This window comes from Argopecten irradians, unplaced genomic scaffold, assembly GCF_041381155.1.
Source record: "Argopecten irradians isolate NY unplaced genomic scaffold, Ai_NY scaffold_0082, whole genome shotgun sequence".
Taxonomy (NCBI): Eukaryota; Metazoa; Mollusca; class Bivalvia; order Pectinida; family Pectinidae; genus Argopecten; species Argopecten irradians.
The window spans coordinates 1,280-73,368 of record NW_027187549.1 but is presented as its reverse complement, the minus strand read 5'-3'; the positions used below and the strand labels follow the sequence as shown (position 1 = coordinate 73,368).

Here is a 72,089-nt window from a genome sequence, read left to right as displayed (position 1 = left end):
ACACGCAGAAGGTCGCGAGTTCGAACCTCGCCGAAACCTCTTTTATTTTTACATAAGAACAAGACATTTTATTTTATTTTCATATTAAGGCCTTAATACCAAGTTGATAGGATATCCGCGTTTATTAGCTTCAAATTACAAAATCAACGTTGTTTCTCTCTCTCTCTCTCTCTCTTAATTGATAACCGTATAAGGTGTTAATGTCGATAAGGAAACTCGTCCACATCAGCAGGAATTCGTATTTATACTATCCTTGTATTGCCAGGAATTAAGAAAACAACAACAATATTTTAAAGCAAGGCTATATGATATCACAATTTTATAAGAGTGTGCAAAATAGGCAAAACTACATTAGTAACATCAAATTGAAGATTTTCAAAATGAGTAGCACAATGTATATGTTTGTAATACATAAATGATCCTTGGTTCTATTCTATTCGAGGATAAGAACAGAGCGGATAGGACCAGACGGAACGATATCGACACGGTACATGCTGCATTCATTCCCAACACGCCATGAATAAAAGTCAAAGTATGACACTGCCAAATCAAGAATGATATTCTTCAACAAACCGTCTTCTAGACAGCAGCTTGCTTGAAATAGATTTTTATAAAGAATTTGTTGTGTAAATTAAATGTTGATTTGACATTACGGGGTCCATCAGGGAGCTGTTTTGACTCTACTTATTATCTAATATTAAAATTGACAATAAATTTAATCATTGATTAAGGTTTTTCCTACCATGGCAATAACATGTCAATGAATGTTATTGCATTATCTTCTTGGTTTCATCTGTTATTTTTATTACTTTTATATTGCGCCAATAGCCAGCGTTATAATGTATTTTAATGAGTTTTGGGGCAGAGTGCAACTGCGTAAGCAGAAATCAACTACATCGATGTCCGAGATAATGCAGGTTGGTAAAGAAGACTGCAGCAAAGCTTATTGGTCGATATAATTATCTCACCGGTACATCCTATGTTGTCATTTGGCAGAATAGGTCAGACTTGCTTACTATTTCCCTTGCTGTGCATTTTGCTGCTGTTTTATCAACAATTGTTGACGATAGGGCTTGAGTGAATTAAAAACCAAACCGCTGTTCATTTGGTTATACAACAATGTATTGCTGAATCTGGACTTGATTGAGAAGACAACTTTTTTCTCCATCAGAGAATCTGCTTTTTTTCTTCATTCCCCTCTCGAGAAATGTCCCTATCCAAATCAATTTTTAGCTCATATCTGCTATTAAATTAAAATGATTAGTTTGTATATGTGTCGTTTAACGTTTTCGTGTTTTCCCGTTTTGTTTCTTAATAAATCATTCATATCTATACTTGATTCATATATAATACAAAAATGTTCTATGTCGATATGAAAATATTGATGCAGAAAAGGGATAGCATAAAATGGAGTAACTTACAAGGCGTCTATTTACTCTACTGATGGTAACGAGGTTCCGTGGTGTAGTGGTTATCACGTCTGCTTAACACGCAGAAGGTCACGAGTTCGAAACTCGTCGGAACCTGCAATTATTTTTATTGCATTTAACTAAATTATTTTCTCTATATTCTTTGTCAAAAGAACCAATGCAAATTCAAACTTTCTTTCAAAACAGAATTAAATTCAAATATTTTTCTTTTCCAGTTAAAAAACTCCTAGGGAAAAAGAATGTGAAACAAATAAAAGTTTGTGAACAAACAGATTTTTGTAAAGATTGCATAATTTTATTGAATTGTTAATTTTATGTGTGTTTTATTATGTTGTTTGTCTTGTTATGAAACATGATAGTGACGTCATACGTGTATATATATATATATATAGATCAGTAGGCTCCGCCCATTCCCTGATAAGGGACACTGTACATCCGGGCATATTGTGAGAGGTCAAATGTCATTGGTCAACGCAGGATAAAGTTTGGCCCCTGTTCAGCATCCCTTGAACCCCACAGCACATTTCCTCCTGAGAACCCATCTTGACGACGCCATATTGATTTTAAGGAAAAGAATTGTTATAATTTCTAATCAGTAGTAAAAAATTCAATTTGAATTGCTTCAAACTGAAAGTGAAACACATCTGCACGTGCAGTACCACCAACCAAAAAGATGAAGGAGTTCCGAGTTATTCGTCATTGTTAGACGTCAGACGACAACTTTAAAAGTTGAGGTCGATGATCGCCCAATCCTCCGGACGGAAATCAGGAGAGTATCGTTCTGAAGATCGGTAGGATAAACTCTTTATTTTCTGCACGTTTTTCATGTACATATGGATATGTGTTCAACTGAAGGCAAAACAGTTTTGATCTGGGGTCACAGTTTAGTCCGACGGTTGCGTAGATATTGTGACGAGCATGCTCATAAGCAAAACCTTAGTTTTCGACCCAGTTCTCACAAGGTACATTTAGTTGGATATCCTGGGGGTACGATCTCTACGCTTCAAGAACATATGTCGGACATTCATTTCTATCAGCCGGAAATTGTTTGTCTACAAGTAGGCGGTAATGATTTGAGTCGCCCTTCCCAGACCCCGGAGTGTGTTATGGCAAATTTGACAGGCAGGATTGAACAGTTGTTTCATGCTACTTTCGTGAAATATGTTGTGGTTTTAGGGCTGTTTCCCAGGGAAAAAACTCGAGCACATAAGGGTGATGTTCCTGTAGAGGAGTACAATGTCAGAGTTCATCGTTTGAACACCATGTTACGAGAAGCTCTCCAGGGTAGCATATTTTGCAAGTTTTGGGAGAGCACGATCGCATGTCCAGTTTGACAGACTTATATTTGCCGGATAGTGTGCATTTCAAAAATCAGCAGCCGTATTTCAAATCTGTTCGTGGTGGAGTGCTTTATGGCATTAAAGCTAGCAGACAGAGACAGGTTCCGGTTTAGCTTGGCCAACTTTGCGTAGGTTTTTTATTAGTTGTTTTTGGTTTGTCTCCAAGTTTTATTTCGAGTTGTCTCCCTTCCATTGAGTGTGTTGGTTTTTTAGGCATAGCTCTGACAGCTCATTTTATATTTGTCTATACTTCTTGTATAATTTTTCTTTTGTGTGATATTGTTATTGCCTATGAATTTGGCCATATGATGTTATTTTGAATGATATTCATCATTATGTTTGCTAAATATTAAATATTACTGGCCCTTGAGGTTACAGTTTATATTAAACATTGAAATTACTGGCCTTTGAGGTTACAGTTTTATATTAATATTGATATTACTGGCCATTGAGGTTACAGTTTATACTAAGTATTGATAATTACTGGCCCTTGAGGTTACAGTTTATATTAAACATTGAAATTACTGGCCTTTGTGGTTACAGTTTATATTAAACATTGAAATTACTGGCCTTTGAGGTTACAGTTTATATCTTACTATTTAAATTACTGGCCCTTGAGGTTACTGTTTAGTGTTATACCAATTTTCTAACAGTGGACATATTATTATTTTAAAAAAAAAAAAAAAAAAAAAAAAAAAAAACTCGTTTGAGTTGTACCTGGCATTGTTCAGTCGTGTAATATTTACCGGTGTTTTCATGGTTTCATGAACTCACTATTGCCCATATGTTGCCGCAAGGTGGCATTGGTATACATGGTAATGTTATACTTTCCTGACATGCTGGTTGCCCTGTTGGGCTTTGTAATTACTGGCCCTAAGGGTTGCAGTTGTTCGTAACTATATTGTAATATATGGTTCTTACTTATTATAAGAGATAATTATTTTCTGATTTTACTGGCCCTATATAGCAGTTCCAGTTTTTCAAGCTAGATTTCAAAATATGCAATATAAATTGCTTATTATTGGCCATATGAGTTACAGTTGTTTGGAAATTTACATTTCAAGATACGTATGTCACAAATCAAGATATTGTATTTTAATGACCTTACGGGTTGCTGCTTTATAACTGTAAATTGATTGATTTGATTACTTGCCAAAAGTTATTGGCTACAGTTAATTCTAATTCATACACATTATTATTTATATTTGTTTGGAGATATACTGCTATAGTTTTTCTTTTATCACAGGTGTTTCATAACTAGTGTGGTATATCAGTAAGCTGCAATATGAGGCCAAAACGAAAGGCAGCTGCAAATAATACAGCCATTAAACAGCGAAGAGTAACTGAGCCGGCTGCAGCTGTCAGTGTCGCACCAGCTGTCAGCGCCCCAACAACAACTGATGTGCCACCTCCACCTGCCCCTGCCCCTTCCTCTGCCCCTGCACAGACGGTTCCTGTCGCTGATGTACAGGCTTTAGTAAAGAAGCCTTCAAACAAGGAGTGGAGGAAGCGAAAAAACTATTTTTACACTCGGAACACTCGGCCTCAACTTCCACGGGCTGACAATGCTGATGCCAGTGCTGGAGAAGCTATGGCTACCAACTTGCCCCCTATAGCGGTACCCACCGAACAAGTCATGACATCACATGACTCGATTAGTAGGTCATCAGTCTTACCAGCAATGACTTTGGCATCCGTTGAGCCCCACGAAAGCCACAGTAACACTCCTTTCATGTCAACGTCCATTCCGTTGGCTGATATGGTTTGTTTACCCATTAAGGAAAAAAATTGGGCTGGGGATTATGTAGAGCTGAGTACACTCAGCAGAAAAAGAACAAAAATACCTTTGAAATGGTCATCAAGCAGAATGATACTGGGGCTCCTGTGGCTCAGTGGGTGCCAAAAAACTAAAACTAAAACTTTGTCCATTGACCAATGGACTTCTTTGTTTCATTCTTTTGTCGCTATTTACTGTCAAAAGAAACCTCGGGATTTTGAGGCACTACTGAAATATATATCCGTAATACGGAAGCTGGCTTCAAAACAAGCAGACTGGTCTTTTTACGATGTCTCCTTTCGGCGACTTTTAGCAGAGAAACAATGTTATCATTGGGACCAGGTTGAATGGGAGCCCTGGCATGAGGCTATAACCCGCAAGTCCAGCACAAACAAAGGCTCTGTCAGTGTCTACCCTAAAGGCCTCTGTTGGAAGTTTTTGAATGGCCGTTACTGCAATGGATGTCGGTTCCCCCATAAATGTTCCATATGCAATGGGGATCATCCACTCACAATGTGTAATGCTCCAAACATGCAAACCAACCAGTCAAACCAGTTGCCTTTCGTGCCCAGCGTTTCGCAACCCCCTTTGCTGCCTCAAGATCCCGTGGTTTCCCCAGAAATCGTTACTCCTATTATCGCAGATAAACTTGCGGACATACTTGTAGGGTATGACATTGAAAAAACTCAATATTTAGTACAAGGGTTCAGGGAAGGTTTTCGTATACATTTTGAAGGTGATACGTTACAAACAGAATGTCCTAATTTAGTGTCTGCATCTGAATTCCCAGAGGTAATTCAAGCTAAAATCGATAAAGAATTACTTGCTAAACGGGTATCAGGCCCTTTTTCTTCGTCACCATATCCAACATATCATCTTAGCCCCATAGGAGTTGTACCAAAAAAGGAATCTGGTAAATACCGAATGATACATCATCTTAGTCATCCTAAAGGGATATCTATAAATGACGGTATTACAGAGGAGGCTTCTACTGTCTCTTACGCAAATATCTCTGATGCCATTGATCATATCAAATCTTTAGGTCAGTTTGCATTCTTATCTAAAAACAGACATTGAGTCAGCATTTAGGATAGTGCCTATTCACCCAGCTGATCGTCATTTATTAGGGTTTAAATGGAATGGTGAATTATATTTTGACAATTGTTTACCTATGGGACTTTCTGAGAGTTGTAAGATTTTTGAGGAATTAAGTAAGGCACTTGAATGGGTAGCTTACACTAAGTTAAGAGCAACAGCAGTAGTTCATGTACTTGATGATTTCCTTTTCATAGAAAAGACTGGTACTCATTGTCAAGAAATTCTGTCAGCATTTCAAGACATGTGCAAATCTGTAGGTATTCCATTAGCACCAGATAAAACATTTGGTCCTAGCCAAATACTCCCCTTTTTGGGAATTACTTTGGATACCATCAATATGGAGTCACGCTTGCCACTTGACAAGCTACAAAAGGCTGTAGAGTCCTTAGATAGATTTGTAGTTAGGAAAAAAGTCACACTCAGGGAACTACAATCCCTTATTGGAACATTACAATTTGCCACTTCAGTAGTTTTACCTGGTCGTGCCTTTTTACGCCGGTTAATTGACCTCACTATTGGTGTTTCGAAACCCTTCTTTCGAATAAGGCTGCACAAGGAAGCTAAGGCAGACTTGATCATGTGGGCTGAATTCTTACAGAAGTTTAATGGTAGTCTTTTCTTTTTAGATGAGAGGTGGTTAGTAAGTGACAATATGGAGCTGTTAACAGATTCTTCCTCTATAGGCTTTGGGCTGTTTTTGGTAACCAATGGTTTTATGGGGAATGGCAGCCAGCTGTTAAGAAACGTCATTTAAACATAGCGATTTTAGAATTGTTTCCAATTGTTTTGGCTGTAGCAGCTTGGGGAAATATGATACAGAATAAGTGCATATGGTTATTCACTGACAATCACGCATTAGTACCAATAATCAACAAACAAACTTCACGCGATAAAATTATTATGCGCTTGATTCGCAAGTTGGTACTCTTGTGTTTAACTAATAATATTTTTGTTTAAAGCAGTTCATATTCCTGGTCATACCAATGTTTTAGCGGATTCCCTATCTCGTTTACAGATAGAAAAGTTCAGAAAATTGTGTCCGACAGCACTTCAACTTCCAGCGCAAGTTCACACACTGATGGACCAAAGACACTACCTGTTACGCTGAACAAATTATTGGTAGCCTCCTTAGCCCCCGTCATCCCATAGGGCATATGACAAAATTTGGGAAAATCTTTGTACCTTTTGTACATCTGTTTTACAGACATCTGTCTCACTACCTTTATCGTATGCCACTGTCGCATTATATGTTGCACATTTACATGAAAAGGGGTCTTTCTGCTAGTACCATAACTTCACACTTGTCAGCCATAGCATATTTCCATAATATTAATGGTTATGACACCAATGACCCAACCAAAGATTTTGTAGTAAGAAAGGCAGTAGCAGGTGCAGCACGTTTACTGCCACAATATGATTCACGTCTCCCTATTACAGAGCCAATTCTACAAAGACTGGTTCAATCTTTACCATATGTATACCCATCCCTATATGAACAAGTTTTGTACAAATCCATTTTCACTTTAGCTTTTTATGGCTTGGCTAGAGTTGGGGAACTAGTAATGACTGCACAAGATAAGTCTCACAATGTTCTTCAAGTATCTGATGTTCAGGTTGTTTTCCAACATGCCAAACCTGCTAATATGCAGGTCTGTTTCCGTCATTTTAAACACAACAGCAGTCAAAAAAAGCCCATACAATTACAGTGAACACCATTTTACCTTCCTCTATCTGCCCGGTTCAATCTATGTTGGAATATCTTCCTAAACGAGGACCCAAACCAGGCTGTCTGTTCCTTGAACAAAACGAACAACCATTATCTCGTAAACAATTTTGACAATGTTGTCAGAAAATGTTTGAAGTTCTGTGAACTGAACAGTACTTTTTATAAGGGTCATAGCTTTCGGATAGGGGGGGCAACTCTTGCAGTCAAACAAGGTATGTCTTATGCACAGATTCGTTTATTAGGTAGATGGAAGTCTGATGCGTTTAAGAAATACATAAGGGCTCAACCACTCACAACTAGTCTTCCCTGAACTCTCTGTGCTTGTTACGTACAATATTTTGCTCATGTGAAATTTTTATTGTCAATGTCCTTATTTTTTTTTTTTTTACAAGTTTTATTCTTCGCATAGATATGTAGTGTTTTTAAGTCTATGCAGGCGCATGGGACCTTGTCAATGTATTTTTACACTGTATTGGAACAAAACCTATATATATTACAATAATAGGCAGGCGCGTGGGTCCCTGTCCATTATTTTTTATCAACATGGTGATTTTACTTTGTGTTTGGAACAATGTACCTAGTCAGACTTTCTAATAATGGACAGGCGCGTGGGTCCCTGTCCATTATTTTTTATCAACATGGTGATTTCACTTTGTGTGTTTGGAACAATGTACCTAGTCAAACTTTCAGTTTGTTTCTAATAATGGGCAGGCGCGTGGGTCCCTGTCCATTATTTTTATTGATGTGGTATACCCGGTGAATGACACAACCCTGCTTACTATTCAGTACAAATGTCTTTTGATAATGTTTTAATCAATGTATATCTGTTTTTTTCATTTTTAAATTTAGTTGTTGAAGTTTTTTGCCAATTCAAACCTAATCAACCTCTTTGCTGTTCGGGTGGCGGATGACTTTGTCATTTTGGCTTAATTTGGCCGCTCACCTTTGCGGTCCACATCATGTATTTTCTAATAAGTATACTGGAATTTTTTTAAAAAACCATATCTTAATGAAAAATAAATCATAAAGGCCACTTTAAGTGTGCCAATTTCCGCCATATAAGTGTTTGATTTTATTATTTTTACTCGCAAACGAGACACACCAAAGTCTATAAAAGTGGTAGTTTCTGCGCTCCTGCTTAGCGTTCAGCATACATGGGAGTGGGACGACTGGTTCGTCCGTTGTCAGTATAATGTGACCGGGTGGGGTGTGTTGCTTGGTGTCTTCGGCGGCATGCTTCAGTGATATAGCACTATAAAAAGGGCAACAGTTCCACTATACAAGAAGACACAACACGAACATACGCGCAGTCTCCCAGTAACACTCACCTCGCACAACATACACGCAACACACCGCATACATGGGAGGCCGTCCTTACATGACCATAGCTGTTAATAGGACGTTAATAAATCAAACAAACAAACAAACAAACAAACAAACAAACAAACAAAAAAATAATTACTCGCAAACAGAGCTTCACAGCATTGAGGTGGATTAGGTTATCTTCTGTGTCATGCAAACAAGGCAAAAATAAAAGTTTGTGAACAAACAGATTTTTGTAAAGATTGCATAATTTTATTGAATTGTTAATTTTATATGTGTTTTATTATGTTGTTTGTCTTGTTATGAAACATGATAGTGACGTCATACGTGTATATATATATATATAGATCAGTAGGCTCCGCCCATTTCCCTGATAAGGGACACTGTACATCCGGGCATATGTGAGAGGTCAAATGTCATTGGTCAACGCAGGAAAAAGTTTGGCCCCTGTTCAGCATCCCTTGAACCCCACAGCACATTTCCTCCTGAGAACCCATCTTGACGACGCCATATTGATTTTAAGGAAAAGAATTGTTATAATTTCTAATCAGTAGTAAAAATTCAATTTGAATTGCTTCAAACTGAAAGTGAAAGTGAAACACATCTGCACGTGCAGTACCACCAAAAAATGAAAATCCCTTCCCGTTCCCACCCGTTGTCAAAATTTATTCTTGTTCACCTTGACTCACCTTGACATTTCTTTTAATTCGTACTCATATTTTTATAATTACATGTTTATGTATGTAAAGCTTAATTTGGCCGCTCACCTTTGCGGTCCACATCATGTATTTTCTAATAAGTATACTGGAATTTTTTAAAAAAACCATATCTTAATGAAAAATAAATCATAAAGGCCACTTTAAGTGTGCCAATTTCCGCCATATAAGTGTTTGATTTTATTATTTTTACTCGCAAACAGAGCTTCACAGCATTGAGGTGGATTAGGTATCTTCTGTGTCATGCAAACAAGGCAAAAATACTATTGATATCTGGGCAGTGCATTAAGAAATCGGTTTCGTGGTGTAGTGGTTATCACGTCTGCTTTACACGCAGAAGGTCGTGAGTTCGAACCTCGCCGAAACCTCCTTATATATTTTTGTATGCATTTAAACTTCACTTTTTAAAATGTAACTTTAAGTTGAATACATTTGTTTTTGCACTATTAATTTTGTTTCACCATGTTTTTTATAATAGCATCCCATATATGAATTTTATGTATATCGTTAAGTAACATCACACATTCTATCATTTCAGCAATAGTGATAGACGAACTAAATCGGTTTTCAAAGATACATGAAATAAGCATATTTTTGTCAACAAATATCAACATGATAAAGCGTAAGACAATATTTGAAGAATGCGTAGCATATCGGTTTCGTGGTGTAGCGGTTATCACGTCTGCTTCACACGCAGAAGGTCGCGAGTTCGAACCTCGCCGAAACCTCTTTTATTTTTACATAAGAACAAGACATTTTATTTTATTTTCATATTAAGGCCTTAATACCAAGTTGATAGGATATCCGCGTTTATTAGCTTCAAATTACAAAATCAACGTTGTTTCTCTCTCTCTCTCTCTCTCTTAATTGATAACCGTATAAGGTGTTAATGTCGATAAGGAAACTCGTCCACATCAGCAGGAATTCGTATTTATACTATCCTTGTATTGCCAGGAATTAAGAAAACAACAACAATATTTTAAAGCAAGGCTATATGATATCACAATTTTATAAGAGTGTGCAAAATAGGCAAAACTACATTAGTAACATCAAATTGAAGATTTTCAAAATGAGTAGCACAATGTATATGTTTGTAATACATAAATGATCCTTGGTTCTATTCTATTCGAGGATAAGAACAGAGCGGATAGGACCAGACGGAACGATATCGACACGGTACATGCTGCATTCATTCCCAACACGCCATGAATAAAAGTCAAAGTATGACACTGCCAAATCAAGAATGATATTCTTCAACAAACCGTCTTCTAGACAGCAGCTTGCTTGAAATAGATTTTTATAAAGAATTTGTTGTGTAAATTAAATGATGATTTGACATTACGGGGTCCATCAGGGAGCTGTTTTGACTCTACTTATTATCTAATATTAAAATTGACAATAAATTTAATCATTGATTAAGGTTTTTCCTACCATGGCAATAACATGTCAATGAATGGCAATGCTTATCTTCTTGGTTTCATCTGTTATTTTTATTACTTTATATTGCGCCAATAGCCAGCGTTATAATGTATTTTAATGAGTTTTGGGGCAGAGTGCAACTGCGTAAGCAGAAATCAACTACATCGATGTCCGAGATATGCAGGTTGGTAAAGAAGACTGCAGCAAAGCTTATTGGTCGATATAATTATCTCATCGGTACATCCTATGTTGTCATTTGGCAGAATAGGTCAGACTTGCTTACTATTTCCCTTGCTGTGCATTTTGCTGCTGTTTTATCAACAATTGTTGACGATAGGGCTTGAGTGAATTAAAAACCAAACAGCTGTTCATTTGGTTATACAACAATGTATTGCTGAATCTGGACTAGATTGAGAAGACAACTTTTTACTCCATCAGAGAATCTGCTTTTTTTCTTCATTCCCCTCTCGAGAAATGTCCCTATCCAAATCAATTTTAGCTCATATATCTGCTATTAAATTAAAATGGTTAGTTTGTATATGTGTCGTTTAACGTTTTCGTGTTTTCCCGTTTTGTTTCTTAATAAATCATTCATATCTATACTTGATCATATATAATACAAAATGTTCTATGTCGATATGAAATATTGATGCAGAAGGGATAGCATAAAATGGAGTAACTTACAAGGCGTCTATTTGCTCTACTGATGGTAACGAGGTTCCGTGGTGTAGTGGTTATCACGTCTGCTTAACACGCAGAAGGTCACGAGTTCGAAACTCGTGGGATAATAAAGTTGCTAATATCAGAAATATTTTGAGAATGTGGTCACAGAGACAATTAACTATACAAGGGAGAGCTATTGTGATCAATTCATTGTTGATGTCCAGATGTTGGTATTGTCTAACGTCACATACAATACCTCTAGCTGCTATTACTGAAATAAAAAAAAAAACTATGTATTGATTTTTTGTGGCATAAAGGTGCGCATTTGGTGGCTTATGACACCATTATTGGCAAAAGAAAAGATGGTGGTTTGAATGTACCTGATATTGAGTTAAAACTTAAAGCATTTAGATTAAATTTTTTGAAGGTGGTTAGATACATCTTGCACAGCAGTCTGGAAATGTATGGGTCAGTATTTTTTTAACAAAGTTCTGAACTTAAATCTCGATTTTGAGGTTATTTATTGTAAAGTTTCCTAATAAGTATCTTAGATCTTTACCTATTGTTTATCACGAAATGTTAAAGGCTTGGTATGTATTTCAGTCTGTTAACGAGGTCTTCTATAATGAGGACAACTTTTTTGTGTATGAACAGCCTTTGTTTTTCAACCCAATATTTGTGAACAATGACAAACCTGTATTTATTGAATGTTTCTCCAAAGCTGGTGTAGTTAAAGTGAAGCATTTGACTTTAGAAGTCGTATCTAAGTTCATTCACTCAAATGCAATAGTTGATGTTATTAAGGATAGTAATCCAGATATTTCTAGTGACATAATTTTAAATGATTACAAAATTATCATGAACTCTATTCCTGCTAAATATAAAGATGTTATTTTGAGCAATGTACATACCAATATAAGAACTGACGCTAGACCTTACGTTACATATATGGATGGTAATGGGACAACAGTACAGCTCTATCCAAAAACCACAAAGGATATCTATGGTTGTTTTATTCGTCGATTTTTCAGAAGACCAAAATCAACTGAATATTGGTCAAATGTTTTTAATAGCATGAGTCTACCACAAGTCTTTACAATAATGTATTTGCCATTTTTACCATGTGATATTGTTGATGTTCACTATCGTATTGTTCATAATACTATATTTACCATGGAAAAGTTGAAGAAAATTGGCACAGTTAATAATGACCAATGTCTAGTTTGTAAAACTGATTCAGAAACTTTACAGCATTTGTTTCTTGATTGTTCAGGAACTTTCCGATTTTTTAGCCTACATCCAAACATTAACAAAGAAACTTTTTTCAAAGGCTGATCAGCATTACTTATCGGATATTTCTCTAGGAAGTCTTGTACTTCTGGGTTTCACAAGAAAGATCAAATTCACTAATCCGTATTTTATTAACTTCTTTTTTGGAGTAGTTCGTTTCTGTATATTTAAAAGGCGCAACTTAGTAGTTAGTGATATGTAAAAGTTGAATTTGAAAACTTTCTTTAAGTATACACTAAGAAAATATTTTGATTATATTAGACATTATTATCAAATGGCAAAGAAATATCAGTTGTTCAAAAGGTATATTGCTGCAGATAATGCATTGTTAAAAGGTGATGATATTTTTTTAAATTCTAATGATTTGAGTTCCTTTGTTTTAGATATCTAGTTAACACTATTGTACTCATTGTCTTTGTATTATTATTGCAAATGAAAAGAAATTGAATGTATGCGTTATAAAGTCTGTGATATATTGATTTCAAATGTTTATATTAAATGAAATGTGAGGAGCCTTCGGGGCCCCAACCCCGGGGGTCCTATTTGCTGGGAACATTAAAAGATTATTTTTAAAGATAAAAAAAAGAGCGTCGTGCTAATAACGCGAATGTCGTGGGTTCGACCCCCACACTGGCCATTTCCTTACGTATTTTTTTTTTACTCTAGACTTGTTCAGAATCACGTTTAGTTCCATTTTATTTTACCAAATTTGTTTCAAATGAAACATTATTGCAGCGTATATTATTAGCACTTTAACACGATCTATCTTATTGTTTGTCAAATCTCCGTCTTTATATTTCAAACGGGGCTTTGCTATTTTGCCACATTGACATTTACAATTTCGACTGTTCGCAGAAATTATTATATACACAAGTAGATAATGAAAAACTATAAATGGGTAGAATTATTTAAGATGCACAAACGTGTTTTCACATCATTTCATCCTATATGTCTAATTTGTCAATGTTCAATTATGAAAGTCTTTATGCTATCACAATGTTCACCAGTGAATCGCCGTTTCATTGTTTATCACCATTAGAATTATATTCTTGTACTGTTTGCAGATTTAAAATAAAAAAATCAAGCAATGAAAAAAAAAAATCACGTCTGCTTAACACGCAGAAGGTCACGAGTTCGAAACTCGTCAGAACCTGCAATTATTTTTATTGCATTTAACTAAATTATTTTCTCTATTCTTTGTGAAAAGAACCAATGCAAATTCAAACTTTCTTTCAAAACAGAATTAAATTCAAATATTTTTCTTTTCCAGTTAAAAACCTCCTAGGGAAAAGAATGTGAAACAATTACTATTGATATCTGGGCAGTGCATTAAGAAATCGGTTTCGTGGTGTAGTGGTTATCACGTCTGCTTTACACGCAGAAGGTCGCGAGTTCGAACCTCGCCGAAACCTCCTTATATTTTTTGTATGCATTTAAACTTCACTTTTTAAAATGTAACTTTAAGTTGAATACATTTGTTTTTGCACTATTAATTTTGTTTCACAATGTTTTTTTATATAGCATTAACCAAATGCACTTTGAAATAATTGATGAAATATATATGTAATAATAGAATAATTAAATGTGAGAATATCAATTTTGCTTTACAAACACGTTACTTGAACCGACCGATAATTATATTTTCCAAACTAAAGAAGCCATCCCTTCCCATATATGAATTTTATATTGTTAAGTAACATCACACATTCTATCATTTCAGCAATAGTGATAGATGAACTAAATCGGTTTTCAAAGATACATGAAATAAACATATTTTTGTCAACAAATATCAACATGATAAAGCGTAAGACAATATTTGAAGAATGCGTAGCATATCGGTTTCGTGGTGTAGCGGTTATCACGTCTGCTTCACACGCAGAAGGTCGCGAGTTCGAACCTCGCCGAAACCTCTTTTATTTTTACATAAGAACAAGACATTTTATTTTATTTTCATATTAAGGCCTTAATACCAAGTTGATAGGATATCCGCGTTTATTAGCTTCAAATTACAAAATCAACGTTGTTTCTTTCTCTCTCTCTCTCTCTCTAATTGATAACCGTATAAGGTGTTAATGTCGATAAGGAAACTCGTCCACATCAGCAGGAATTCGTATTTATACTATCCTTGTATTGCCAGGAATTAAGAAAAACAACAACAATATTTTAAAGCAAGGCTATATGATATCACAATTTTATAAGAGTGTGCAAAATAGGCAAAACTACATTAGTAACATCAAATTGAAGATTTTCAAAAAGAGTAGCACAATGTATATGTTTGTAATACATAAATGATCCTTGGTTCTATTCTATTCGAGGATAAGAACAGAGCGGATAGGACCAGACGGAACGATATCGACACGGTACATGCTGCATTCATTCCCAACACGCCATGAATAAAAGTCAAAGTATGACACTGCCAAATCAAGAATGATATTCTTCAACAAACCGTCTTCTAGACAGCAGCTTGCTTGAAATAGATTTTTATAAAGAATTTGTTGTGTAAATTAAATGATGATTTGACATTACGGGGTCCATCAGGGAGCTGTTTTGACTCTACTTATTATCTAATATTAAAATTGACAATAAATTTAATCATTGATTAAGGTTTTTCCCTACCATGGCAATAACATGTCAATGAATGGCAATGCTTATCTTCTTGGTTTCATCTGTTATTTTTATTACTTTATATTGCGCCAATAGCCAGCGTTATAATGTATTTTAATGAGTTTTGGGGCAGAGTGCAACTGCGTAAGCAGAAATCAACTACATCGATGTCCGAGATATGCAGGTTGGTAAAGAAGACTGCAGCAAAGCTTATTGGTCGATATAATTATCTCATCGGTACATCCTATGTTGTCATTTGGCAGAATAGGTCAGACTTGCTTACTATTTCCCTTGCTGTGCATTTTGCTGCTGTTTTATCAACAATTGTTGACGATAGGGCTTGAGTGAATTAAAAACCAAACCGCTGTTCATTTGGTTATACAACAATGTATTGCTGAATCTGGACTAGATTGAGAAGACAACTTTTTACTCCATCAGAGAATCTGCTTTTTTTCTTCATTCCCCTCTCGAGAAATGTCCCTATCCAAATCAATTTTAGCTCATATCTGCTATTAAATTAAAATGGTTAGTTTGTATATGTGTCGTTTAACGTTTTCGTGTTTTCCCGTTTTGTTTCTTAATAAATCATTCATATCTATACTTGATCATATATAATACAAAATGTTCTATGTCGATATGAAATATTGATGCAGAAGGGATAGCATAAAATGGAGTAACTTACAAGGCGTCTATTTGCTCTACTGATGGTAACGAGGTTCCGTGGTGTAGTGGTTATCACGTCTGCTTAACACGCAGAAGGTCACGAGTTCGAAACTCGTGGGATAATAAAGTTGCTAATATATCAGAAATATTTTGAGAATGTGGTCACAGAGACAATTAACTATACAAGGGAGAGCTATTGTGATCAATTCATTGTTGATGTCCAGATGTTGGTATTGTCTAACGTCACATACAATACCTCTAGCTGCTATTACTGAAATAAAAAAAAAACTATGTATTGATTTTTTGTGGCATAAAGGTGCGCATTTGGTGGCTTATGACACCATTATTGGCAAAAGAAAAGATGGTGGTTTGAATGTACCTGATATTGAGTTAAAACTTAAAGCATTTAGATTAAAATTTCTTTTAAGGTGGTTAGATACATCTTGCACAGCAGTCTGGAAATGTATGGGTCAGTATTTTTTTAACAAAGTTCTGAACTTAAATCTCGATTTTGAGGTTATTTATTGTAAGTTTCCTAATAAGTATCTTAGATCTTTACCTATTGTTTATCACGAAATGTTAAAGGCTTGGTATGTATTTCAGTCTGTTAACGAGGTCTTCTATAATGAGGACAACTTTTTTGTGTATGAACAGCCTTTGTTTTTCAACCCAATATTTGTGAACAATGACAAACCTGTATTTATTGAATGTTTCTCCAAAGCTGGTGTAGTTAAAGTGAAGCATTTGACTTTAGAAGTCGTATCTAAGTTCATTCACTCAAATGCAATAGTTGATGTTATTAAGGATAGTAATCCAGATATTTCTAGTGACATAATTTTAAATGATTACAAAATTATCATGAACTCTATTCCTGCTAAATATAAAGATGTTATTTTGAGCAATGTACATACCAATATAAGAACTGACGCTAGACCTTACGTTACATATATGGATGGTAATGGGACAACAGTACAGCTCTATCCAAAAACCACAAAGGATATCTATGGTTGTTTTATTCGTCGATTTTTCAGAAGACCAAAATCAACTGAATATTGGTCAAATGTTTTTAATAGCATGAGTCTACCACAAGTCTTTACAATAATGTATTTGCCATTTTTACCATGTGATATTGTTGATGTTCACTATCGTATTGTTCATAATACTATATTTACCATGGAAAAGTTGAAGAAAATTGGCACAGTTAATAATGACCAATGTCTTGTTTGTAAAACTGATTCAGAAACCTTACAGCATTTGTTTCTTGATTGTTCAGAACTTTCCGATTTTTTAGCCTACATCCAAACATTAACAAAGAAACTTTTTTCAAAGGCTGATCAGCATTACTTATCGGATATTTCTCTAGGAAGTCTTGTACTTCTGGGTTTCACAAGAAAGATCAAATTCACTAATCCGTATTTCATTAACTTCTTTTTTGGAGTAGTTCGTTTCTGTATATTTAAAAGGCGCAACTTAGTAGTTAGTGATATGTAAAAGTTGAATTTGAAAACTTTCTTTAAGTATACACTTAGAAAATATTTTGATTATATTAGACATTATTATCAAATGGCAAAGAAATATCCAGTTGTTCAAAAGGTATATTGCTGCAGATAATGCATTGTTAAAAGGTGATGATATTTCTTTAAATTCTAATGATTTGAGTTCCTTTGTTTTAGATATCTAGTTAACACTATTGTACTCATTGTCTTTGTATTATTATTGCAAATGAAAAGAAATTGAATGTATGCGTTATAAAGTCTGTGATATATTGATTTCAAATGTTTATATTAAATGAAATGTGAGGAGCCTTCGGGGCCCCAACCCCGGGGGTCCTATTTGCTGGGAACATTAAAAGATTATTTTTAAAGATAAAAAAAAGAGCGTCGTGCTAATAACGCGAATGTCGTGGGTTCGACCCCCACACTGGCCATTTCCTTACATATTTTTTTTACTCTAGACTTGTTCAGATCACGTTTGGTTCCATTTTATTTTACCAAATTTGTTTCAAATGAAACATTATTGCAGCGTATATTATTAGCACTTTAACACGATCTATCTTATTGTTTGTCAAATCTCCGTCTTTATATTTCAAACGGGGCTTTGCTATTTTGCCACATTGACATTTACAATTTCGACTGTTCGCAGAAATTATTATATACACAAGTAGATAATGAAAAACTATAAATGGGAAGAATTATTTAAGATGCACAAACATGTTTTCACATCATTTCATCCTATATGTCTAATTTGTCAATGTTCAATTATGAAAGTCTTTATGCTATCACAATGTTCACCAGTGAATCGCCGTTTCATTGTTTATCACCATTAGAATTATATTCTTGTACTCGTTTGCAGATTTAAAATAAAAAAATCAAGCAATGAAAAAAAAAATCACGTCTGCAGAAGGTCTTAACACGCAGAAGGTCACGAGTTCGAAACTCGTCGGAACCTGCAATTATTTTTATTGCATTTAACAAAATTATTTTTCTCTATTCTTTAAGTGAAAAGAACCAATTCTTTTTATATAGCATTAACCAAATGCACTTTGAAATAATTGATGAAATATATATGTAATAATAGAATAATTAAATGTGAGAATATCAATTTTGCTTTACAAACACGTTACTTGAACCGACCGATAATTATATTTTCCAAACTAAAGAAGCCATCCCTTCCCCATATATGAATTTTATATCGTTAAGTAACATCACACATTCTATCATTTCAGCAATAGTGATAGATGAACTAAAAAATCGGTTTTCAAAGATACATGAAATAAACATATTTTTGTCAACAAATATCAACATGATAAAGCGTAAGACAATATTTGAAGAAATGCGTAGCATATCGGTTTCGTGGTGTAGCGGTTATCACGTCTGCTTCACACGCAGAAGGTCGCGAGTTCGAACCTCGGCCGAAACCACTTTTTATTTTTTACATAAGAACAAGACATTTTATTTTATTTTCATATTAAGGCCTTAATAACAAAGTTGAAAAGGAAATCCCCGTTTTATTATCTTCGAAATAACACAATCAACGATGTTTATCTCTCTCTCCATCTTCCTCTTAATTGGGATAGACGTAGTAGGGTGTAAATGTCGATAAGAAAAACACGTCCACATCTGCAGGAATTCGAGTATTTATACTATCCATAGTATTGCCATGAAATATGAAAAAACACCAACCATCAATGATTTTAAAGCAATGCGATATGAAAGTCACAATATTATAAGAGATGTGCAAAAAATGGCAAAAACTTACATTAGTAACAACAAAAAGCAAGATTATTCAAAAAGAGTGAGCACAGTGATATATTGTATTTGTAATACATATAATGAACCTTGGTTTCTATTCTATTCGAGGATAATAAACAGAGGCGTGAATAGGAACCAGTAAAGACGAACGATATCCGACACGGAACAATGCTGCCTTCATCTCCCAATAACACGCCATGAATAAAAGTCATAAAGTATGACACTTGCAAAATCAAGAATAATTATCTTTCATCAAAAACCAAACCGGACTCTAGAACAGCAGCTTGCTTATGACATAAAGATTTTTATAAAGGAAATTGTTGTATGTGAACAAGTACCATCATAAAATCCCAACCTTTTGTACCGCATCAGTGTATCATAAAAGTACAACAACATAATAACAAAGTATACAAAATAGACACTAAAGTTTAAATCCTTGCTTACGATGAATGAAAACCTCGACCAATTCACTTCACATGACCAAGAATAGGCAAAGCTAATCTAACATGTAAACATCATCAGAACAATCTTTATAACTTTTAAATTGCGCCAAAAGGCCATCTGAATATGAATGAATTTTAATGAGTTATTGGGCAAGGATGTGCAACCTGCGTAAGCATAATTCAACGACATAGATGTCCGAGAAATGCAGGGTATGTAAATGAAGGAACTCGCCGAAAAGGCTTATATTGGTCGATAAAATTAATCTCACCGTTACAATTTCCAAAGATGACAATATGGCAATAATAGGTCTACAATTGGCTTACTATACTCCCTAGCTGTAGGCATTTTGCTGCTGCTTTTTAATCATCATATCTTGATAGACGATAGGGCTTGATGTTGAAATTAAAAAACCAAACCGCTTTATGCATTTGGATATACAACAAAGTAATGCTGAATCTGGACTAGATTGAGAAAGTACAAACTTTTTACTCCATCAGGAGAATCTTCATTTTTTCTTCCATTACCAATCTCGAGAAATGACCCTATCTAAGATCATTTTTAGGCTCATATCTTGCTATGTAAATTAAAATAGGTTAGTTTTTGTAAATGTGTCGGTTTAAACTTTTCGAGTTTTTTCTTCCCAGTTTGTTTTCTGTAATTAAATCAATCAAATCTATACTTGATACATATATAATACAAAATGTTCTATGTCGATATGAAATATTGATGCAGAAGGGATAGCATAAAATGGAGTAACTTACAAGGCGTCTATTTGCTCTACTGATGGTAACGAGGTTCCGTGGTGTAGTGGTTATCACGTCTGCTTAACACGCAGAAGGTCACGAGTTCGAAACTCGTGGGATAATAAAGTTGCTAATATCAGAAATATTTTGAGAATGTGGTCACAGAGACAATTAACTATACAAGGGAGAGACTATTGTGATCAATTCATTGTTGATGTCCAGATGTTGGTATTGTCTAACGTCACATACAATACCTCTAGCTGCTATTACTGAAATAAAAAAAAACTATGTATTGATTTTTTGTGGCATAAAGGTGCGCATTTGGTGGCTTATGACACCATTATTGGCAAAAGAAAAGATGGTGGTTTGAATGTACCTGATATTGAGTTAAAACTTAAAGCATTTAGATTAAAATTTCTTTTAAGGTGGTTAGATACATCTTGCACAGCAGTCTGGAAATGTATGGGTCAGTATTTTTTTAACAAAGTTCTGAACTTAAATCTCCATTTTGAGGTTATTTATTGTAAGTTTCCTAATAAGTATCTTAGATCTTTACCTATTGTTTATCACGAAATGTTAAAGGCTTGGTATGTATTTCAGTCTGTTAACGAGGTCTTCTATAATGAGGACAACTTTTTTGTGTATGAACAGCCTTTGTTTTTCAACCCAATATTTGTGAACAATGACAAACCTGTATTTATTGAATGTTTCTCCAAAGCTGGTGTAGTTAAAGTGAAGCATTTGACTTTAGAAGTCGTATCTAAGTTCATTCACTCAAATGCAATAGTTGATGTTATTAAGGATAGTAATCCAGATATTTCTAGTGACATAATTTTAAATGATTACAAAATTATCATGAACTCTATTCCTGCTAAATATAAAGATGTTATTTTGAGCAATGTACATACCAATATAAGAACTGACGCTAGACCTTACGTTACATATATGGATGGTAATGGGACAACAGTACAGCTCTATCCAAAAACCACAAAGGATATCTATGGTTGTTTTATTCGTCGATTTTTCAGAAGACCAAAATCAACTGAATATTGGTCAAATGTTTTTAATAGCATGAGTCTACCACAAGTCTTTACAATAATGTATTTGCCATTTTTACCATGTGATATTGTTGATGTTCACTATCGTATTGTTCATAATACTATATTTACCATGGAAAAGTTGAAAGAAAATTGGCACAGTTTAATAATGACCAATGTCTTGTTTGTAAAACTGATTCAGAAACCTTACAGCATTTGTTTCTTGATTGTTCAGAACTTTCCGATTTTTAGCCTACATCCAAACATTAACAAAGAAACTTTTTTCAAAGGCTGATCAGCATTACTTATCGGATATTTCTCTAGGAAGTCTTGTACTTCTGGGTTTCACAAGAAAGATCAAATTCACTAATCCGTATTTCATTAACTTCTTTTTTGGAGTAGTTCGTTTCTGTATATTTTTATTGCATTTAACAAAAATTATTTTCTCTATTCTTTGTGAAAAGAACCAATTCTTTTCGTGCAACACAGGTACGTTAACAAACGTGTTAAGAAACATAAAAATCAAACAAACATGGAAAAAATGCGTTCATATGTGCTAAAATGACAACAACTGTCTTGTGAATACCTGTTTAGTTCCGCTTGACTGGATTTGACCAAGGCACGGACTACATATATATGTAATAGCAAACTAGCATACGCGTACGTGTAAAGGTGTATGTGTATTGTGTATTGTGTACAGCTTCCATACATAAACAGTAAATATTTATAAATACCAACATGGCTGACACAGCCTCTGAAGCAGCCAAACGCCTACGAGAGTCTTCACAATCGGAAATGAGTATGGGAGAGAGTCCAATCCATGACAAAAAAACTGTGAGTAGAAAGCCTTCAAAAAAGGCAAAGAAAAAAGCAAAAATTGAAAAAGATCAAACGACACTTGAAAGTTTTCTAGATAATCCTGACGATTCCCAAAAAGAAAATGATTTAAAAAATGACACGAATTGAAGAGTTAATGAATAGTTTCATGAAGGACTTGAAATTGGAAAATGCAAAATTTCGTTACTAAGGAACAGCATCAGGAATCATTAAAAAAAGTTACATTGGATTTCAAACGCAAATAGACAATGTCAAACTACAGCACCGAGATGAGATTGAGAGATTAGAAGGTCAAATTTTGGAAATGGAACACAAAAATAGAGAGCTAGACATCAAAGTTGATAAACTGTCGAAAGAAAGTGAAACTCATGCCATTGAACTCGATCTAATCAACCGTGATACTAGAGACTTATTTCTAACTATCAATGATCTTGAACAACACGGGCGATCCAATTCAATTAGAATATCCGGCGTCCCGGATGACAAGAAGAATGAGGATTGTGGAGGACACATGCGCTGTAATAATAAAACTCTTTAAGTCTAAACTTCAATTAGACATAAATTCGGAAGAAATTGATACAGCTCACAGACTAGGGCCATATAAGCAGGGCAAACCACATAACATTATCTGCAAATTCATTCATCGCAGATGTAAGACCAAAATACTGAATGCGGGTATAAAAAATCTACCAAAGACTGGTATGTGGATTAGGGATGACGTGACGAAATACAACCAAAATCTACTAGACGAGCTTTCCAATGCCCATTCATCGCCAAAGCCAGGTTTTCCAACAGAAAAATCCGCGTCATTACAAAGTCAGGTCGAACTGAATTTATATCAACTGAGGACGAGCTCGATCATCTGTGGGGTTCGCTCGCCCAGGAGCATGCCCATCATTAATTAAACTTCAATTAATAAATGTGTATTTATACCTATAATACACTTACGCGCGCGTATGTCGGACTGTATATAACGCGTCTCCAAGGAAAATTCCGTTCGAGATATAGACTTGAATAAATTTAAGTGTGTATGGAATCATTTAGTGTTTTAGATTTACAACAACTATGTACTGTACATGTACATTGTGGAAGATATTATATTTTATAACGAATAATATTAAAATACTATACTGAATAATATAATATGTAATTATTTACATTTGTAGTATCAAATTTTATGATTGTTTATTTACCTTACACCCCTATAAAATTGATATATTTTTGTAGAACAGGTGATGTATATACATAGCCGGATTTTTTTCAGGTGTAGTCAGGGAAGCTGTGTGTTGGTTTTAGCTATTAGAAAACAGTATCGGTCTTCCGGGTCCAATACACTTCACGATTTCTTTCATAATGTAGTATATCTACACACAATATTGGTAATTTTCTTTGTGTTGCGTTTTTTTTTTTTTTTTATTTATATATATATATATATCATATATACTCATAAGCTGCAGAAAAAAGTAAATAAATTATCTGTCGTTATATTTTTTTAATACTTTCCGGAAACTACGGATCTTCTTTAAAGACTACACCGATAGTCCCTCTTTTGGACGCTTAAATGCTATAATTCTATTATATTTCAAAGCTGCAAACTAACCTAGATCGGAACAATGGTCCGTTTTCCTTTTAGTAATGCAATAAGATTTCCGGTTAAATTGTAAAACACGAGGTTGAAATTTTACTATGTTTTTACTGCTTCAGAAGACCATTTAAAAAGACAAAGATCGACTCAACACGGTAATCATACTAAATTCTATCATCATAATTATCTTTTAAAGAACATCGGTTGTTGTCTGACTAATGATAATATGTTACATGATAGCTATTTATATTATCAACAAATTTTAAGTCTCCTATAATTATAAATCCATGCAACAAATAACACAATCTTGCTAGTTGAAATTGGTAGAGAATAGGTTATCAAAAAATTTAACTAATACATATCTACTTGTGACATGGCAGCCGATGCCCTGTCACGATATTTACATGTAGTTTATAATAGTTACAACACTAATAGTAGTCATACTTTTGATCAAGATACCAGGGGTATGAATTCTTTTATACATTTATAATACCGTAAATGGCGAGCATTGCTTTATCTTGTTTTTTTTCTTCTATTTTTCGCGGCTTGGATAATACATAAGATATGCAGACATTGAAGTATTTTTACAGTCTTTCGGAACTACTGTCAAGTTTTTCACATTGTTTTACTTCTTGATTTATTAATGTCAAATTTGATTTTGTGTTTATGGGTCTTGGTGATTCTATGTTCGTTGTTGTTTTCATGTCATAAAGTGTTTACTTTGTGTAATAGATTGGCAATTTCAATATATATATACATTTACTTGTTTTTTTACCTATTCTTGGTGTCAGACTACTGTTGCTTTTGCATTTTCAATACTTTTTTCAATTGCTATACAGACAACATGTGTAATATTTACTATAATGTATTAGATTATGCAAAAAGTATTAGGATAGCATCTGCAAACTGTAGAGGATTAGGTCAAAAGGAAAAAAGAATGGATGTCTTTAATTTCTTAAAATGCCACTTTAGGGAATTTAGTATTTTCTGTCTCCAAGATACCCATTTTATAGAAGACCAAGAAAGGGAAATTATTGAGCAATGGGGTTTTAAATGTTATTTCAATTCCTATAGAAACAACTCGAGGGGGGTATGCATTCTTTTTAACAACAATTTTGAATTCAATATTTATGATAAGTGGAATGACACTCAAGGTAACATACTGGCACTCGATATTTCTATAGAAAAAAGTAGATTTACATTGATTAATATATATGGTCCGAATAGAGATGATCCAGACTTCTATAAAAAAATTCATGAACAGATCAATATTTTTGACAAATTCAAACTGTATTTATATGTGGTGACTTCAATCTAGTTTTTAGATCCTGACATTGATTCAAATAATTATCTACATGTAAATAACCCTAATGCACGAACTCAAGTTCTTAAATTAATAGAGGAATGTAATTTGATAGATCCTTTTAGACATTTTAATCCAGACTACAAAAGATATACATGGAGGAAGAAAAAACCCAATAAAACAGGCTAGATTAGACTTTTTCCTCACTTCAGATAACCTCCTAAATTTAATTGATAAAATAAACATTCATGCAGGATACAGATCAGACCATTCTATTATATCATTAGATCTTAAACTAAATAATTTTGTTAGAGGCAAAGGCCTATGGAAATTCAACAATGATCTCTTACATGATCAGGAATATGTGCAAAAAGTTAAAGATACAATATACAAAACTAAAATACAATATGCTTCTGATATGTATAATGAACGATATTAAAAATATACCAGATTCTGACCTTGAATTATGTATTGATGATCAACTGTTTTTTTGAAACTTTACTTTAGAGATCAGGGGAGTAACTATTTTCACATTCATCATTTAAGAAAAAAGAAAGAGATAAAAGAGAGAAAAAAAGTTAATAACTGAAATAGAATTACTTGAAAAAATGATCCTTGGTTATCTAATCCAGAAACGTATGAAGAAAAAAAATGAATTAGAGAATATTAGAAAGATTAAAATGAAAGGACATGTAATACGATCTAAAGTAACTTGGCTTGAAGAAGGCGAAAAACCATCTAAATATTTTTTGTAATTTGGAAAATTATAATTATATCAATAAAACTATCTGTAAAATAGAGAAAGATAATGGTGATATTTTAACGGATCAGAAACAGATTCTTGATGAAATTCAAATGTTTTTATAAAGTATTGTATTCAGATCATTCGGGGTCCATTAAAGACGTTGATCTGGATCATCTCTTATCAGGATTTGATTTCATGAATTTAAGTAATGACCAGAAAGTAAAATTAGAGGGACCATTGACGGAGACAGAAGTACTATCTGCCCTTAAGAACATGAAAAACTGTAAATCGCCTGGCTCTGATGTTTTACAAGCGAATTTTATAAATTTTTTCTGGATAAATTTAAAATGTTTCATTATTAGATCACTAAATTTTGGCTACACCAAGGGTGAACTTTCAATTACACAAAGACAGGGTATTATCACCTGCATACCAAAGGGAGATAAAGCTAGACATTTCTTAAAAAATTGGAGACCTATTACTTTGCTGAATGTAGTGTATAAATTAGCATCAGCTTGCATAGCAAACAGGCTAAAGTCAGTTTTAGATTATTTAATTTCGGAAACTCAGACAGGTTTTTTAAGCGGACGTTATATTGGAGAAAATACTAGACTCATTTACGACATTATGAATTATTCAGAATTAAATGATATACCTGGACTTTTAATTTTTATTGATTTTGAAAAAGCTTTGATTCGGTCTCATGGATTTTTTACATAAAGTAATAGATTTTTTTAATTTCGGAGAAAGCACCAAAAGATGGATTAAAACTTTATATAATAATACATTTTCAGCAGTTACACAAAACTGTTTTCTATCAGAATTTTTTAATATAACAAAGAGGTTGCAGACAAGGTGATCCTGTCTCCCCTTACCTTTTTTTACTTGTTGCTGAAGTGCTAGCTATTCTTATAAAAAAATAACAGAAATATCAAGGGCATACAAGTTTATCAAAAAGACCATAAACTCTCACAGTTTGCAGATGACACATCAATTATTTTAGACGGATCGCAAAACTCATTCAATGAAACTCTAAATGTGTTAGAATTTTTTGGTAAGATCTCTGGCTTGAAAGTCAATAATGACAAAACTAAAGTTATTTGGATTTGGGAAGAAAAAAATTCAGTGCTTACGTATACCATCATAGATGGAAAACTTAAATGGGGTGAAACAAAATTTAATTTGCTTGGTATTGATTTTTCAGTTAATTTAGATGAAATGACTAGTATAAATTACACAAAAGTGCAAACTAATATAAAAAAAAATATATCCTTGGGCATTGGTCAAGGAGACTCCTTACTCCTATTGGAAGAATTGTAGTTTTGAAATCAATTATTATACCTAAATTCAATCATTTGTTTATAACCATTCCCACTCCTGGAAAAACTCTTTCATTTAACATTTGAATACTTTATTCTTTAATTTCATTTGGCAATCACCAGTTGATAAAAATCAAAAGAAAAACATTAATATCAAATTATGAAAAATGGTGGTCTTAAAATGGTTTGATATTTCTGAATTCATATCTAGTTTGAAATCTACATGGATGCGAAGGCTTCTTAAAAGTAATAGAAAATGATGGATTAATATTTTTGAATCACAACACTTCCCAATATCATATGTATCTGATTTAGGAACTGATTTTATAAAAAAACCATAAAACAAATAATACATTTTGGATGCATGTTTTTCCAGGCCATGGGGTTAGGGTATCTGAAGCAGTACAGGTGAGAAACTTCTTTCAGAATTTTTAAGACTTCCTTTATGGTACAACCCTATTTTTTGCATTGATAATAAATCCTTTTTTAACAAAAAATGGTTTGATAAGGGTGTTCGATATGTTTGTGATTTATTAGACCAAGAGAAATAATTTTCTTTCTTTTAATGATTTCAAACAAAGATTCGGTATAGAATCAGAAAATTTTTTGCTTTATCGAAGTATATGCAGTTGTATCAAGAAAATATGTAAGAATCTAAATTTAAACCTTAGTATGTTTAAATAAACTAGATAGACCATTCATACCTAGCCATATTCATATTTCTATTTAAAAGTATTAAGGGATGTAAAGACATGTATCTTTGTTTAATTGAAGAAAATAAAGGTTTGATAACATCAGAGCAGAAATGGAAGCAACAAGCTGTCTTTAGAAACATACACTGGAAAAACAAATATAAAAAATACCTTTTCTAATTACCAAAGATACATCAATACAATGGTTCCAGTATAGATTACAGCACCGTATACTCCCTTTGAATAATTACTTAAAAATTATAAATATTTCTGAAAATAATATATGTAATATCTGTAAATACAGAAGTTGAAACCATAGAACAGTTTTTTGGTATTGTCAAAAATCTTTTGAAATATGGCAAGGTATGAAAAGAAAAATATATGAAAAAACTAATAATGTTGGTGAATTTAATTTAGAAACAATACTGTTTGGTGAGACTGAATTTTTTTCAATACCTCTCAATTTTATTATTCTTTATATGAAGTTTTATATTTTTTCTGATATCAAGAAAAAAACAAAACATAAATATGCAAGGTTTGAGTGAGTTTTTGTTAACAAAATATGATGTTGAAAAAAAGCTGTCCAATTAAAAATGGAAGTATTGAGAAATTTGATCAAATATGGACCAATTGGAAATATATTTTTGAATAGTTCTTGAAATATGCCAATCTATGTTTGTATGATGTTTTTATGTTGTAGTACTTAAATATGTATGATTTGAATCTTTTTGTTTTGTTTGTGTATTGTCTGTAATTCTTTATATATATATGTGTGTGTGTGTGTGTCTTTTTGTGCTAGATTTGTTTGTATATACAAATGTTTTATTCACTCCACTACAAACATTAAACCAAAACAATTAAATTCCAAATCTTAATGTGAACAGAATACTCAATACACAAGTAATTTTCTTAAAAAGTTTTTTCCTTTTTTCCCTTTTAACTATAATGGCTCTAAAAACTTATATTTATTGTTTAAATTGATGAATTGATGCATGCTGTGCGAGAGCCCTCCTGTGCGAGGACATTATTGTTCGGGGAGTTGACCCCAGGGCACCCCAACCCTGGCAGCTCTCACCAAATTACCGATGTGTATATACATTTGTTGCAATGCCACAAATGTATATACACATCATACTTAGCTGGGGGAATAAAATATTTTGTACTGTAAAAAAAAAAAAAAAAAAATCAAAAAACAGAATTAAATTCAAATATTTTTCTTTTCCAGTTAAAAAAAACTCTAGGGAAAAGAATGTGAAACAAATACTATTGATATCTGGGCAGTGCATTAAGAAATCGGTTTCGTGGTGTAGTGGTTATCACGTCTGCTTTACATGCAGAAGGTCGCGAGTTCTAATTATTATCAAGTAGTATTATTGCAAGAAACCTTTTGGGATGATATGTTTATTAATCAGATAAGTCACTTGTGGCAAGGCAAGATTATTTATAATAATAGTAATAACCAAAGAAAAGGTGTTGCTATTCTGATATCTAATAATTTGAAAGATGGTATAATTGATTTTGATGGTTATGATGGCAGAGTTTTAAGGGTTAAGATTAAAATAGATGATATTGAATGGAATATTGTTAATATATATGCACCTAATATTGTGAGTGACAAAAAGTTATGTTTTTGATACATTAAAAAATTGGCTTGTACCTTATTCGGACAACCTGATTACAGGGGGTGATTTTAATACTACTCTTTCTGACCTTGACCGTACTGGCATTACTGTACATCAGGTAAATACAAGTGTAGCGGGCATTGAAAAGTCTTATGTTCACATGTGGTTGTATGATGTTTGGAGAAATAGAAATAAAAATTGTGCTGTTTTTTCGCGCAAGATGGTCAGTAATTGGTAATTTATCACAAAGTCGCATTGATTATTTTTTGGTTTTCAAATACACTTTATTCCTTTATATTCAGAATATTTACTATAACGATACTGCATTCAGTGATCATTGCTTTGTTTGTAATGAGAATTGATTGTAATTGTGTGGTAGTAAGGGAAAAGGCATTTAGATTTTTAATAACTGTTTTTCTGTTAGATGATTATTTTAATACTAAGATTAGGTCTATAATTGAATCTGCCAAGACGTGTCCTTTATACATGAGTGAGCCTAAGGTTTGGTGGGATGATTTGAAGTATAAAATAAAGAGATTTTCTCAAGTATATGGTAAGGACCGAAGTAAACAAAAGATGTGTGAATTTATAGGATCCAGAATAGATTACAGAGTTTTTCCTGTGATATAGCCAATGGGAAATTATTTGATTGTAATAAGTATGATGAGTTAAAACAGAGTTTAGAAAAAATTGAAAAAGAAAAGTGTAATGGGGCCGTTTTGAGGTCAAAAAGCGAAATGGGCAGTAGATGGTGATAAAAATACTAATTATTTTTTAAAATTGGAGAAGTATAGGCAGAACTCTAATGCCATAAATTGTCTACATGATAAAGATGGAAATGTGTTTTAAACGTCATCTGAAGAGATGTCTCATGAAATATTTAGTTTTTATAATCAATTGTATAATTGTATTGAAACAGATGAATGTGATATTGAAAATGTTTTAACTTTTATTGACAAAAAGGTATCTAATGATGACAGAATCAAGTGCGATTCGCCTGTAACTGTTGATGAAATACACAAAGTTTTTGTTTTCTATGTCTAAGTCTAAAAAGTCCAGGCTTAGATGGTCTGACTGTTGAATTTTATTGCCATTTTTTTGATGATTTAAATAAATATATTTTTTCCTCATATTGTGCAAAGTATCTGGGAAGATAAAGAATTGACAAGAAGTATGAAACAAGGGGTAATTAATCTGGTTTATAAAAAGAGAGGTGATAAAACTTTGTTGAAAAATTGGAGGCCTATTAGCCTTTTAAACGTAGATTATAAAATTTTAGCCCGGGTTATGTCAGACCGGCTTAAGTCTGTTTTGCCTTCTATTTATTTCTGATTTTCAGTCTTGCTGTGTGGTTGGGCGTGATATCGCGGATACTATTTTTTGTGTGCGTGATATTATTGATCTTACTACACAGGAAGATCGTGAGGGGTATATTTTAAAAATTGATCAAGAAAAGGCCTTTGATCGTGTAAGTCATTCATATTTGTTCAAAATTTTGGAAAAATTTGGTTTTGGTTGGAAATTTTGTTGACTGGATTAAGATATTTTACACCAATATTTCTAGTTCTGTAAAATACAATGGCGAATCTTACCAAATTTATATCCGTTCGGAATCTCAGTTACGGCAGGGCTGTCCAATTTCTGCGATGTTATATGTTTGGGCGGCAGAACCTTTGGGAAATATGATTTTGAAATCTCCAGATGTTAATGGTATCATGGTTCCTAATACAAATTTTGAATCTAAAGTGTATCAACACGCGGACGATACTACTTTGGACACTTGGAAATAAAATGTGTATTGAATCATGTTTTCAAATTATTGGAAACTTATAGTAAAGGGATCTGGTGCCAAAATAAATAAAGATAAGTCAGAAATTCTATGTGTTGGCCAAGGTAATATTTCGCCAAATGAGCTTGATAAGTTTCGTATAAAATTATGCGAAAATGTTATTTGTGTACTTGGTGTGTATGTTGGTATAGATTTACGTTTATGCAAACGAAAAGAATTGGGATAATAAAGTTGCTAATATTAGAAATATTTTGAAAATGTGGTCCCAGAGACAGTTAACTATACAAGGGAGAGCTATTGTAATTAATTCATTGTTGATGTCTAGATTGTTGGTATTGTCTAACGTCACATACAATACCTCTTAAGCAGCTATTACTGAAATTAAAGAAACTATGTATTGATTTTTTTGTGGCATAAAAGTGCGCATTTGGTCGCTTATGATACTATTATTGGCAAAAAGAAAAATGATGGTGGTTTGAAGATATACCTGATTATTGAATTAAAACTTAAAGCGTTTAGATTAAAAATTTCTTTTAAGGTGGTTTAGATTACTTCTTGCAGAGCAGTCTGGAAATGTTACGTGTCAGTATTTTTTTAACAATAGTTCTTGAATTTATGTCTCGATTTTTGAGGTTATTTATTGTAAGTTTCCTAATAAGTATCTTAGATCTTTACCCATTGTTTATCACGAAATGTTAAAGGCTTGGTATATCTTTCAGTCTGTTAATGATGTGTTTTATAATGAGAACACCTTTTTTGTGTATGAACAGCCGTTGTTTTTCAACCCAATATTTTTGAACAATGACAAAACCGTATTTTTATTGAATGTTTCGCTAAAGCTGGTATAGTTAAGGTTAAAGCATTTGACTTTAGAAGTTGTATCTAAGTTCCTTCACTCAAATGCAAATACGTGATGTTATTAGGAATAGTAATCCTGATATTTCTAGTGATATGATTTTAAATTATTATAAAATTATCATGGACTCGATTCCTGCTAAATATAAAGATGTTATTTTGAGCAATGAACATACCAATATAAGAACTGACTGTAGACCTTTCGGTTAAATATATGGATGGTAATGGGACTACTGTACAGCTCTATCCAAAAAACTACCAAAGATATATATGGGTGTTTTATTCGCCGATTTTTCAGAAGACCAAAATCAAACTGAATATTGGTCAAATGTTTTTAATAGCATGAGTTCTACCACAAGTCTTTGCAATAATGTATTTGCCATTTTTACCCATGTGATATTGTTGATGTTCACTAATCGTATTGTTCATAATACTATATTTACCATGGAAAAGTTGAAGAAAATTGGCACTGTTAATAATGATCAATGTCTAGTTTGTAAAACTGATCAGAAACTTTACAGCATTTGTTTCTGGATTGTTCAGAACTTTCCGATTTTTTTAGCTTATATCCAAACATTAACAAAGAAACTTTTTTCAAAGGCTGATCAGAATTACTTATCGGATATTTCTCTAGGAAGTCTTGTATTTCTGGGTTTCACAAGAAAGATCAAATTTACTAATCCGTATTTCATTAACTTCTTTTTTTGGAGTAGTTCGTTTCATCTGCATAATTTAAAAGTACGCAATTTAGTAGTTAGTGATATGTCAAAATTGAATTTGAAAACTTTCTTTAAGTATACAATTAGAAAATACTTTGATTATGTTAGGACATTATTATCAAACGGCAAAGAAATATCAGTTATTCATCTCAAAAAGTATATTGCTGTAGATAATACATTGTAAATAGGTGGTGATATTTCTTTAAACTCTAATGATTTGAGTTCCTTTGTTTTAGATATCTAGTCAACACTGTTGTACTCATTGTCTTTGTATTATTTTTTTCAAATGAAAAGAAATTGAATGTATGCGTTATAAAGTCTGTGATATATTGATTTCAAATGTTTATATTAAATGAAATGTGAGGAGCGCCTTCGGGGCCATTAAAAGCCCCCAACCCCGGGGGGTCCTATTTGCTGGGAACATTAAAAGATTATTTTTAAAGATAAAAAAAAAAAATCACGTCTGCTTTACACGCTGCTTTAGAAGGGTCGCGAGTTCGAACCTCGCCGAAACCCTCCTTGTATTTTTTTGTATATGCATTTAAACTTCCACTTTTTAAAAATGTAACTTTAAGTTGAATACATTTGTTTTTGCACTATTAATTTTGTTTCACCATGTTTTTTATAGTAGCATTAACCAAATGCACTAATGAAAATAATTTGATGAAAATATATATGTAATAATAGCATAATTAAATGTGAGAAATATCAATTTTGCTTTACAAACACGTTACTTGAACCGACCGATAATTATATTTTTTCCCAAACTAAAAGAAGCCATCCCTTCCCATATATGAATTTTTATATCGTTAAGTAACAGTCACACATTCTATCATTTCAGCAATAGTGGAGAGATGAACTAAATCGGTTTCAAAGATACATGAAATAAGCATATTTTTGTCAACAAATATCAACATGATTAAAGCGTAAGACAATATTTGAAGAATTACCGTAGCATATCGTTTTCGTGGTGTAGTGTAGCTGCGTTATCACGTCTGCTTCACACGCAGAAAGGGTCGCGAGTATCGAACCTCGCCGAAACCTCTTTTATTTTTTATATAAAGAACAAGACATTTTATTTTATTTTACATACTAAGGCCTTAATAATACCAAGTTGATAGGATATCCGCCCGTTTATTAGCTTCCAAATTACAAAATCAACGTTGTTTCTCTCCTCTCTCTCCCTTAATTGATAACCGTATAAGGTTGTTAATGTCGATAAGAAAACTCGACCACATCTGCAGGAAATTTCGTATTTATAAACTAACTCTTTTATTGCCAGGAAATTAGAGAAAACAACACAATATTTAAAAGCAAAGGCTATGATGATATCACAATTTAATACGAGGTAGTGAAAAATAGGCAAAAAACTCACATTAGTAACATCAAATTAAAGATATTTCAAAATGAGTAGCACAATGAATATGTTTGTAATACATAAATGATCCTTGGTTCTATTCTATTCGAGGATAAGAACAGAGCGGATAGGAACCAGACGGAAACGATATCGACACGGTACATGCTGCCTTCCATTCCCAACACTCCTATGAATAAAAAATCAAAGTAAGACACAGCCAAATCAAGCAATGAATATTCTTCAACAAACCGTTCTTCTAGACTGTAGCTTGCTTGAAATAGATCTTTTATATAAGAATTTGGGTGTAGTAAATTAAATGTTGATTATTGACATTACGAGGGTCCATCAGGGAGTCTGTTATTTGACTCTACTTATTATCAAATATTAAAATTGACAATAAAATTTAATCATTTGATTAAGGTTTTTCCTACCATGGCAATAACATGTCAATGAATGTTATTTGCTTATCTTCTTGGTTTCAATCTTGTTATTTTTATTACTTTATATATGTGCGCCAATAGCCAGCGTTATATAATGTATTTTAATGAGTTTTGGGGCAGAGTGCAACTGCGTAAGCAGAAAATCAACTACATCGATGTCCGAGATATGCAAGGTTGGTAAAGAAGACTGCAGCAAAGCTTATTGGTCGAGTATAATTATCTCACCGGTACATCCTATGTTGTCATTTGGCAGAATAGGTCAGACTTGCTTACTATTTCCCTTGCTGTGGCATTTTGCCTGCTCGTTTTATCAACAATTGTTGACGATAGGGCTTGAGTGAATTAAAAAACCAAACCGCTGTTCATTTGGTTATACAACAATGGTATTGCTGAATCTGGACTTGATTGAGAAGACAAAAACTTTTTACTCCATCAGAGAATCTGCTTTTTTTCTTCATTCCCCTCTCGAGAAATGTCCCTCAATCCAAATCAATATTAGCTCATATTCAGCTATTAAATTAAAATGGTTAGTTTGTATATGTGTCGTTTAAACGTTTTCGTGTTTTACTCCCTTTTGTTTCTTAATAAATCATTCATATCTATAAACTTGATCATATATAATACAGAAAATGTTTTATGTCGATATGAAATATTGATGCAGGACGGGATAGCATAAAAATGGAGTAACTTACAAGGCGTCTTCTATTTGCTCTTACTGATGTAACGAGGTTCCGTGGTGTAGTGGTTATCACGTCTGCCTTAACACGCAGAAGGTCACGAGTTTTAAAACTCGTCGGAACCTGCAAATAATTTTATTGCATTTAATTAAATTATTTTTCTCTATTCTTCGTCAAAATAAACCAATGCAAATTCAAACTTTCTTTCAAAACAGGAATAAAATTCAAATATTTTTCATTTCCAGTTAAAAAAAACTATCCTAGGGAAAAGAAATGTGAAACAAAAATAACAATTGATATCTGGGCAATGCATTAAGAAATCGAGTTTCGTGTTGTAGTGGTTATCACGTCTGCTTTACACGCAGAAGGTCGCGAGTTCGAACCTCGCCGAAACCTCCTTGTATTTTTTGTATGCATTTAAACTACACTTTTTAAAATAGTAACTTTTAAGTTTGAATACATTTGGTTTTTGCACTATTAATTTTGTTTCACCATGTTAATTTATATATAGCATTAACCAATGCACTTTGAAATAATTGAAGAAAAATATAGATGAATCTAATAGCATCAATAAATGCGGATAAAATCAATTTTGCTTTACAAACAAGGAAACTTGAACCGACGGAATATTTAAATTTACCCAAACTAAAGAATGCCACATCCTTCACCAAATGATTACGTTTATATTCGTCAAGTTAACATTCCACACAATCTTTCAATTACAGCAATAGTGATAGATGAACATAAATCGGTTTTCAAAGCCATACATGTAAGTAAGCATATATTTGTCAAACCAATATCAACATGATGAAAGCGTATGACAATAATTGAAGAATGCGTTAGGACAATCTCTGTTTTTTTTTTTTTCCCCCCCCCCCCCCCCCCCCCCACCCCCCCCCCCCCCCCCCCCCCCCCCCCCCCCCCCCCCCCCCCCCCCCTGGGTATAACGCTGGTTATCTCGTTCTGTCTTCACACGCAGAAGGTCGCGAGATACGAACCTACGGCCGAAATCTCTTTTTATTTTTCACAATAAGAAACAGACAATTTTTATTTTCATTTTCATATTAAGGCCATAAATATACCACTTTGGATAGGGATATCCCGCGTTAATTAGCTTCAAATTAAAAAATCAACGTTGTTTCACGTGCTCGTCTCTCTTATTTGAGAACCGTAATGAAGGTGTTAATGTCGATAAAGGGAAAACCTTTTTTTTTCCCCCCCCCCCTTCACACCATCAGGAATTTCGAATTTTATACTATCCTTGTATAGCCAGGAATTAATAAAACAATCAACAAAATGTTTAAAGCAAGTCTAATATGATATCACAATTTTAATATGAGTGTGCAAAATAGGCAAAAACTACCATAGTTACCATCAATATGACGATTTTCAAAACGAGTATCACAATGTAGAGAGTTTGTAATACATAAAATTGTTCGCTTGGTTCTAATCTATTCGAGGAATAAGAACAGAGCGGATAGGACCAGACGGAACCGATATCGACACGGTACATGCTGCAGTGTCAATCCAACACGCCATGAATAAAAATCAGAAGTAATGACACTGCCAAATCAAGAAAGATATTCTTCAACAAAACCGTCCCTTATCCTAGACAGCAAGCTTGACTTGAAATAGATTTTTTTTTAAAGAATTTGTTTGTGTAAATTAAATGTTGATTTGACAATTACTGGGTCCAATCAATGGAGCTGTTTTGGACTCTACTTATTATCTAATATTTGTAAATAATTGACAATAAAATTTAATCAATTTATTTACTGGTTTTTCCTACCATGGCAAATATACATGTCAATGAAATGTTTATGTGGCTTATCTTCTTGGTATTATCATCTGTTTTAATTTTTATTTACTGTTTATATGCGCCAATAGCCATCGTTAATAAAGTATTTTACTGAAGTTTTTGGAGGCTGAGTGCAACTGCGTAAGCAGAAATCACCTACATATCGATGTCCGATATATGTGCATGTTGGTAAAGAAGACTGGTCAAGCAAAGGCTTATTGGTCGATATAATTATCTCAACCGGTACATACTATTTGTTGTCATTTGGCAGATTAGGTCCAGACTTGCTTACAAATTTTCCATGCAGTGTCTATTTGCTGCTGTTTTATAATCAAATCAACAATTGTTGACGATAGGGCTTTAAGTTGAATTAAAAACCAAAACCGCTGCTTCATTTTTGGTTATACAAAACAATGTTTTGCTGAATATGGCCTTGATCGATAAGACAAACTTTTTAACTCCATCAGAGAATCTGACTTCCGGTTTTGATTTTGGAGTGAATGGACGTTTGTCTATGAGCGGATATCAAATCAATTAACATCGGTGGTAAGATAGGGTCTAAGACCCTAATTTTGTGACATTTTATCGTTTTCATCATTTCCAGTGTGATCACACTTTGATTATGTGATTTTTTCTCGGATTTCCGTTATTTTTGTGACTACTTGGCCGGTATTTGCCGGAGAGATGGCGGCCCGGGCCCCTCTCAGACCAAGAGACGCTATACTAAAGACAATACTGTTATTGTAGATGTTATTGACAACAAGTCCTTAAAGGCTTACAAGGTGATCGATGTTATATCTGAACTTTGTGGTGAGGGCGCTGTTTTTGCCTGTGTCCCTAAATCAGGGAATTTGTTTGAGGTGACCCTTGAGGGGCGTGCGGGTATCAACCTATTATTGGATGGTATTTTGATAGACGGCAGGAGATATGAGTGTAACGATGCTACACAGAAGTTTACACTGGTCAGTTTTATGCATTTGCCTTCATATATTGATGATGAGGAAATAAAACATAAACTTGAAAACCCTTGGTGTTGAACGAGCTTTCCCCCCATAAAACGTCCGTTTCTACAAAGGAAGGATACCAACGTCGCGGACGGTACACGATATGCGCGAGTAAAACTCCCCAACCCTGAAGTCTCTGCTACCATAACACCATGAAATTCGGAAACTGGCAGTACCATCGTGTAATCCTTGAACAATGTCAATTGAAGGTGTGCTGCTCTTTGTTACTCTGATGAACATTTTATTCAAAACGACTGCCCTCAATTTGTTTGTTTCACCTGTGGTGGCCAGGGGGCCATTTCCGCAGAGATGCTTGTAAAAACTCAACCGTGGTGTTCGCTGCGGAGTGATCGGTCAGGTACGCCGCGTGTGATTGTGGCGCGAGCAGTCAGGCATAAGTCGATATACTCTGTGGACCAATGTGGCAGGTATGATTGTCTTGGTTGTTTTGACACGGGGGTAGTGCCTAACCAGAGTGACACAAATTCTGTTGTTGGTAGTGTTCATACTAGCGATGATATGTCTGCTGTAATCGATGGTAAGAAGCTCTGCTGGTGAGAAGGGAGGATGGTGGTAGATGATGTTGATGAAGAGGAGGTAGATGGTGGTAGTGATGATGATGATGAATGATCAGGATGAGTGTGGTGAAGATGATGGTGAGAATACACTTACTATTGGAGGAACCTGTCGGTAGGTGATACGGCGAGAGCTCTGTGATTCAGGGTAGAGTGTGTCGTGTGGTTAGAGGTGAGGATGTTTAGTGAGGCGGCTTGGAATCAGTTAACGTGCGTGATGCCGGCGCGAGCTACGTTCGATCATTCTCCCTGCACGTTATGGGGATGTGTTTCCTTTAAATGCCAGTGAACCAGTCTGCTCAGGGGGCAAATTCTGGGATAAGGGGGAGAAAGAGGAGGAGAGGTGGCGAAGTCGTGTGATTAGAGAAAAGCAGGAGAGTTAGGGAAAGAACACAATATTCTTAAAAGTAAAAGTAGGGAAGTCCTGGTGTATAGGAAACACAGAATAGAAGAAGTCTAAAAAAGTTAAAAGTGTTTCGAAATGATCTCTGCGTTTTTGTTTTTTCTTCTTCTAATGTTTACTTGTGTATCATTAAATGTGTGATAACGGATTAAGAGATGTTGGTTAAAATTAGAAATTTGTTTGAATATTGTTGCATTCTAATTATTATCAAGTAGTATTATTGCAAGAAACCTTTTGGGATGATATTTTTATTAATCAGATAAGTCACTTGTGGCAAGGCAAGATTATTTATAATAATAGTAATAACCAACCGAAAAGGTGTTGGCATATTCTGATTATCGTAATAATTTGTGATGTAAGATGGTATTATTGAATTGCATGGTTATGATGGAAATGCCGCATGAAGTTTTAAGGGTTAAGATTAAAATAGATGATATTGAAAAGGGGAATATTGTTTAAAAGTAGTATGCACCTAATATTGTGAGTGGACAAAAAGTTATTTTTTTGATACATTAAAAATTTGCGGTGTACTCTATTTCTGAGACAACCCGTGATTACCTGGGGGGTTGATTTTAAATACGACTCGCTTTCGTGACCTTGACCGTACTTAGGCATTACTGTACCATCAGGTAAAATACAAGTGTAGCGGCATTTGAAAAGTCTTATGTTCACATGTGGTGTGTATGAAGGTTTGGATAATTAAGAAAAAAAATTGTGCTGTTTTTTGTTTTTTTTTTCGCGCAAGATGGTCAGTAAATGGTAATTTATCACAAAGTCGCATTATATTTTTTTGCTTTCAAATACACTTATTCCTTATATTTTCCCCCCCAAAAGAATATTTACTATAGACGAATACTGCATTCATGAACATCTGCTTTTGTTGTAATTGAGAATTGATTGTAATTGATGGTAGTTAATGTGTGAACAGGCATTTGGATTTTTAAATAACGTTATTCTAGTTAGATGATGTATTTTAATACTAAGTATAGGTCTATAATTGGAATCTTAGCCAAGACGTGGTGTCCTCTATACATGAGTGAGCCCTAAGGTTTGTTGGGATAATTTGGAAGTAAATAAAAAAAGAGAATTTTCTCAGTAATGTTAAGGGACCGAAGTAAACAAAAGATGTGTGAATTTTATAGGATCCAGAATAGATTTACAGAGTTTTTCCTGTGATATAGCCAATGGGAAATTATTTGATTGTAATAAGTATGATGAGTTTAAAACAGAGATTAGAAAAAATTGAAAAAGGAAAAGTAGTAATGGGGCCGTTTTTTTTTTTTTTTTGAGGTCAAAAGCGAAATGGGCAGTAGATGGTGATAAAAATTCTAATTATTTTTTTAAAATTTGAAGAAGTATAGGCAGAACTCTAATGCCATAAAGTCGATCTACATGATAAAGATGGAAATGTTTTAATGTCATCTGAAGAGATGGGTCTCATGAAACATTTAGTTTTTATAATCAATTGTATATTAGTATTGAAACAGATGAATGTGATATTGAAAATATTTTATATTTTATTGACAAAAAGGTATCTTTAAAGATGACAGAATGAAGATCGCGATTCGCCTGTAACTGTGATGAAATACACAAAGAGCTTTTGTTTTTCTATGTCTAAGTCTAAAAGTCCAGGCTTTAGATGGTCTGACTGTTGAATTTTATTGCCATTTTTCTTTAGATCTATTTAAAAAATATATTTTTCCTCATATTGTGCAAAGTATCTGGGAAGATAAGAATTGACAAGAAGTATGAAAAAGGGGTAATTAATCTGGTTTATAAAAAGAGAGGTGATAAAACTTTGTTGAAAAATTGGAGAGTCCTGTTAGCCTTTTTTTAAACGTAGATTATAAAATTTGAGCCCAGGGGGTTATGTCTGAGAGAGACGGCTTACTCTAGTCTGTTTTAACCTTCTATCTGGTTATTTCTGATTTTTCAGTCTTGCTGTTGTGGTTGGGCGTGATATCGCGGATACTAATTTCTTTGTGTGCGTGATATTATTGATCTTATCTAACACAGGAAGATCGTGAGGGGTATATTTTAAAAGCCAGAATTGATCAAGAAAAGGCCTTTGATCGTGTAAAGTCATTTTCATATTTGTTCAAAATTTTTGGAATAAATTTGTGGTTTTGGTGGAAATCATTTGTTGACTGGATTAAGATATTTTACACCAATTATTTCTAGTTCTGTAAAATATAATGGCAATCTTCCCTTACCAAATTTATATCCATTCGGAAAACTCACTAGTACGGCCAGGGCTGTCCAATTTCTGCGGGATGTTATATGTTTTGGCGGCAGAACCTTTGGGAAAATGCATTTTGAAATATCCTTCTAGATGTTAATGGTATCATGGTTTTCCTAATACAAATTTTGAATCTAAAGTGTATCAACAATGCGGAACGATACTACATGGCCATGACTACTCCGACACATTGGAAATAAAATGTGTATTGAACATGTTTTCAAATTATTGGAAAACTTATAGTAAGGGATCTGGTGCAAAAGTCTATATTTGAAAAAGATAAGGTCACAAAAAGCGTTCTATGTGTTGGCCAAGGTAATATTTCCCAAAATGAGCTTGAAAGTTAATCGTATAAAATTATGCGAAAAAGGTTATTTGTGCTGTCCTTGGTGTGTATGTTGGTATAGATTTACGTTTATGCAACGAAAAGAATTGGGATTAATAAAGTTGCTAATAATTAGGAAAATATTTTGAAAATGTGGTCCCAGAGACAGTTAACTATACAAGGGAGAGCTATTGTAATTAATTCATTGTTGATGTCTAGATGTTGGTTTGTTGTCTAAACGTCACATACAATACCTCTTGCAGCTATTACTGAAATTAAAAATTATGTATTGATTTTTTGTGGCATAAACGTGCGCATTTGGTCGCTTATGATACTATTAGTTGGCAAAAGAAAAGATGGTGGTTTGAATATACCTGATATATGAATTAAAACTTAAAGCGTTTAGATTAAAATTTCTTTTAAGGTGGTTAGATACTTTCATGCAGTAGCAGTCTGGAAATGTACGGTATAGTCAGTATTTTTTAACAAAGTTCTGAATTTAAAGTCTCGATTTTTGAGGTTATATTCATTGTAGGAGTTTCCTAATAAGTATCTTAGATCTTTACCAAATTGTTTATCACGAACTGAAATGTTAAAGGCTTGGTATATCTTGTCAGTCTGTTTCATAAAGTGTTTTTATAATGAGAAACCTTTTTTGTGTATGAACAGCCGTTTTGTTTCATCAAAACCCAAGGATTTTTTTTGAACAATGACAAAGATGAATACAACTATTTTTTATTGAGGGATGGTCTCGTCTAAGCTGGTAATTGTACACCGTAAGGTAAAACATTTGAACTTTAGGAAGTTGTATCCTAAGTTCCTTCACTGCATTGCAAATAGTTTGATGTTATTAAGGATAGTAATCCAGATTTTCTAGTGATATGATTTTACAATTATTATAACATTTTTATTGGACGTTGACTTTTCCGATTCCTGAGTAAAATGCAAAAGATTTGCCTATTTTGCAGCAATGAACATACCAATTGTTATTGATAACAAGACACCCAAAATACATGTAGTTATGAGATAAGGGAGATAACTCCTTATAGCTTTTTTTATCAATACATCCTATGAAGGTCATATCATTGATTTTTTAGGTTATAGAACTTTCTAGAATTTAATCATGTAATAACAAATATGTTTGTAAACATGTTGATTTTAAGTAGAGATCTAGAATGATCTATTTCCAGAAAGTTATGTGTGTTTACTTGTTTACTGTTTTTAGTTAGATATTTCTAGAAGTAGAAGGTTCTTCAATATTCTTGAATTACGGTTTAGCTATATATATACTCCAGCTGTCCAAGGCTAATCAGAACTGTAATGAGACCTGTAATAAGACATATCAAGAATTGTACAGCGCCATATAAGATTCTATATGGGAGAGCTATTGTGTGACTTTATCTGTGGATTATTACAACAACACTTTGTGTGGATTTATTCATATTGCCTGGAACGTTACAAAATCATCGGTGGACATTCAATTTCCTTGTGTGATTTGTGATTATTGTTAATTTGAAACCTGGAAGGATCAAGGATTATACCAGGACATTCGCATACAGATAAGTAAACACTTTAAATATCATCGTACTACTCTTGTACCACCACCAATTACTTTAGACATTGTAAACCATCTCTGTATAATATTGTATATATAATTAAATTGTGTTTTTGAATTTAGCTGCTGGTTTCTCCTTTCTGTTATTCGTTCATGTAACAGAATTGGGGGCTCGTCCGGGATCGATATTCAATTTGTGAAATCTAACTTTGAAAAATTAATTAAGAAATTTTCAAAATTTGTGTACAAACTTTGAGTTTACATTTTGAAACCAACAGCTAGATAAATATGACTACTATGCAGTAGAACAGTTTGTTAAAGCGCCATCCCATGGAAGTTCTTTTGCAAGTTAGTAAGAAGGATTTACTGTTATTGGGTAAACATTTAGGCCTTACTATCAAAACTAATTTGAGGAAAGCTGAAATTAGGAATGTAATTATAAGATATTTTGTTGACAATGACAAATTTGACTCTAGTGCATTAGATAGTATAGAGGAAACAGTCAGCTCAGAAATTCAAATTTAGACAAATGGAACTTGAACATGAAATGAAACTAAGACAAATTGAAAATAGAAAAAGAGTTAAGAGAAAAAGAAATTGAAAGAGAATTAAAAGAAAAAGAGATTGAGAGAGATCAGATGTTAGAGCTAAGGAAGCAGAAAATTCAAGCTGAAACAGAACTTAGAATGAAAGAATTAGAGCTAGCTTCTCAAGACAGTTCAAGTAATCTAACTTTTAGGGGTTTACAAGGAAACAGAGGTTTTGATGTCAGTAGAAACATTAGGTTAGTTCCTCCTTTTCAAGAGAAAGAAGTTGACAAGTATTTTCTGCATTTTTTGATAAAAATAGCTGATAGTATGAAATGGCCTGAAGATAAGCTTACAATGCTTCTTCAAAGTGTCTTGATTGGTAAAGCTAGAGACATTTATTCTTCTTTATCTGTAGATGAGATTTCAAATTACCAAGTAGTCAAGAAAGCTATTTTGAAAGCTTATGAGTTAGTTCCTGAGGCTTACCGCCAGAAATTTCGAAACTCGAGAAAGAGAGATGAACAAACTCATGTAGAATTTGCCAGAGAAAAAGAACAATTATTTAATTAGGTGGTGTGATTCTAAAGAAATTGATGAGGATTTCGGTAAATTGAGGCAATTTTTGTTGATAGAGGAGTTTAAACGCGTTGTGTCCACACAAACATAAAAACTCATTTAGATGAGAGAAAAGTTGAAAACACTTAGTGAAGCAGCTACAATGGCTGATGATTACGCTCTCACCCACAAAGGCTCATTTGTTAAAAACAGTTCTCAAGACAAAAACAGTACCACAGGTACTAGTAAATTTGGTCAGCCTAGGAACCCAACCTTTAGTGGCCCTTCCTACGACAAACCTAAATTAGGTGATAAAACTAAGTCTGCTTCTAAAACAGATGATAGGGTAGGTGTGGGGTCTCCTTCTGGTCCTGTTTGTAATTACTGCAAGAAAGTAGGGCATACTATGTCTGAATGTTATTCTCTCCAGCGTAAGGAGCAAAGGCGTAAACAGTCAGTTCCTTCTGTGTTAGCTATGTCAAAGCCTAGTCAGAAACTTAGTGATATTGTGGAAGATTCTAAAGTGTCTGTTGAGATTAAAGAGCTCAGAGTCTGATAGTGTCTTGGAGAAGTACTCTCCCTTCATTTCTGAAGGTTTTGTTTCACTTACTAGTGATATTACCAACCTGAAACCTGTGAAGATTTTGCGAGATACTGGGGCTTCTCATTCTTTGATATTAGATGGCGTAGTGCCTTTGTCTGAGGAGACCTCATGTGGTAGTAGTGTTTTGCTTCAAGGTGTAGAGTTAGGTTTTGTTAATGTGCCTCTCCATTCTGTTTATTTAAAGTCAGACTTGGTTACTGGGCCTGTCACCATTGGTGTTAGACCGGAACTTCCCATAGAGGGCGTGTCGCTCATTTTAGGCAATGACTTGGCTGGAGAGAAAGTTAGGGTAGATCCCTTAGTGTCCAGTATTCCAGATAAAACAGATGATGCTGAGTCTTTTCAACAGGAATTTCCTGGTATTTTCCCTTCTTGTGCTGTAACTCGTTCAATGAGTAAGAAGGTTTCTGATGTTGCAGTAGTTGAGGATCATTATATAGTCCAGGGTTAGGTGACACTTTCTTGGCTCATGATATAGAGGATGTCGGGAGCAAGTGTGATCTTTTGAGCAATCCTGTAGACTTTGATAGTGATAGAGTTGTTCCTAGCAAGGGTACTTTCTTTGTCTGACATGATGAGCAAATCATCTTTGTCTAGAGAGGAGCTTATAGTAGAACAGGAAAAAGATCCTGAAATCTCCTTACTGTGTGATCGGGCTTTGAGTGAGGAAAAGGCGGAGAAAGTCCCGGTTTGTTACTTCGTAGGTCAGGTGTGTTGATGCGCAAGTGGCGCCCCCCTGATGTGTCTCCCGAGGAAGACTGGAAGGTTGTCAATCAAATAGTTGTCCCACCGAGGTATAGGCAAGATATTCTATTATGAGTTTGTCTCATGACGTACCTATGGCAGGGCATCTAGGTGTGACCAAGACTTATAACAGGATCTTAGATCACTTCTTTTGGCCCAAGTTGAAACGGGATGTGGCTGATTTTTGTAGGTCTTGTCATACTTGTCAGGTGGTAGGGAAACCTAATCAGAAAATCCCTGTTGCACCTTTGCACCCCATTCCAGCATTTGAGGAACCATTTAGTAGAGTCATTATAGACTGTGTAGGTCCTCTACCCAAAACTAAGTCTGGGAATGAGTATCTTTTAACTATTATGTGTGCTTCCACACGCTTTCCTGAAGCCATTCCACTCAGGAATATTAAAGCCCCTAACATAGTCAAGGCTTTGGTTAAATTCTTTACATTGGTTGGTCTTCCAAAAGCTGTCCAATCGGACCAAGGTTCGAAATTTCATGTCTGGTATTTTTCAACAAGTCATGTACCAGCTCCAGATCAAGCAGTATAAGTCTAGTGCTTATCATCCAGAGTCTCAGGGTGCTTTAGAACGTTTTCCTCAGACATTGAAGAATATGATGAGATCTTATTGTTTTGAAAACAAAAGAGATTGGGACGAAGGTATACACATGTTGTTGTTTGGCGTTAGAGAATCTGTACAAGAATCTCTTGGCTTCAGTCCCTTTGAACTTGTGTTTGGACATACTGTACGTGGTCCTTTGAAAATTTTGAAAGACAAAATTTTGGACGAAGATTCTAAAGTTAATCTCTTAGAGTATGTGTCTAACTTTAAGCAAAGGTTGACAAGGGCATGTGAACTGGCGAAAAGAAAATTTGGCCGTTACTCAAACCAAAATGAAAACATGGTATGATAAAGATGCCCGTGCAAGAAGTTTTGATCCAGGTGACAAAATTTTGGCTCTATTACCAATACCGGGTCAGCCTTTGCAAGCTAGATATTTTGGACCTTATATTGTTGAGAAAAAGGTTGATGATGTTAACTACAATGTACAAACTCCAGGGAGGCGCAAGAAAAACTCAATTATGTCATGTTAATATGCTTAAGAAATATGTAGATAGAGAAGAGAGCAAGACCTCTCAACCTATTGCTACTTTGGCCTCTGTACCATCACAAAGTGAAAGTACAGCTGATATTTGTAAATTAGACCTTAGATGGTGGTGTACAAGATGTAGGTTTAGACTGTGGTGTTAAGTTACGGAATTCAGATGTGCTCGCGAACTTGGACAAGAAACTATGTCATCTATTCGGAAAAAGAACGCAATGAACTTAAAGATTTGATACTTGAGTATAAACATTTGTTTCCGGATACACCAGGCAAAACAGATGCTATCTATCACGACGTGGATGTAGGCGATGCGCCACCTGTCAAGCAACATCCTTACCGTGTCAATCCTTTGAAAGAAGAACACTTAAAGAAAGAAATTCAATACATGTTGGACAATGATATTATTGAACCAAGCAAAAGTGAATGGAGCTCTCCATGTGTTTCTGGTGCCAAAGCCAGACAAGACATACCGGTTCTGTACTGACTTCAGAAAAGTAAACTCTGTCAGTAAAACAGACTCTATCCAATTCCAAGGATTGACTCATGTATTGACAAAGTTGGCAAAGCCAAGTACGTAAAGCAAGTTTGACCTGTTGAAAGGATATTGGGCAGGTGCCATTAACAGAAAGAGCTAAAGAAGTGTCGGCATTTGTAACCTCGCAAGGTTTGTACCAGTACAAAGTTATGCCATTTGGTATGAAGAATGCCCGGCAACATTTCAACGTCTTCTTAACAGCGTGATATCAGACCTGGAAGGCTGTGATGGATACATTGATGACGTCATCAACTACCACGACACGTGGGAAAGACCATCTACGCGGGATTCGTGAATTCTTCGAAAGACTCACTACCATGAAATTGACTGTAAAACTTATTGAAATGTGAATTTTGTCATGCAACTGTTGAATTTTTAGGCCATGTTGTAGGACAGGGGCAGGTTAAACCTGTTCAGGCCAAAGTAGAATCAATTATAAGATTTTCCAGCTCCTGGAGGCAAGAGAGAGCTGATGAGGTTTCTTTGGTATGGCTGGATACTACAGAAAATTTTGTCAAAATTTCTCTGTTATAGCAGCTCCACTTACTGCTTTGTTAAAGAAAAATGTCAAATTTGTCTGGTCAGACGAATGTAAGTCTGCCTTTGAGAAATTGAAAGCCATACTATCAAACTCACCAGTTCTGACTGCTCCAGATTTTAATAAACAGTTTAAACTGTTTGTTGACGCCAGCGATGTAGGTGTTGGTGCTGTTTTGATGCAAGAAGGGTACTGAACAAATTGACCATCCAATTTGTTATTTCTCGAAAAAGTTTGACAAACACCAGAGAAATCATTCCACCATTGAGAAAGAATGTTTAGCATTGATTTTGGCCTTAAACCAATTTGATGTGTATCTATGCACTACAGTTGTGCCTGTGTTGGTCTTCACCGACCACAACCCTTTGACATTCATTGGGAAAATGAAAAACAAAAATCAAAGAATTCTCAGGTGGAGTTTGACTTTGCAAGAGTACAATCTTGACATCAAAACATATCAAAGGGAAAGACAATATTCTAGCTGATGCTTTATCAAGGATTTAAATATTACTTGATATGTCAAGAAAGTTTCCTTTTCAAGAAAACTTTCTTTTCTTTAAGGAGGGGGTGTGTTATGTATGACACTAAATACATGTAGTTATGAGATAAGGGAGATAACTCCTATAGCTTTTTTTATCAATACATCCTATGAAGGTCATATCATTGATTTAGGTTATAGAACTTTCTAGAATTTAATCATGTATAAACAAATATGTTTGTAAACATGTTGATTTTTAAGTAGAGATCTAGAATGATCTATTTCCAGAAAGTTATGTGTGTTTACTTGTTTACTGTTTTTAGTTAGATATTTCTAGAAGTAGAAGGTTCTTCAATATTCTTGAATTACGGTTTAGCTATATATACTCCAGCTGTCCAAGGCTAATCATAACTGTAATGAGACCTGTAATTAGACATATCAAGAATAGTACAGCGCCATATACGATTCTATTGGGAGAGCTATTTTGTGACTTTATCTGTGGATTATTACAACACTTTGTGTGGATTTATTCATATTGCCTGGAACGTTACAAATCATCGGTGGACATTCAATTTCCATTGTGGATTTGTGATTATTGTTAATTTGAAACCTGGAAGGATCAAGGATTATACCAGGACATTCGCATACAGATAAGTAACACTTCAAATCATCGTACTACTCTTGTACCACCACCAATTACTTTAGACATTGTAAACCATCTCTGTATAATATTGTATATATAATTAAATTGTGTTTTGAATTTAGCTGCTGGTTTCTCCTTTCTGTTAATGTAACTCTGATGTGTCATTGCGAGAATGCAATTTTAATGTACGATTAGAATTTTGGATAAATATAATGTGATAATGTTTATAAGAAGAATAGGAAGTCTATTTAGAATAACTGGTAGTAAAATAGAATTTAGTAAAATAGAATGGCCATTAGCGATATCTATGTAACAGCAATTTATTATAAGACTCGTGTCATTTTTTGTAAAGGAGGCATAATCTTTTTGTAATGTTTTTATAGATAGTCCATATCCAAAGCTACAGAAATAAGATTTTTTTATAGAAAGTCCATATTCAAAGCTAAAGAAATAAGTTTTTTTTATAGATAATCCATATTCAAAGTTACAGAAATAAAATGTTTTAACTGTTTAAGACAAGTATTTCACACATTGATACATATATCAATATGAAGTAACAAGAATACGTACACGTAAATTATTTTAGACCCATATGTCTATATTTACATGCTCATATCTTGTTAATGATGTTATGCTCCAATATTACACTATATCCAACAATAATGATTTTACAATATATAGACAAAATAAAATGTATATCAATATTTTTATTTGAACACAAAATTAAATATTAGATACTCGTGAATCGATATGATATTTAACGATATAAAACATTTTGACCATTCCGTGTAGGTTTCAATCTTTACTGAGAATCATGTTGGCGATTCCCTGAAACAGACGTAAAACAAAGTCATTAAACCGAAAGTTTGCGGCGTAATTGTATAAAGGGAATACTCATTTATCGAATTTAAGAACACGATTTTGAATATGAAATATTGAATATCAACTTTTTAAGAGGGTTCACTTTTTTTTCTAAAATTAGTTATAAGAAATAGTAATCCAAACATGAAAAATGTTTCACTTCCGCCCTAATACTTGGCATGAAATTAGATGTTAAAAAGATGTTAAAGAATTTGTTAGATTTTGATGCTATCAGGGTTACAGAATGTGTGTTTCAAAATATTGTATTAAATCATTTGATTTAAAAGGTATTGAGCAGCAGGCTATGCCTATATAAACCCTCTCCCTGATGTGATGTGTGTTGATAACGACATTGATAGTTCTTTGAACAGTACCTTGTATTCAGACCAGGAATTTTCATTGATTTGGAAATGGTCGTATTCTTCAAAGTCCTTGACTTGTACAGGTACGCCCCTTTTCTCCAAGGCCTACAACACGATGTTATGTGTATAATCAATAGACATATGCGTTAAAATCTGATCTACGACAAAGCAATGAAATTGATAACTACTCAAAGAATACAAAGGCCACACGCAGAGTTCAGAATAGTATTTATACACACTTAAAACATGGCTATGATGTCATCTTTTGTTGTCCCCAGTACCTTATTTAGACTATTGCTCAAGTACTTGTTCTGTCTGTAGATTAGTACACCTTTCACTGTTCATTAGTTTACCTGTAGCTGTGGATTAGTTTCAACTAATCTACAGTTCCAGGTAAACTATGTACAATGAAAGGTAGAGAGTGACACTACATGCAGCATTGTAAAATTGGACAGATAAATAACAAATAAATGTAATCAAATTCAACACAAATGTAATAGAAAACTTCAATAATACATATTATTACATATTTTCTGTTTTATATATTTGATTCTTGGACATCGGCATAAATCCAATCACATCAACCACAACGCATAAAATTACTAGGCCATGGACTAGGAGGGTCCCACATACACCCCCCCCCCCCCAAACCTCCGAACCAATATTTTTCTGAACCCTTATGACCCACTGATCACAAATCCAAATGTTAACATTGCATAAGTTGGGATAAACTTCCGGTTATGACGTCACCAAGATGGCCGCCATCTCGAATTTCACTAAAAATTGAATAATAGTCATAACATTAACATTTTTCAACCGAAGTAGACAAATGATGTATCAAAATGACCACAATAGAACGACAAATACATATCAGGACCAAAAAAACCCAATATATGTAGTGATTTCTACGCAGGAAATTAAAAAATCGGATTTAAAGCTCAAAAATGGTGATTTTTCAGCAAATTTTTCATATTTTGTTTGACGCAGCAAAAATGTTTCCCAACAGCAATCTATTATTTCTAATAGGTTTTTTGACCACTTATCAATCAGTGTAAGCAACGAAAACAACCAAAACCAATGTTAACATCGTGTAAGTTCCGGTTATGACGTCATCAAGATGGCCACCATCTCGAATTTCACTGAAAAATGAACAATAGTCAAAACATTGACATTTTTCAACTGAAGTAGACAAATGAGGCATCAAAATGACCACAATAGAACAACAAATACATATCAGGACCAAATAATCCAATATATGTAGTGATTTGAACGCAGGAAATGAAAAATAATAATATTTTCAGCTCAAAAATAGTAATCTTCAGCATTTTTTCATATTTGGCTTGACGCAACAAAATTGTTTCCCAACAACAAATTATTATTCACAATCAGTTATTTGACCTCTTATCAATCGGTTAAAACAACAACAACAAAAATATATAGAAATGCAAAAGAAAATTTTTATACCATCATTTGGTTTAGAAAACATCACCGGATGCGGCATATGATTATTTTTTCCAAACCGCTAACACTACATTTTCCTGGTGTCTTGGAATTTCCTGAATATAACATTGGCTATTGACGATTTATATCTTAACAAATTTGAATTTAAAGTTGGCTGAATATCTAAGTGGTACTTCAAAATAATCCATTTTCATATTCGAAATTTTGTAGACTAGTAGCCTCTCAAACTGAATTATTATAGCAAAACGCTAACTAATAGCTATAGGGTATCAAATTAAAGTTCCGTAAATACCATGACACTTTTCTAAACATATTGTGTCTTTTAGAATGAGCACATCCATTGTTTATTTCCTGTGTAAAACGCAAGGAAATATAAGATGGTTACTGCAGTGTCACATATTTCTTAATGGTAATCATTTTCGTTGTGCGTGCTTTCTCGCCAGAGTGTCGTCTTCGACCTCGGTGACCTGATGTGACATTACATTACCGGGTTACCATCGTGGTTCTAACTTATCAACTATCCATGGTCAGAGTTAAGATCAGAAACATCGGCTTCAGGGATGTGGGAGCTCTTCCTTTTTCCAACGTAGTTTCACCTAGATTCACATATCGTATATGATGTTCCAGACGTCCCTGGCATGATGGAAAAGACACCAGATCAACATTCTGCGGAGGGTTGAGTTGGTTCTCCTTAATTCGTATGAAGCACAATTCCTCATTCTTGTGAACCTCAGTGACCATAAGTGGCACAGGTGGATTCTTTGAGGTCATAAATGAGGTCTGCAGTGAAGTTTCACTCTTTGCCAAGTCTGGAAAGCACTTTAAAGAACTCTCTACTGGAGAGTCTTCAATGGTCTCTTTGCGCATACACCAGATGTGACACAACCAGCACCTTCAAGGGAGTGGGAGAAGTCAGACCAATGAAAAACATTTAACATTTATGCCCTCATTAATGACCTCGATGATATCACCTGTGTCATTTATGGTTGCACGAGGGTCCACAAGATTCTTCATACGAATTATGGAGTTATGTGCTAAGGAGAACCAATCCACCATTGGAAGAATGTGCATCTGGTGTAATTTCCATTATGCCGGAGAAGTCTGAAACAGCATATACGTACGATATGTTAGAATCTGAAAGAGATCCCACATCCCTGAACCTGTTCCTGACATGAACTCTGGCCGTGGATGGGTCATAAAAGGCTAGAAAAAACACTGGTAATGCAGTGTCACATGAGCTCATCGACATCGAAGACGTCGATCTGGCTTTCGACGAATTGATCTCGAGTACTCTGATTCGGACTGCATGTACCAGCTACCAGATATGCCGTGTCTCTTCAATGGATAGGTCAGTGAGGCGAGAAAGCACGAACAATGCTAATGGTTATCATTGAGAACCAGTGAAAGACATATGTGACATTGTAGTAACCATCTGACATTTTGCCTATGCTATGCATAGGAAATAAACATTGAATGTGCTCATTTTCGAAGACACAAACGCTTTGGGAACCGTTAATGATATTAACGGAAACACAGGCTTAGCTTAGGTTACATTTGTCAGTAGGTGTTGTGTTATTTTTGAGACGCTGCTAATCTACAAAATTGAGGGTATAACAATAATTCTTTTTTTGCATTTCTATATATTGTTGTTTTTGTTTTTACTGATTGATAGGAGTTTAAATAACTGAATACGAGAAATAATTTGTTGTTGGGAAACATTTCTGCTGCGTCAAGCCAAGTATGAAAAATTTGCTGAAAAATCACCATTTTTGAGCTTAAAAGCTTATTTTTTTATTTTTTTTCCGTACAAATCACTACACATATTGGATTATTTGGTCCTGATATGTATTTGTCGTTCTATTGTGGTCATTTTGATACCACATTTGTCTACTTTAGTTGAAAAATATCAGTGTTATGTCTATTCTTCATTTTAAGTGAAATTCGAGATGGTGGCCATCTTGATGACGTCATAACCGGAACCTATACAATGTTAACATTGGTTTTTGTTGTTGTTGTTGTTTAAACTGATTGATAAGTGGTCAAAAACTTTTTTTGAAATAATAGATTGTTGTTTGGGAAACATTTTTGCTGCGTCAAACAAAATATGAAAAATTTGCTGAAAAATCACCATTTTTGAGCTTTAAATCCGATTTTTTCATTTCCTGCGTAGAAATCACTACATATATTGGATTTTTTGGTCCTGATATGTATTTGTTGTTCTATTGTGGTCATTTTGATACCTCATTTGTCTACTTCGGTTGAAAAATGTTAATGTTATGACTATTTTTCAATTTTTAGTGAAATTCGAGATGGCGGCCATCTTGATGACGTCATAACCGGAAGTTCATCCCAACTTATGCAATGTTAACATTTGGATTTGTGATCAGTGGGTCATAAGGGTTCAGAAAAATATTGGTTCGGAGGTTTGGGGGGGGGGGGGGGTGCATGTGGGACCCTCCTAGCCCATGGCCTATACTCCTTGTGTTGAAAATCAAGACTCCTTAGTATTTCGATAGCACAGACATTCCTACAATAATGTTTTAATTTTAGATAGATATGTGTACTTTCCTTGTTGGAATATTGAATGAATGCTTTCGGTTTATTTACCAATAATTTCACTGTTAATTGCTTCATTTCTTGAATACATACACGTAACACATAAATCCACGTTTTCCAAATTGAATAATTTCGGTATAATTCCTTATCCAAGAATCACACAAAGCCTACTGAACTAATTTGAAATTTTAAGCATTCTTTTCATCACTTTGCCGTTTTCACTGAATTTCAATGTAGTTTCCTTTAGAATCCACTAAATCTTGATATTATGTTTTAGGACCAATCATATTCTTCATTTCATAACGTAGAGCGGTATATTCAAAATTACTACGTTTCCATGGTAATCATCCATGAATTTCCGACAAGTCATATCCAAGTGAATGGTCTGCCTCTGACATAAAGAGCAGTTAAATTAACATATCACAAAATAAACTCTTTTATTGGAAATTTGATAATCATTTTAGATAGTTTGACTTCGTAAAGATCTGATCTGCACTGTCTGCCATGTTGCCTCTTGTACTGCTCAACTCAGAATGAAGAGAACTCAAGCTCACAAAAAATTCTCTGGTAACAACATTGGTATGGAATTTCATGAAAAATTCATGCAATGCATGCACGGCCAGAGTAGACATATTACAACAGTTACTATGCTGACATTGTCTAGTGTCAAAGATGGGTGAAGGCCTTACCTGTAGCTGTCGATTAGTTACACAATAGCTATAGTTAGCATTGTACATCAGAGTGCCATGTTTTAAGTAAGTGTTTCTCCTATACAGAACTCATTATAACATGCTTTAACATTTTGTTCCCGATTCTTTTTCTAGGAAGTGTTTTTTAACCTTCATTTGAATGTCGGATGCTGCTAATCATGAGGACGCGTACCTTTCCGGACTACATGACTCCGCTCTTTTCTATGTTTTATCTCATACTGGCACCTTTTTATTCGATTAAGGGTGTTTTTATTTTATCTTATTTTTATTTTATTTATCTGTAATGTTTTCTGTTTTCGAATAGTTACCTCGACAAATTGGATACTTTGCTGTCTGAATGCTGGTGTGTCATTTTCACCCATCACGGCCATTAACTTCCTGTGTCTACTAAGAGAAGCTATGGCGTCCACGTGTCTACATGGGCTACACTCCCAGGCCACATCTCTTGAAATACGAACAAAAATTAGATAGTGTAATATGCTATACAAAACATAAGAACAAAACTACGCTTATGCTTTAATATCTTTACAAACTAGACGTTGCCTACTGTTGCTGCTTATTTTGTCATAATGTCAAGAATCTGTACCTTGTTAGTTTTAGTGGGTCGCCGATGTAGGTATCTACTAATGGACGGAGGTCGAATACACCCGCTACCAGAACTGCACCTGGTATGTAAAAGTATGTAAGTAAATATCTCATGACATAAAAAACAATGTAGGTACGCAATAATAAGAAATGCTAAATGGAAAACTCATGCTAGTGAAAAAAATCCTTTTGAAACTGCAGCTGATATGAAAAAAATAAAACGCAAAAATAAAGACTTAGTAATAACCGCAAATATACAAAAATAAAAAATAAGATAATAAAAAAAATAAAGAAAAACGTTTTAAATCATATACCTTTAAGTAAGTCCTTTGATACACCTAATTCTTTTGTCCAATCAACACTCAGCATCATAGCAGCCAGGTGTCCTCCGGCACAGTGACCCCCAACATACACAGATCTGGCCACCAAGGTAACATAAAACGTGATATGATACTCATAATACAATAACTCACGCATTACATGTAATCCATGAAGGAGTCATGTCATCTAAAAGCGTATACATTGTACCGCAAATGTTATGATTTTGAGAGGAGTTACAGCATCAATCAAATGTATTCTATTGACATTTAACATATTTTTTTTTATTTGGGAACTGAAAACTTCAATAACTGAAGTCTATAAAGAGCAATAACTAAATATATAGTTTACCTTTTGAAGCAATTGTACTTAGTGTGAGCACAAAATAAAGAAAATGTTTTTGGAATGTTAATGGAACTTTCAGCATTGAAATCTCTCAATTACGTACGCTCACAACCAACACAAACAGTCAGTATCTGTTCAAAATTTAACTTACCGTGATCCACGATTATTCGCCCATTTCAAAATATAAGACATGGCCTTCTTCACCTCGCATACGATTTCTGGCATGTCCACTAAAATTGAATATGCCCAGTTAACAAAGTAGCAATTGAGAATTATTTCATTATCTGTATCAATACATTGTATATGTCATATTCTATCAACAATGTAGAAACTAATAAAGTTTTCAATGGTTGACGTATCTTTACGAATATCTATTTTTTCGCTCTTTTTGCTAGCACTTTTGTAAAAACACAACTGTGTTTTTTTAAAGTATATTTTCGACATTGAGAAACTGAATAGATTCTATGAAGAATCTTGTTCCTACCTTCCGGTGCCTTGTGGTATCCAATCACAATCACTATGATTCCAGCGCTCATCAGAGGGGGCGCCATGAAACTAGACACTTCTCTCCTGCAGAGGGAATAAAAAATATTACCTGTTAATACTTTTATCATTATTGTCATTATAATAATTTATGTATTTAACTCCGTCAAAAGAATACAAATGCAATTACGAATTAGGTTTTTATCTACACTGCAATACTTCAAAATATATTTACATTAAATGAAGGATGTTAAATTGTGCCATCAGCATAATATCTTCAATAATATACAGCTGGCCCAAAGGTACCTTTCACTATCTTGTATGTTAATTTATTATGATATACATGTACTTACATATTTCATACATAATATATCATTCTTGAATATAGATTGTTTCATTAAGAATAATTTAGATCATTTGTAGTTTTCTCGAATAATAACTAGATATATTTCCTTTTTGCACGGAAAAAATCTCATCAGCCTAGTATAAATGAATTTTGATTTTAAATCAAGTTTTCACATAATGACCAAGGGTAACTGATTGCTGGTGTGTAAATGTAATTGTACCTACCCCATCATAGCCCAGTCACCTCCGTGTAGATAACATAGGATGGGTGCATCTGTGTGGTCGATGAAGAATGCATATCATTATAGAGAAAACCGTGAATTCTCAAGCACATTAATTAAACGCGATTACTCAAATTTGTAAGAATTATGTGATATACACTTTATTTTGAAAGGGGATATTATCGAAGCTTTAAACTGTTTTATTTAAAAAACGAAGAGAGTAGAGTAGATGTACTCACAAACATAATTACTGATATAGGCAGATAACAAAAAACCTGATATCGATATTGTTTTATTTTTTAGTGTCTTGATATATTGATGTAATTTCATCAATAATGAATACTTTAAGCACAAGCATTGTATAAGTTAAATTTGTTACTGATATTTAGTTTGTTTAATAGTTAGCATTGTTGATATTAGTTTGTTTAATAGTTAGCATTGTTGATATTAGTTTGTTTAATAGTTAGCATTGTTGATATTAGTTTCTTTAATAGTTTAGCATTGTTGATATTAGTTTGTTTAATAGTTAGCATTGTTGATATTAGTTTGTTTAATAGTTAGCATTGTTGATATTAGTTTGTTTAATAGTTAGCATTGTTGATATTTAGTTTGTTTAATAGTTAACATTGTTGATATTAGTTTGTTTAATAGTTAGCATTGTTGATATTAGTTTGTTTAATAGTTAGCATTGTTGATATTAGTTTGTTTAATAGTTAGCATTGTATGTTAGAATTCCTGATCTTCTCCTTTTATTACCCTAACCTTACAGCGCCATTGGCCTGCCTACCTGCTGGTAATGTCTGTCCGCCGAATATGTCTAATTTCTCCAGAGGTTTGTCGCCATATGATATATTTAGAGCACACTCCAAGCTTTGTTTGGCTTGTTCACTTCCTGGTTAATCAGTATAACAGGCATTTTAAATGTAACAAGAATTGGCTTAACACCTTACTTTATCTTAAAGTTGACGATAACTTCACCAGGTTAGGTTTGTTGCACAGAAATTGTTTGCGACAAAATAAGAATATAATTTACAACATACGAATGTTGGCCAGAACCTCAATATTGTTCTCCATCGTAATTCGGCATTGCTTACCACAAATAATGCATGGTATCAAATAATACCATAGTATGGTTTTTTTTTCCCTATGGTACAGTATTTGAATGATGTGTTTATATAAATAACATCACCTTTTGTAAGTAAACTGATGTGGTGTTCCACGAATGCGGCCGGTGGACTGATCCTGGTGAACCATTTGGAAGGAGAGTATTGTAACTCGCGCTCCTGAGGGACAAAATATTTCCTTATAGAATGTAGTTTTCATAATCAATCTATTTATGATCTATGAGCTCTTTTTGAAGCTGTATGTACCCGTACAGCAGTAAAGGAGTCCCCATAAAACTATTGTAAAGAAAACAATTAGTACAGGATATTTAGAATAGTAAAAAAGAGGAATTGAAGCACAGAGAGCTTCTTTGTCGTCTATAAAAACAAATCATTAATGGCTAGTTCTGAGGTATCGCTGTTGAATTAATTTGATAAAATTCTAAATAGGACATGATTATACGAGACCCGTCTTTGTCATCCTCGACACTATATGGGTTACTATCACTCGTGATATCCACCCCTGCACTATTTCATAGCAAACTAAAGGCTCTGCACGTGTGCGATCATAGATAAATTGTTTGGTCTTTTAATGTAATCAAAAAAAATGGATGATGATACACTGTGTTTGATTATGTGACTTTTAAGTCGAACGTCCCTCTCTATATAGTCTTCAAAGGATGTCACTGCAGGCCTATGATTGATAAGTTGTTTTTCTTCTGAATTGTTATCAGTTTTGCTTTGAAAACATTGCATGGGTGGATATTACGACAGTGATAGTAACCCATAAGATATAGAGGATGATTTTTCAAGAAAGAATTATGTTTCAAAGTTATTTTTGTGTTTAAATAATAGGAGATAATGACAGATAACACAGTCTGAATATTTTTTATGCGCAGCTTCACTTAATTCACGTTAAATAATGCGGAAATCAAACCTTCCTCGTTTGTTGCATAAAGGTTTCGTCCCATTCGGATGTCATGTCTCTGTGTTACTAAACAGAAAATATAACAATAAAATCAAACAATATATCATCAGATAGAGGGCTCAACATTGTAGGACAATAGTTGATTACATCAATTATATCTAGAACATTTAACGAATTTTTGCATCCATCTACTTCTGCTTATATTTTACCAGTTATTTTACCAGGACAAATATCGCGATTTTTTGGAGAAAAAAGAACACACTTTAGACTTGATATCTATAATAAGTGATACAATTCACAGCAATATTCTTTGTCCTAACTAAATATCTTTGTGCCTCAGCTTTATAGAAAAGGATCTTTGTTTAATATCTTAGTTAAAGATCGTAATATACAACAAAAAAAACAACACCTCTGGTTCGTAATACAATAAATGCAAAGCTCGCCTCTGGAAGCCATTAAAGAAGTAAGAGATTATTTTGCAAGAAGAAGTTTACAAATTGGGCCTTTTGAAATTTCAAAATCCGGTGTTTTGCTCCTAAAATGAATGCCCATATCAATAACATATAATCATAAGAACCTATGTAAACCAAGGCGGAAACCAATGTCTATTCTAATGCAAAATCCAAACTGGCAAATAAGCCATCTTGAAATTCTCCAAACTGTAATTTTTCATCCTTTAAATATTTGTCCATACCAAAAGCAAGACTTACAAACCTATATTAATGTAGAAATTAATATCAGCTGTTATGGATAACAAGTTGTTCACACTTACACCAAAACCTTAACCAGGTAAATTTGAATAATTTAACAGCGTTGAACACATGATAATTAACATTTAACAAGCAAAATATTTTAAATTTTAAATCGAAGATGTACGTTTCAGTACACTATGATTAATGGTATAGTTAACACTTACCCGTCCGTTTGTATACTGCCACAGCGAATGAAATAAGACAATGTCTGACGTCAAACTTGACACCGGCATACAGAACATCAGGTTCACTTCAGATGAAGGATGGTGTCCTCTGTAGACAATGATATATTCTGTCCATTTGTTCATTCTGTCATAAACATGACCCACTTGGTCTCAAATACACACTTAGTATTGTCGCAGATGTCTCAGATATGACACCGTTCAGCCACTACTGGTATGTTGAGATAGCAGTTATATAGTCTGCTTCCTTACCTGCATTTTACCTGTGATTCCCAACATTACCAGGATTTCACGTTTAAAGAAATGTAGAACATTATCATTGAAATCTGTTTTTTAATATATTTAGAAATCATTTAGCATTTTTGGTTGTATGCGATAATTAAGGCTATACAAATAATAAAGGTATTATAAAATTTCAGTAGTGATGGTGAATGGTCCAAGCATTCATCAATAATATTTATACCCCAGGCCTCTAAAAGAACTTAATATTTTAAGATTACTTAAAAACACAGTGTAAGATAGAAAAAGCATTTAAAATAAATGTTTATATACGTCCTGTTTTGAAATATTGTGATGTCATTTGGGATAATTGTACAAAACAGGTGATAAAGACTTATTATAATCTGTACAGAAATAGAAGCAATAATTAATTATAACAGGCCTGAGAAGATTAGGTACAATCGCACAATAATACTTTATGCAGATGAAGGCAATTTATAACAGGAGAATTAATAATGATGTTGATTACTAGCAATTCAGACGGAGACTCCATAAATCAATATGATGTTTAAAATTGTAAACAATGAATCCCCTAGATGTCTTACTAATTTGATTGAACCATTATTTAATGATAATAATAAACACTACTTACACATTAACGAATAGTCGCTATTTAATCCCCCCTCTGTAGAACTGAATTATACTCCCAACAGCTTTATTCTCTTAATGCTAAGAAAATTTATCAAACAGATACAGAACTCATTTTTAATATCTCATAAGAACAATTTAAAAAAAGTATGAAAATAGAAAATGATATTCCAACTACAGAAATGTTTAATATTTTTACATATCATGGCGACCGTAAATAGAACATTATTCTGTGCCAACTACGAAACCAAGCAAGTAATTTAAACTCTGATCTTTTATTACGACAATTAAGAGAATCTCCAGCCTGTTCCTGTTATTATATTAATGAAAATTCAATATCAAGTTTTCTTGACTGTGGCACTTCTATGAACAGAGAGCAGTTCTTATACAGGGAATACAGAACTTAGGTTTACCGGATAATCATAAGCATGTTACACATTGAAACACTATTATATGGTTTGTAAATTTTGCAATAATGATATTAACAAAGATATTTTACAATGCGTGACTGAATTAATCCGCCATACTCAAAGATTTGATTTCTGATAAACTTGTATATTAATATACATGTATCATAGCCCTCTAAGCAGAAACCAAGTAACCAAGTACCTATATCTGATTACTTGACAGTCAAAATACTATTTAGCGATGCAATTTAACTAATCTTACATGTTGATATTTATTTCTAACTTACTCTAACTATCCGGGCTGGATGTATACGGATTATTGAACATTGAGAATCTATTAACTATAATAAAATTATCTAATTGAATGATTAAACAATATACATATTAGAACCATAAATGTTGGTTAACTCCAATTGTATGAAAAAATTTGCATTCAATCTCCTACCAATGGGTTTTTTTCATATACAACGAAAGATAAAATGCTTAGTTGTTGTCAGACTGTCATACAGATTCCAAGGGGATGGGTCAGTGTGCATAAGCACAGGGACTTTATGACCAAATATCTCATGATGTGTATGTATGTTAGGCTGTCAATAAATGAGTATATGGTTCTTATCCCTATTCGAAAACTAAAATCGTAAGGAATTTGAATTCCAAATAATTAAACTTGTATCAAAACATTTACTATTAAAAATAAAATTGGAGTTATCCTCCTTTACCTAGTAGATTACTTTTTACTGTACTGTTCAATTTATATGTTTTTATAAATATATATAAATATATATATATATAAAATATTAATGAATGCAGAATGAATTTATATTTGTACTTAAAAATATGAACTGAAGAGGACTTAAATAGGCGTAGCCTGATGTCCGATCCTTTTGATGTATATAATGTCAATAAAATATTGTTGAAATTGAAAATGAATATACAGGATAAATATAATTCTTGGGATCGATGTGTCCTTCCCCTATGACTTCTTAATTGGCTATACTTTACACCATATTCTTATTAAAAAATTTTATATGCCTTTAATTGCCTATTTAAAAGAGCGGAACAGGTTCCCAAATTCCCCTCGCATTAGCACTGTGTTCAACGTGAGGTTATCTCGTCTCAACTGTTACTACTGTAGATAAGATATGTACTGTTACTAAGTACGTATTATCTATTGAATATTGATAGTGCTATTATATCAATTATCCTAGTAATAAGGATACACAAGTCAATATTATAGATGTGAACGTTCATGACCGACACGTAGTATAAAGGTATAACAAGTTAACATATTTTAGAATTTCTGATTTTTTAAAGATTTTCAAAACATATATGATATTTAAACATAACTTTAACATTCAGACACACACATTCTCATAAATCGAACTTTTTTCAAAATTCAAATTATTCTCACGGACCATTCAATGTTATCTTTGATACAATATTTTATTATCTTTCTGATAACAAATATATAGATACATGTACTTAAAAAGGTTACATAGAGATACCAGTATACGGTGAGATATATGGTTGGACGTTGATGGAGAAGGATCTCTAGGGGACGGAGACACAATGAAGAACATTTTGAATCACTTGTTTATTCAAAGTAGCAATATGATAGATAATAAATAGATAAAAATAAATAAATGTGTAAACCTCAAATGGATATCTAACAAAATTGGCACCGGATGAGTCGCCTCTTTCGTTGTGAATATATCATTAATATCACAAACAATACGGACACTGAAGTCATGTAGGATACAGGTACATGACCTGAAATGAGAAAAAAGATAGAAAAATGTCATTGATGCAAATAGTCCACTGAACGCTAGAACAAATAACAAATTCTAGTAATATAATATGTTTTTAACATTGTTCACTGTAAATACGTTTTTGCTTCAGTTACTATACTATAATTCTACGCCGAATGAATTTATACCGATGTGAAATTCTCATTGAATTTCGAGGCATAACTGTAAATAATTTGTCATATTTATCATTCAAAGATTCGCCTTCTGCTGGTCTCAAAGATTTGTATGCAACGTAATTTTCAATGGGATTGCACTTAGTATTAAGTATTAGTGTTTAATATCGTGTTTTACCTAAATTCAATTTAGTTTTGATGCTTGTAGTCACATTTCTTGTTTTTAGTGGGAAAGATGTCCTTTGGTCCTTTTCCGAAAGTATAAAATGTGAAACATACATATGAAGCGTTTACTATTCAGTAACGTTAAATAAGTGTTTACCTCGGTGATCGGTGGTCCAAGGTATGCTAGTACGGCGTCAGTTCATTGGATAAACGTGGTACTGAGCTGTGATATGCTGGGGACAAAGCCACAGTGGTATCTTGTTCGTCGTGAATTGTGGTCTAATAGAGCTTCTTCCTGAGACAGAATTTCGGGACCATTAGCGAATCCTGATCAAGGCCCTCCTATAGATCAAAGACAAAGGAATTTTCTATATAACCCTAGCGCTAAAGGGACTGTAATGTATTTCTTCCTATAGCACAACAAGTTTGCATTTTGTTGTACTTTATTGGACTCTCTTGTCTCAGATTTTGCTCGTATCTTACAATACCTCTTGCGATTCTATCGTTGATGGTTAAGATATTTTATGATTATTAGCTTCACGTCTTGTAAATATTAATCGGCATTGTACCATGATCATGACGACATCTGTGCTCTTCCAGCCGTCGGGCGGGCGTTAAACAAATCGAGCGTGTCTCTCCCTCCTACTCCAAAGACGCTCTGGGCTGCAGCAGACCCACGAGGCCTATTTAAGAAGTAAAACAATCAACTCTATATCTCTGAAATGTCTAGATGATTGCAATGATTCTATTCTTCATACTGTAAAATATACATGTGGTATACTTCTAAATCAAATCATCCAGTAGCCGACAAACTACTAACTTGTTTAGTATAAATGGTGTGTAAAGATAGTATGATGCGCTATTGAATTATTCACTGTAAACCTTAGAGATCCATTCATTCAATATCATTTTGAGTACAATGTTTATCACCAACCCATAACCAAGAGACGCCCTAACTGTAAAACGATTCTCCTGTTGTTCATTGTTTCTTGCACGAACGACACCAAAGAGGACATGCAGAACGCACTGCTATCAACGCTCTGTACGTCCCACCTTTACAATGCTAAATCAAAAGCGCTTACTTTATCAAAAATGGTATAAATGTGAAGGCAAATTTATGGGTATGATAGAATTGTGCCGTGCGATAGACAATGTTATCGTACCAAAGCCACTTTCATCAGCATCTCACTTGACATGTACTCTCCCCACATACATATTTCTCCTCCAAGTATGGCTTTGTCATGGGCTATAACGACCATTATCTATACAAAAAGAATTTAAAAAAAAAATTATAGCAAGTTGGTTGGAAATGGAAACTTATCTCAAAGGTAACACAAATACTTATCAACTATTGATTAACGTGCTTAAAATTACCAAGATGTGCATCAAGACGTGTATCCCATTCACAGAACGTATGTCGTAATCGGATGAACAAATCCATTCAAGTAAAAAAAAAAAAACTGAGGTTGTTAAATTTCGGAACTACATGTATATCACGTGTACAGAATAGGAAAGCAGTAAAACCGATAAACGTTTCAAATTAGGGAAGGTCAGACTTGCGTGTGAGTTACAAAATATAGATCTCATTGCAAGCCGAGATTGGACATTGTCAATTTGATTCTGATTTACAGTTTGGTTTGTTGTACTGTACTACGGTAATGATACACACTCGTAGGAAACTGGTTTGTTTTATACGTAAGGATCCACACACTGGTAGAATTTGTTTGTTTTTATACCGTAGGTTCCACAACTGGTAGAAACTTTTGCAGTGGGACGCCAGATCATTGCTGTCTAGTACCAACAGTACGAGTAAAGTCACGTACCGTCCTACAGAACGCGGCGCAGGTACGTGTCGTCGGCCATACCTGGATGAATGTATCCTTGGGGATCTAGTCTAACATATAAATTAATTAACCTAAAATGAAGAAATAACTATTTATTACTCGTGGTAGGTTGTTGAATCCCTCAGACAACTAATAAAGCGACTACTAGAAGTGTGTTGTTATTAATGTATTGGGTATCCATGATTGTACAGATATTTTTTTTAGTTGTTGCCCATAAAGATAATATAAAACTAATTAACTGAAGAGATATACTCTACCTCGATATCTGCTATGAAGTGCCCGGCTCCTTCCCAATATGATGATCGCGCTTTGTGGTTGAGGCTCGAATACGTTGTAAGTTTTTCGAATTCATTTGCATTCTTTTCAAATCGGACCAACAATAATAAAGACGTATTAAGGAGTACCAAATCGCATAGCATGTCAAAACTTTCTCAACATTAAAAATAGCAAAATACTTACAAACAATTCTCTGCGTATCTATTATGTCGAAAATTTTAATGAAACTCTAGAAGGAGACAAATTAGAGTAAACGCGATATCTATTTCGTTTTTGAACATATCTGAACATTACCATATATACCCAAAGAGTAATTGCCTATATAAGGTCGCAGAATCTAATGAACTAAAATAACGGATTCTTTAAATACAGCGTTGAAAGATACCTTTTTGACTGAAATTATCGCCAGCACAGTATTTCGGTAACATTCGCTCTTGTTCATCTTCTGCCATCTTACGGCATAGTTCTTATCATATATTCTTTAACGAAATGCAGTATTGTAACCTCTGGCGTGTATTGTTATAACAACATTGTAGCCGTCGATACAAAGGGGTCGTGAATTGAAAGGTTGACAATGGTGCGAGATTATCGCATGTTTTGGTCCCGAACTTTCCACAATTGAACACGAATTCGTGGAATTATTTCCTAAAAAAACGCTTATGCTATAGCGATTTCTATTGATTACAGTATATACCTTAATATCGATATCTATCAATGCATTTTCTTCATCTATTTGTTCCGTTGTTATCTTGTTAAGTCCTTCTTCCTAGTTAAGTCTTTCGTTATAGCATCTAGAACCCTGAGGATCTTGGACGCCCTAATATATTAATAAATGTGAAAAAATATTGAAATGTCAATCCAAATTATTACAAAATAATAGTTGGTATGGCGTCTATCGGTCCATTTATAACCGGTCACAAAATGAGCGGGAGTAGATTGTTGGTAGAAAACAATTGTACTCGTTAGAACTGGAATAGAAAAAACTTTACGCGTAGTAAATATGCAAATAGATGTGTGTGGGCCTGAAAAATCAAATGAATTCTTAATGTAACAAATTAAAAACAGAAATATTACTGAGATTTAAGGGTTTGCTATATAAATGGTTGACAGATGATAAATATTTATGGCTGAATAGGTTAGCAGTAAGGCAACATTGATTGTTGTAAAGTCAATACACAAGGTGACAGTTGGTGACCTACCCACAGTCCTCTTTCACCTCTATCGTTCTAGATGATGGTATGGGTCTTTTTAAACAACGATTAACACCCCCCTGAATACCGTAACCAGGACTCTTACTAGAGACTCATTGATGATTCCATAGGGCAGGTATCCTGTACAGGCATCAAATTTACCAATTCAGCTCTGAGTCAGTAGTGTCGGGGTTAGGACAATCCCCACGAATACGTAGGGCATAATGACAGATAAATGACCCGGGGTTTGATATCCAAAACCCAATTGTTTTGAGGTCTCTCACGAAAAATTATTTGGATGACAGTACTTGGCTTACATTACTTAATTGATTGCAGTACTCTAACCGGAGGTTCGATATCCCAAAACTACGTGGGTAAAGTACTATTTAGCGTCGAATAGTCCCATCTTCTGGTGATTATGACGTAACAAAAATTACGTCATAATCATAATCCGGAAGGCTAAATAGCACTTTACCCACGTAGTTTTGGGATCTCGAAACTCCCGCATTGGATTCGCAGTACTCTATTTGGATTACAGCACTCTAATTGTTTTACAGTACTATAATTGGATTACAGTACTCTAAATGGATTATCAGTACTCTAAATGGAATTGGAGCCAGCTACTCTAATTGGATTACAGTACTCTAATTGGATTACAGTATTATATTTGGATTACAGTATTCTGTTATTGGATTACAGTTTTAATTGGATTACAGTGTCTCTAATTGGAATTACAGTATTCTTTAATTGGATTACAGTATTAATTGGATCACAGTACTCTAATTGGATTACAGTATTCTAATTGGATTACAGTAGATATAATTGGATTACAGTACTCTAATTGGATTTATTGGATTTACAGTACTATAATTGGATTACAGTACTCTAATTGGATCAGTACTTACAGTATTCTATTTAAATTACAGTACTCTAATTGGATTACAGTACTCTAATTGGATTACAATTGGATTACAGTACTCTAATTGGATTTACAGTACTTCTTACACAGTTGTAATTGGATTACAGTACTCTAATTGGATTACATTACTCTAATTGGATTACAGTATTCTAAATTTGATCACAGTACTGTAATTGGATTAGTTTTCTTACCAGTTGTATGGAGTAACATTAATCACTTCACCCATTTGAATTAAACTTCAGATACAACCTGGTTTTCATCTACTCACTCTGCTTTTGGTAACTCATTCATTCGTGCATATTTATAAAAAAAAGGTATGCTAGAATGACATTTTAACTCTTTTAGTTGTTTACTGTATGCATTCTGTAAATCAATATTTTATGTACATCCAACGATATTCAATGTTAATGTATACGAATGCAGGAGTGTTTAGTGGTACTTACCCGGTGTATCAAACTCCGGTATCACTCGGATCCCTCGAAGTCGTGCGAATTCGATGATATCAGCAACGTCAGTACGAGTGTACACCATGCTCCAATGATAGGCACCCTGAAATAATTATCACCATAGATAAAAAATGAAAACATTTTGTCACATATCCGGGATCTGTGTAAAGAAAATCATATATAACCGTCACCTTTTTGCTGAGATCAGGAAAGGCGTCACTTTGGTAGGGAAATGACTGATCATCTACGATATGCCAGTGTAACACATTCAGCTTGTTCTGGGCCATACCTTCCTGGTAAGTAATGAAAAAGGTCATTTTAACATCTTTTATACCAAGTACAGTGTATTCAAATTTCAAAATCTTGGTTGATATAGGTGTAATTTCCACGCAAAATATTATGTGGTTAGAGACTTTCCCCCAAAACGATTTGCAGTTGTAAATTGATAAAGTGAATAAAACTTATCCTGAACACTTCTTAAAAAGCTGTTTGTAATGTTTTTCATGTCAGACAACTTGGTATGATCAAAATATACGAAAGAACACCCACAGACAAAAATCGATATGGTAAAGGATTCTACATAAAACACCAGCAGGCCCCAAGATCATGAAACATTCTTAAGTCTACAACAGCCTTAACTTTACACGTAGCCAATCACAGATGATGTTTTGATTGGCTAAGCAAAGTATAAGACTGTTTCATGATCCTGGGGCTAGATATAGCCATGACTAGCCCTTGTACAGTTGGCAAACAATGTTCGTTTTGGGTACAATTTACAGATATTCCGTATTTCGTTAGATGACGGTACCTACTATTACGTCCAGTATGACTGGTTTTGTGATGTAATGTCTTGCTGTATCTAACAGAAACCCTCTATACTGGAACCGTGGGGAGTCTCTTATAGAGGCTTGACGAACGTAAAACTGAGGGAAAACAATTATCATACATTTCATTATAGTTATTTCACAAGAAGAATGCTGCTTGATAATGTCATTTTCAGTTCAGTATTCGTAACAAAACATAATGATATGGTATATCAAAGAATTTAAAATGTTGAATGTTACTTTAATTTCATTTTCTTCCTTCGCAACTAAATTATAATATACAGGATTAAATGTTAGAAAAGAAATTTGTAAAATGATACAGAAATAAGTACATGTCCAGTATTGTTGACAACAAGTTGACTCAGAGTCTCAAGACCTCTGATGACTCCCCAAGCCTCTTTAGCTCCCAATGATATACCAGTGGGATCCACGGTCAGTCGGTCTACAACACAAAGACATACATCCAGTATATACAGAACAACAGTATATGTGACCAATATGTTATTTAGGCTAATTCTGATCTACCAGAGATACTTCCCTTCATTTCACACTGTCAGTACTGATGGAGTGAAACGAACGTAAGGAACTGTGACAAATAAAAAAGAAGGGATCTTAAAGATTTCTGAAGGCAATCAGCAAAAATCTGTATCACAATATTTAACGAAATATGTCATCTGCACTTATTTGATTTTGTATCCATTTAGGGTTTATATTTATTCCGAATTCTTAACGTTAAATCATCTTCTTAGCACATTAATTCACACATATCAAATACAAAGATATGACAAATATGAATTGCATGATTAAGTTTTGACTCTAACACTGATAAATACTTACATGATTCATCTGATGATGCATTAGGGTAGCTGGTACACTTTTCTTTAATCTTTATCTGTACGTAGGGAACTGAAGTCGTGTCAATAAAGTACAGAAGCTTTTCACGAGTCATTTCATCTTTTATTTTCGACTTAACAACGTTGGAAAAATTCTCCTCTGTAACCTCCGTCGAATGTTCAAATATTGTTTTGTTATAACGACGAATAGCGTCATCTATGACGTCACACGAGTGAGACTTGACAATATAGGTGAAGTTGTGCGGATGTATTCTGTACAGATGATTGGTTGAATGGTAGACACGTGGTATTGGCCAAGGCTCGGCTACGGAGGATCGAAGGGAACGGCGAATAGTGACTGGATGTCGAAAACCATCAAAGGCAACTTCATAGCTATCAGGTCCTCTTTGCCAGTTGATGATGTCCTCTAATTTGATTGGACTTGGTGTAACTACATGTACATGAAATTGATAAAAACAGAAGAAATAAAATTTTAATTACAATTTACAAAAGCCGAAGGCTCGACAGTTTTGTCTTTTTTAAGTTTCGCCAAAATACAGCTTATATTTTAAGACACTGGCCATGTATTCTCTATGTAATTAACCGATATATTTACTTGATATAAACAAAAGTAATGTTTTGATAGTTAACATACAAGGGATTAAAATCCATGGAAATAAGAATTTATTAATCATATAGAAAGCATGATATACATCTTATTTATTTCCTTTTGATATGCAATGATTGATTTTTTTCTTTTGAAAATAATTTGTAAAGCTCGTTCTTTCATATAAAACACAAACCATTAACGTCTGACGTCCCTTCTACCTTATCGTTGTCTGTGTAGTGTTCGTCCTCATCGTTATCATCTAACGGCAGACATTGTACAGTGTATATAATGACCGTCAGAAGTAGGAGGGGCACATCTAATTGCATTACCTGAGGAAATGTGATAAATAATTACCATAAATTTATTTCGATTCTTTAAGTGTGCGCTCTCCAGAATGATTTTCTTGAGGTTTTTATTTCCTGGGAGAAATTTTCACAAAAATGGAATTCACAATTTAGTATTTTACGGTAAAACCAAACGATCAGTCAATTCATACATTTGCTTGTATTTTATCATTATCACCATAATGTGCAAATATTGAAAATGACATACTCCAAAATTGTTATGTTGTGTTTTCTTGGTAAAGTATTGCATAGGAAGGGAAGATAACTATGTGTTCTTTGTATTAAAATGTGTATATTTTGTAAGTTACAGAGAAGAATAGAAAATCGTAAAACCAAAAAAAACATTTAAACGTTTTGATTACGAACATTTCATCTGTGTGTTGGTATTTACGATTTAGTACAACAAGAGTGCATTATAGAATAATAGTAATCTTTGCTTACCTGTCTGCCTTCACTATGAATCCTACCTTCAGTGACATACAGTTCAGTAGATGACTGGCAACATGTGTTCTTGTAATTGTCATTGTATCGCATTGAGTTCGCGTTGGTTTAACGTGTATGATCAGACAAAATCCGATATCTGATCAGACTGATAATATATGTAATGAATTTTCAATTTAACTTCATATACCTTAAATTATTTAAGTTTTTTATTTTAATATTATTTTCTTAACGAATTTTTATTGTTAGTAATTTAAAATATATAAATCTTAACATTCTATAAATCGAACTACAGTATAAGTGTGGTATCCGCATACATGTATATGTTTCCTTGTTAAACGTTTTGGAATATTCCGTTACGTACCATTTATGTTAGACAATAGACTTTGTCCTACAATAGGAGATTAATTAGGTATATCGAGACTGCCATGTGATATAGTCACCAGACCGATGAAAAGTAACTACACTATTTATCATTGTCTACTTGACTTGACTTTAAAGTCCCATTAATGCTTTCACCAAACTTTGCTAAAATATACATTAACATCCCTTATGAAAGGTTCTTCATTTGGTTTTTTTCCAATGAAGATAATTACGCCATAATCAATTAGGGGCTTTAAATATATTTTAAAACATATTTTATTGTCATGAAAGTACAAAATGGATTAGACACAAGTAATTTCAACTTAAGAAGCCTTC

At 33.8% G+C, this 72,089-nt stretch overlaps 3 protein-coding genes and 8 non-coding genes across 11 annotated transcripts in view; 9 read left to right on the top strand and 2 right to left on the bottom strand.

The window, feature by feature from the left end:
* The window catches only part of Trnav-cac (transfer RNA valine (anticodon CAC)), a 73-nt gene extending 34 nt beyond the window's left edge, over positions 1–39 (top strand). Inside the window, exon 1 of the tRNA in view lies at positions 1–39. This exon is cut by the window's left edge and continues 34 nt beyond it. This is a non-coding gene — a tRNA (tRNA-Val).
* A 1,414-nt stretch (positions 40–1,453) lies between these two features.
* Positions 1,454–1,526, top strand: Trnav-aac (transfer RNA valine (anticodon AAC)). The gene has a single exon. It is a non-coding gene; the product is annotated as a tRNA-Val (tRNA).
* Positions 1,527–1,882: 356 nt separating this feature from the next.
* On the top strand, positions 1,883–7,327 carry LOC138311668 (uncharacterized). Its single transcript, XM_069252931.1, has 3 exons — positions 1,883–2,221; positions 4,017–4,428; positions 6,661–7,327. Exons 2-3 carry the CDS (start codon positions 4,056–4,058, stop codon positions 6,792–6,794), a joined length of 507 nt encoding a protein of 168 aa, XP_069109032.1. The 5' UTR covers positions 1,883–2,221; positions 4,017–4,055; the 3' UTR covers positions 6,795–7,327.
* Positions 7,328–9,705: 2,378 nt separating this feature from the next.
* On the top strand, positions 9,706–9,778 carry Trnav-uac (transfer RNA valine (anticodon UAC)). Its single transcript has one exon. It is a non-coding gene; the product is annotated as a tRNA-Val (tRNA).
* A 287-nt stretch (positions 9,779–10,065) lies between these two features.
* Trnav-cac (transfer RNA valine (anticodon CAC)) lies at positions 10,066–10,138 on the top strand. Its single transcript has one exon. It is a non-coding gene; the product is annotated as a tRNA-Val (tRNA).
* Positions 10,139–14,121: 3,983 nt separating this feature from the next.
* Trnav-uac (transfer RNA valine (anticodon UAC)) lies at positions 14,122–14,194 on the top strand. Its single transcript has one exon. It is a non-coding gene; the product is annotated as a tRNA-Val (tRNA).
* Positions 14,195–14,619: 425 nt separating this feature from the next.
* On the top strand, positions 14,620–14,692 carry Trnav-cac (transfer RNA valine (anticodon CAC)). The gene has a single exon. It is a non-coding gene; the product is annotated as a tRNA-Val (tRNA).
* A 4,203-nt stretch (positions 14,693–18,895) lies between these two features.
* Trnav-cac (transfer RNA valine (anticodon CAC)) lies at positions 18,896–18,969 on the top strand. Its single transcript has one exon. It is a non-coding gene; the product is annotated as a tRNA-Val (tRNA).
* A 16,818-nt stretch (positions 18,970–35,787) lies between these two features.
* Positions 35,788–35,860, top strand: Trnav-uac (transfer RNA valine (anticodon UAC)). The gene has a single exon. It is a non-coding gene; the product is annotated as a tRNA-Val (tRNA).
* A 13,918-nt stretch (positions 35,861–49,778) lies between these two features.
* LOC138311665 (kynurenine formamidase-like) lies at positions 49,779–60,307 on the bottom strand. The gene is made up of 12 exons (XM_069252929.1): positions 60,286–60,307; positions 59,379–59,435; positions 58,528–58,621; positions 58,126–58,230; positions 57,343–57,391; positions 56,774–56,859; positions 56,441–56,519; positions 55,941–56,044; positions 55,628–55,706; positions 55,350–55,485; positions 50,327–50,419; positions 49,779–49,919 (listed from the first exon to the last, which is right to left on the bottom strand). The coding sequence occupies exons 2-12, from the start codon at positions 59,421–59,423 to the stop codon at positions 49,887–49,889; spliced, it is 903 nt and encodes a 300-aa protein (XP_069109030.1). The 5' UTR covers positions 59,424–59,435; positions 60,286–60,307; the 3' UTR covers positions 49,779–49,886.
* Positions 60,308–64,817: 4,510 nt separating this feature from the next.
* LOC138311666 (beta-hexosaminidase subunit beta-like) lies at positions 64,818–71,543 on the bottom strand. The gene is made up of 9 exons (XM_069252930.1): positions 71,391–71,543; positions 70,799–70,934; positions 70,000–70,446; positions 69,495–69,604; positions 69,151–69,261; positions 68,530–68,631; positions 68,336–68,441; positions 67,062–67,114; positions 64,818–64,925 (listed from the first exon to the last, which is right to left on the bottom strand). The coding sequence occupies exons 1-9, from the start codon at positions 71,481–71,483 to the stop codon at positions 64,818–64,820; spliced, it is 1,266 nt and encodes a 421-aa protein (XP_069109031.1). The 5' UTR covers positions 71,484–71,543.
* Between the last annotated feature and the right edge of the window lie 546 nt (positions 71,544–72,089).

Bases quoted from the DNA above. Each gene is read 5' to 3' on its own strand.
- LOC138311665 (XM_069252929.1), bottom strand. From the start codon at position 59,423: ATGACATCCGAATGGGACGAAACCTTTATGCAACAAACGAGGAAG. The intron at 57,392-58,125 runs GTAGGCAGGCCA...TCGACCACACAG, and splicing joins CGGACAGACATTACCAGCAG to ATGCACCCATCCTATGTTAT. The intron at 55,486-55,627 runs GTACAGATTCTT...TCGTATTTCAAG, and splicing joins GACCCACTAAAACTAACAAG to AGATGTGGCCTGGGAGTGTA.
- LOC138311666 (XM_069252930.1), bottom strand. From the start codon at position 71,483: ATGCGATACAATGACAATTACAAGAACACATGTTGCCAGTCATCTACT. The intron at 70,935-71,390 runs GTAAGCAAAGAT...ACATTTCCTCAG, and splicing joins TTCATAGTGAAGGCAGACAG to GTAATGCAATTAGATGTGCC. The intron at 69,605-69,999 runs GTAAGTATTTAT...TTTGTGTTGTAG, and splicing joins TGCATCATCAGATGAATCAT to ACCGACTGACCGTGGATCCC.
- LOC138311668 (XM_069252931.1), top strand. From the start codon at position 4,056: ATGAGGCCAAAACGAAAGGCAGCTGCAAATAATACAGCCATTAAACAG. The intron at 4,429-6,660 runs GTAGGTCATCAG...TCTCGTTTACAG, and splicing joins GACATCACATGACTCGATTA to ATAGAAAAGTTCAGAAAATT.